Source organism: Trachymyrmex cornetzi, unplaced genomic scaffold, assembly GCF_001594075.2.
Source record: "Trachymyrmex cornetzi isolate Tcor2-1 unplaced genomic scaffold, Tcor1.1 scaffold607, whole genome shotgun sequence".
Lineage (NCBI taxonomy): Eukaryota > Metazoa > Arthropoda > Insecta > Hymenoptera > Formicidae > Trachymyrmex > Trachymyrmex cornetzi.
In genome coordinates, this window is record NW_017299923.1 from 342,096 (window position 1) to 396,733 (window position 54,638).

General features: G+C 32.4%; 3 protein-coding genes across 4 annotated transcripts; 2 read left to right on the plus strand and 1 right to left on the minus strand.

Moving 5' to 3' along the window:
• The first annotated feature begins 1,490 nt into the window (after positions 1-1,490).
• Positions 1,491-29,335, plus strand: mahj (LisH and WD40 domain-containing protein mahjong). The gene is made up of 16 exons (XM_018515959.1): positions 1,491-1,555; positions 2,427-2,694; positions 4,498-5,874; positions 6,068-6,277; positions 7,740-7,906; positions 11,189-11,429; positions 13,235-13,357; positions 13,418-13,717; positions 13,916-14,113; positions 18,721-18,962; positions 19,062-19,313; positions 21,504-21,693; positions 21,777-22,070; positions 22,265-22,673; positions 24,055-24,276; positions 28,940-29,335. Exons 2-16 carry the CDS (start codon positions 2,434-2,436, stop codon positions 29,149-29,151), a joined length of 4,698 nt encoding a protein of 1,565 aa, XP_018371461.1. The 5' UTR covers positions 1,491-1,555; positions 2,427-2,433; the 3' UTR covers positions 29,152-29,335.
• Positions 29,336-30,683: 1,348 nt separating this feature from the next.
• LOC108766531 (uncharacterized) lies at positions 30,684-38,722 on the plus strand. The gene is made up of 3 exons (XM_018515869.1): positions 30,684-31,247; positions 34,130-34,424; positions 36,974-38,722. Exons 1-3 carry the CDS (start codon positions 30,862-30,864, stop codon positions 38,720-38,722), a joined length of 2,430 nt encoding a protein of 809 aa, XP_018371371.1. The 5' UTR covers positions 30,684-30,861.
• A 5,443-nt stretch (positions 38,723-44,165) lies between these two features.
• Positions 44,166-53,746, minus strand: LOC108766576 (tyrosine-protein phosphatase corkscrew). 2 transcript variants are annotated; one of them, XM_018515961.1, is made up of 11 exons: positions 53,530-53,746; positions 49,897-50,019; positions 49,592-49,786; positions 49,352-49,427; positions 48,772-48,884; positions 48,234-48,585; positions 47,212-47,394; positions 46,963-47,139; positions 45,668-45,884; positions 44,598-44,749; positions 44,166-44,520 (listed from the first exon to the last, which is right to left on the minus strand). In XM_018515961.1, exons 1-11 carry the CDS (start codon positions 53,577-53,579, stop codon positions 44,365-44,367), a joined length of 1,794 nt encoding a protein of 597 aa, XP_018371463.1. In that variant the 5' UTR covers positions 53,580-53,746; the 3' UTR covers positions 44,166-44,364. The 2 variants fall into 2 exon arrangements, with proteins under 2 accessions (XP_018371463.1, XP_018371462.1); XM_018515960.1 differs by having other exon boundaries at positions 49,265-49,427.
• Positions 53,747-54,638: the final 892 nt, after the last annotated feature.

Here is a 54,638-nt window from a genome sequence, read left to right on the forward strand (position 1 = left end):
GCTTGAGACTACAAAGCTCCTAAGCACCGGTCGCTGTGATTGGTGGTGTCCAATCGAGCCGTGATCAATCGGGATCACCCCCTAGTTTACACTTAGTACTCGTGTACTTGATATGGGTACTAACTAGGAATTTTCTATTGAATGATCTTAATTTCGGCGATACGTGTAAACATATGTACGATATGTGTATTTAATTAATTATTTTGATGCATATTGTATCAATTTAGTACATCATTCTTTAAATACATCGCTGAAATTAAAATAATTTAATAGAAAGTTACTAGTTAGTACGTGTATCTAGAGTCCTAGATTTATCAGAGAGGTGCAACCGGCTTAATTCAGTATGACAAAGGTGTCAAGGAGAGTACTAAACATGGCCGACATGCTATGAAACTGCCTTTAAATGATGTCGAACAAGATAAAGCCAGCAGCACACGATGCTTGTTTTCTTACTGGATTGCTAGCTGGATTAGATTCTTGCCATGGTATTGGCAGTGCCAGCATCGCAACCAATACCATGGCAAGAATCTAATCCAGCTAGCAATCCAATAAGAAAACAAGCATCGTGTGCTGCTGGCTTAAGACGTATAGGATAATGTGAGATAGAATGTATAATGGAGAATTCGATTGATGTGCACTCACTCGATGTTGCTCGGTGCCAGTGGCTAGTAACTTTTGCACTAGTGCCGAAACGGAGTGGTGTATGCGATCCGAGTGTGGTTTTACTTGCCTTGATTCAGATCCAGTGCTCATAGGCCGGTATTCATAGTCTTATTTTGTTCTTATTTTAAGACCGTCTTAAGTAATGTCTCAAGTCGCTAATGAGGCCTTCTGTTTGGTTCATGACATCTTAAGACTGTACTTAAGACGGTCTTAAATATAAGATCCGACTATGAATACCGGTCCTAGTAATTTGAATCTCTCACTGCCCCGAATCAATGGTCGCGTTCAGCAGACTCAACTGTGTGGAGCAGATCCGTAAGCGCTCGCTGCTATTGGTGCATTCTTCTAGATCATCCAATAGCAGCGAACGCTCACGGATCCGCTCCACAACAGTTGAGTCTGCTGAACGCGACCATTGAAACAGCAAATCAGAATGCGTAACACCGGTTGCGCCTCTCTGATAAATCTAGGACTCTACGGTCCGTTTCCACCAACGCAGATCAACTTTAATCTCGGTTCAACTTAATCTTTGTCTTTTTCTAGTTCTAAAGATTAGAAAAACACGAAGAGTAAGTTGAACCGAGATTAAAATTAATCTATATTGGTAGAAATGGGCATAAGTGTATCAAATGCACGATGTAAACTAGGCATATTGCTGGATTCACCCTGTATCCGATTTTCGTCGTACGACGCTCTTCAACCATTGGTTGTAGAGCGTCGTACGACGCAAATCGGATGCAGGGTAAATCCAGCATATGAATACGGGCCTACGTACACACCATGTTATCCCTTCCACCATGGTAGGAACTCAGTGTGTAGGAACACTAGGAAAGTAGGAACTGTGGCCTTGTGTAGCCTGTTTTAGCCGGATACGTGATAACGTGATACATTTGTAAGTCTCGAAACTGCTCAAAATTATTTGGCTATTATGTGTGCCTGAGTCATATATATTGTCCGTGTTTTTGAAGATATCAGAAAAATTAAAGAAAAATTATGGAATAAAAATTTTCAAACAAAATCATTTTGCGGAATCTAACCTATGAAATACACGCGCCACTGTACGCGGTGAATCATTATCATCGATATCTGAGCTACAATCTTTGTGTTATTGCAAATTCTCGCAGTATTGCAATGCCGGCCGGCTTACCTCTTTCTTTTTTTGCTGCGCAATTTTATTTAAACGAATTTTAGTACATCTAAACATCCTTTTTTCGGATAATATCTCTAATATTTTCTCTGTTTTATATCGAATCTTTTGTTTACTGTTTTTAACATTTTGAGGTTGTGTCTGTATGATACAACACGTTTATAATAATGTTTATTGTCAGTGATGAGGTTTTGCTTTGAAGCCAACCAACAGAACGTTTTCTTTAAATGACTTACATATCTACAAATTATGAAAACTTTCAACATCGATTATCTTGCACTATATCTTTTCGCGTGTAATTTAACCTTTATGTTGCATTTCAATTGAGTACAAACTACGTTAAATAGAACTCATATTAAAATGTCATGTTAAAATTTTAATGCAAGCATTTTTAATAAAACTTTTTATTGTCCTTTTATAGAAATGTGCTATAAAATGATTAATTTTATTTATTGTAGCATATGATTTTTTATACATGTTCCATATGTACATATGCTCAAAATTATAAAATTTTTTTGTTGTCTATTGAAATTGCAATAAAGAAACCGATGAAAGAAAGAAAAAGAAAGAGAGATTTTCAAATTTTAGACTTTTAAATATACACTATTATTTACAGATCTATAATGGCAAATACAGAATCACTTGCAGAAGTAACAGATGTTGTACAAATTCTACGACAATGGGAAGAAGAGCATAACTCGTCAACCTATGATCCCATTCCTGTTCTTCAAAGATTAGCAGATATAATAGAACTTGAGACAGAAAATTATATGAAGATGGATCCAGATCCATTCGATGAAAGACATCCATCACGTACTGATCCAGAATGTAATTTTGGACATATATTGAAGGTTTTATTTAGGAAGGATAACTTTATGACAAAGGTAATTATGTACATATAGAATTTTATATACTACTTTTTGTTTACTTGCTATAATAAAATTTAATAGTATACATTACAATACAATTTTTTAATATGTATATTACATTTATTTTTTTTAATGCAATTATTATAACAGTACTCTTAAGTATAACAATATTTAGTAAATTTTGCATTTATTGTAATTGCAAATATATAATGTAAGATTTTGTACAGTATTTTCCATTATAATGTTTAATTATATAGTTTGCAAACCATAAGTTAATCTCTTGAAATCTAATTTTAATGAAAGAGCATGTTAAAAACATTCTTTTTTTTTATTTAATTCAAAGACACTTAGCAAGTAATTTATCTAAAATATTAATTTTTTAAGATGTATATTGCATACATCTGTACCCTGATTCTATTCGGTATAGTTATATTGTTGCTTAGCTTTTCTACTATAGGTGTATTTGCTTTTGCGCTCATAGCTCATATTGTAAGAATCATTTGTTCTTGTTTAATATTTAATTGACAACAAAGATGAAATGATGCTTACAGCATATGAGGGTGAAAAGCGAATACACTCTATAATTTACCTATAATATCTGTGTAACAACAATATGATTATATCAACATTGTCGTCAAAATTTACGGAATCAGAGGTATTGGTTTTAGATGTTGTTGATAGAACTAAATAATTTAACAGATGTCTTCCAATTTGATGTATATTGCAATGTATATAGGGTTTGAAAGGGTTGAATTAGACCGCTATATGAACAACCAAGTAGAGAAATCTCAAAAGGAGGCTGAATCTTAATTTCTAATAATATTTTTCTGTAAATTTTAAATATATTTTCCAGTATATTTGACTATAAACAATACATTGATTATTGTCAGATTTAAAACAATTATAAATTGAAGCTGGAACAGTAATATCAAATTAAATTGAATGTCAGTTTAATTTATTACATATATATGTATGTTTTATATATATATGTGTGTTCATTTTAGTAAACATATAAAGTAAAATATATCACTATGTTTCTGTAATAAGATAATCATATAGTTATAAGTTAAACAGAATTTGCTTAAGGGGATGCTGAAATGACGATCAAATTTTGACAGAATTGCCTATTTATTGATTGAAACATGACTTACACATGATTTACAATATAGACATACAATTTACAAAGTACTACATGGTACTACATACTATTATATTAATATTATATGTGCACATGCATAGATCTTTTTACATATTAATTTTTCTCATTGATTTTTACACCTAATTCTAAAAACTCTACGTTATTTCTTCATATAATCCACAAGTCAGACTACTCTCATTTTGTAAGTACAAGCTATAAAACTTTAAATAACGCAAATTTTGTCACGAGTTCAGAGATCTAAATGCTAAAAACTAATAAATGTTGAAAACAAAGATCTTAATTAAAAAATTTTTTTTGTTTTTTATATAGAATCGACTGGTTTGATACATTTGTATACATTTTTTATTATTTTATTTATTAATTTTAATCCTTGTCTTGTGGCTTAGGATGGTTTCCAGTCTACATTTGTTCTACATTTGTTAATTTAATAAACATCATATACATATAAATTGATACATTAGTACATATTTAATTATGGAAAAAATTTGTTAATTTGTAAAAGCAATAAGATAAATAGGGTATAATAAGAAAATTGCGTTTTGTGAGCAATAACAGATAAATTTAGCATTGCCTTAATAACACTTTTCTATACTTTGTTTGAAATTATAATTTCATATTGTATGAATCTTTTAATAATAATACAATATACTTATTTTCAGTTAATAAATGATTATTTGAGAGATACATATTGGACTCGCTCAGGAATAACTGGGAGAGATGTCAGGAAATTAAATATTGCTGCCTGTCGTCTTATGTTAGACATACTTCCAGGATTAGAAACTTCAGCAGTATTTCAGCCAGATATGGAAGGTCTTATACACAGATTATTTTCTTGGGCAGAAAAAAGCATTGAACCATTACAGAGTTATTCGACCGGTCTTTTGGCCGCTGCTATGGAAGTGCAAGATATAGCTACGGGATTTAGAGATCAAAATGCTAAAATGGTACCATTAATGTTGCAACGATTACATAAGTTGCAGCAGAAAGCACACGAAGACCGTCAGCAAAAAATGCATGAGGATCATCAGAAAAATATTAGGCCATTTGCTCATTTTGGACAAGATAAAAATAGTGTTGATTATATTGATAAAGATATTTCCGAAAAACGTAAAATACGAGAGAAATGGCAGAAAAATGGAATTATGAAAAATCAAGATTCACCTTCTTCCGATGATAATGATTCAATGCACAATTTCAGTGATATGCCAGCTATAAAAAGAAAAAAAAACAATTCTGGTTGTGAAACGCCTGTAATAAATAATGAACTCTATCCCAAGATTATGTCCCCACCTCTGTCCATCCCAAAAACCGTGAACAATCATGTTAATTTGCAAGTAACACCATCCAAACAAAGTGGTTTACAGTCCACGAGGATATTAAATGTACCAGTATCCGCTAGATGCAATTTGCAAAAGTTACCCAGTCTGTCTCAAAATTCTAATATACATTTGACACTGTTGGAAGGAAATTCAAATTCTTCCTGGGCTGAGATGGAATCATATGTCATTGGTAATGTTCAAATGTATCCTCCTACTCTTGCGACTCGGCAGATGCTAATTTTACGGTACTTGACACCAATGGGAGAGTATCAAGAGTTCCTTGGTCATGTATTTGAACATAATGCTCTGGACTTAATACTGAAATATATAAACGTGCGAGAAACTAAGGATAGCAGACTTGCTTTTGAGGCTCTTAAATATCTTGCATCTTTGTTATGTCACAAAAAATTCTCAATCGAATTCCTAAATGTGGGCGGTTTGCAAAGACTATTAGATGTGCCGAGACCGAGTGTTGCAGCAACAGGTGTATCGATATGCCTCTATTATTTGGCGTACTGCGAGGATGCTATGGAACGAGTGTGTCTGTTACCGAAACACATAATATCTGACCTCGTGACTTATGCATTATGGTTATTAGAACGTAGTCATGATTCTGGACGATGTCACGCGACAATGTTCTTTGGATTTTCTTTTCCGTTCAAAGTTATATTGGAAGAGTTTGATGCACAGGACGGCTTGAGAAAGTTGTTTAATGTAGTAAGGAAACATCAATGTTTATGGTCACTATACAAAATCAAAATAACTTAAAATCTGTTTAATTCAATATTTGTATATTTTACTTATAAAACATGGAAAATAGAATTTTTTTATTACAAAGAATAGATTACTTATTAATGTCATATAAATTAAAATTATTCCTTATGATAAAATATAATTAAATTCTGTATAGATATCTACTTTGCCAATTTTAAATATTGAAGAAGAACCAACTATAAATGATGATGAAGAATGTGCATCACGGCAAATTGTACGACACGTAGCTGTTGCTTTGAAGAGATACATGGAAGCGCATTTGCATTTAAAAGCAGAACAATTACAACGTGCGGAAAATGTTAGAGTTGAACGTGATACATGGCAACCATCGTTACCACCTTATAAGGTAAGTGTAAATAATTCTGCAGTTAAAGAAATTTTTTCTCATCAGAGTAATAAAAAATATGAGTAATTTTTTCTAAATTTTAAAAAGAAAAACGAAAAGGCCTTGCAGCTAAAATTTTTTTGTTTATATTTTATTAATATTTATTGCGGTAAATTTGATCTATACTTCATAGTTTTGAAGCAACAAATTTAAAAATGTTCTTACCCTTTTTGAACATAATTACCATTCGCATTGAATATCTATAAAAAAATACAAAAAAAATTATTAAAAATTCTCATTTTTATATTTTATAATTTTATAAATTGCATTAAAAATTCAATCTTTAAAAAATTGTGTTGATAGTATTTATAATATTGATTGATTCATAATTGAAATGTCTATTTTGTATTTTGACAGAGTTTGAAACTATAAGATAATTTGTTCTAGAAGTATCATGGAATTTAAGAAATATATTTTATGTTGTACATAATTTCGTACACACAATGTTTTCCCACAACATTTCATTATTGTTCGTTCATATAGACATCTTTTTGATATATGAGAAAATAATTTTTTTTTTAATTTCTTTACTTTTTATTTATATTTTTTTTTAGATCTGTTCAGAATGTTTGATTCTCAAGTGCTTGTAACTCTTTAGATATTGTCGAAACATTTTAAGAACTTATTTTTATTTTATTTTATTTTACCATTCGATTATACAAAATATGATAAAATAGCAAAACAAAAAAATCCCTTTAACAGTTCTTTCGTTTAAATTACGTTTAACTATTTAATTAAGGGAATCCTAAAGTGAAGCCCGAATTCTGACGAAGTCACCAGAGATCGCTGTTTTTTCAGCGCATCGACATGTCTTTGTATACTACCACACCAATATCTCACACAACCTATGATACACGCAGTCATACGCTCATACTAATTTTTGTATAATGAATTTGTCGCGATAAAGCGCCTAAGTCTAATTCTAAGAACTCGACGTTATTTGTTCGTGCAAACTACATGTTTGTGGATTACTATTTCGTAAATACAAGGTTGCAAAACTTTCATACAAGCAAATGTCACGACTTGACAGCTTGAGATGCCATGTTACACTAAGAAATGGTAAAAAATATATCAATTTCGAAATTTTTGGTCGTTCTTAGCATAAACTCTACTTTACAGACACGTATTAATGCATATACTTTAATCCTGGAAAAGGATTTTTGAATCTGTGAAAGAGAAAAAAGTTCTTATTATATAAAAATTACACGATTTAGTCGGTAATACAGACGGTTTTTTAGGATCCCATTAAGTAATTTTATTCTGAAATATGACACATTTGCACGCAAAATTATTTGCATATAAAATTATTCGAATTAATTTTGTTGACTATCATATATAAATCAATTATATTATATATTTTAACATTTTTTACATATTAGATGTGTATACGTATATATATTTTTTAACCGTGTTTATTTTGTAGGCATGCAAATTTAGCAGCGAAGAAGTTCAGGCAAAAGTGGAAATTCTTCAAGAATTAATGTCAGTTAGAGCAGTATGGCCACCAGTAGAAGAACTTCATCGTTTAGGTGGTATCACATTGCTTTTGCAAATCATAGCTTTTGCTCGCGAATGGAATTATAGTGGACGGTAAGTGGGTTAAGTGGATAGTAAAATACCACGTGTCTACATACTAACAAAAATTCATCAAATTTTTAATTTGGTATTTTAATCCTTTCGCAACGGTAACATCGGCTGCCATTATATTATTGCTACATAGCAGCTACATTGCTCGCTGTATAGGGATGCTATCGTTATACAGGAGTACAAATTGCGTGCTGTACAGTGCATGGAGGAAGGGTTTTGTAAATAACCCAGGAAAATTAATTTTTTTTTTGCGCTTTGGAGGTAAAATTGCCATAAAAGATTTGTTTGCGAAAAGTTCGACATAACGTATTATACGATATACTAAAAGTCCTAGCCAGTGAACCTGGAAAACTTACCAGCTTCAAAAAACTAATTAAAAATGCGGTTTTTCAAAAATTTCTTAGAAAATTTTCATTTTATCGAAATAAAGGTTAAGATTAAAAAGAAAGTTAATAATATTATGAATAATTTCGTTTTTTTTTTTAAAGGTACGATCAATACTTTCCATAATAGAATTTTTTAAAGAATGTTGTATTTTGGTCATTTCGTGAATGAAGCGATTGTTCACACTTTTTTCGTAAATATTTCGAATCTGACTTCTTTTACGTACAAAATATTTCCTATGAAAATTGAAGGTTACTGAATTTCTTACAATAATTTTTTATTCGTTCTTGTACGACCAATAGTTTCCAAGATATGATTTTAAGAATGTTTCCTTTTATTTTTGAACAAAACTTTTTTTTAAGTTTTATGTAAATATCTCGGATTCGTTTATTCTTACGTAAAAAATATTTATTATCAAAAAGTATTTATTATCAAATCGAAAGATTTGTTAATTCCCTATAAAATAATTTTTTATTGAACCTCATTAGGATGAATAGTTATCGAGATATAAATAAATCTTAAATTGTAAATTTTTTCAAAAATACAGTGTGTTTTTAGATATTTTGGCAGCTAAATAAAAATGGGACACTGTATATCAAAGTATGAATAAATAAAAAAAATTGTTTTAATTATTTAACAATAAAATTTAGTATGATACATATACAAAATAGGGATATATGCTCAGACTAACATTGCAAAGTCGGATATCCATATATAAAATATATCCGCACAAAAATATTGACGGATGACTACAATATACAGCGAGTGACGCGCGTCTGGTGATTATGCTTAGTATGTATCGATCGCCTACGTTAAGTGATTGTTGTTCATTGAAAGCGAAGGATTAAAATCTCATATTTTATACATAATTTTATTAAAAATTTTTCAATTCCGCAATACAATTTGGTATTCACAACAGTCATGGCATACACGAAGCATCTTCCATTTGATTAAATACATACTTGTGTACGTCGTATCATGGACTGTTTCAAAGATTCCCGTGTAATTGCGAATGGTGTCACAAGCATTAAAGATGCGTTGGAGTAGTATATCTTCATTGGGACTTTGTAAATTAAAGACATTAAATGTTCTCACAGATAAAAATCCATAGGATTAGGTCGGGGAATCGTAGGGAATCGTCATACATAATACTTGAATATTTTGAACTATATCTCAGTAACAGTTATCAATTAATCCATCATTTCCAGCTTCTTTCTCCTAAGAAAACCTATAACTTTCGTATAAAACTTTTTCTTGTATCTCTCTTAGTGTCTGAGATATTCGCCTGGGGCGATTAAAACGCTCCACCTTATATGTTCATATGAACGGTTTTCATGTTTTGATGTGGAGAGCTTGGTTCCGAAATTTGTTACCTTATTGTAGATACACCCTGTATATATAATGCGTGCGTACGTGCGTATACAGAATATCTGGTAACTATTGACAAAGCATTCATATGCAGATAAAATAGTCTAAATTAAGTCGGAAAGTCCTAAACAATTTTTGAATTTTTGTAATAGTGATTAATTTTTAAAGATTGCTGAATAAGCACGATTCATCTGACCGTATCAACAAATGCTTGTCCATCGGTTGTAATCGCTAGGCGGAAAGTTGTTTTCTTTTACCGCAGTGCGTAACTATTACCGCTTGTAATAAACAAACCCTGCGCCTAGCGGCCATTTAGTCGGTGATCTTTAGAAATTAATATCTTGTTAATTATTGTGAAAATTGCAAAATGAGGACTTTAATTTAGTTTAGTCCGCTTTATCTGCACATGAGTGCTTTGTCAAAACTTATCTGAACTTAACTCTGTGTACACACACACTCACGCACGTACGCGCACACACGCACATGCAAACACACATGCACGCGCACGTGAAATGTGCCATCGTTAATGAGAGTTAGAACGAATTAAATTAAATCGAAAAGTCCTGTATCATGTTGCAGTTATTGCAAAAATTAACGAGATATTAATTTCTAAAGATCACCGAATAAGTGTATCCATCCAGTTTACTGCCAAATATAAGCACGCGGCATAATACAACTGTCCAGCGCGGGGACGATGTTTTCTTTTGCTACTCATGCATTGCTAAGGCCGCTTGTAGCGAACAATTTCGCGCGCGCTTAGCAACCTATGATGGTGGGCGTCCTATCTCACCGGGTTCTGCATTTGACGGTAGGCCGTACCACTCAGTAACTTTAGAATTGTTTGTTTAAATATTACGAAAATTACAAAATGGTACAGGATTTTTCGATTCAGTTTAGATCAGATCCGCTCTACCTATCCATGGACGGTGTTAATATCAAACACCCTGTGTACCCACCCTATATACCCACAAATACAAATAGGGAAAAATAAGGCCAATATAAAAAATATAAAATAGTTGCACAAGGTGTCCCAAACTTTTTGACGTATCGTTTGTGGACTAAACTGAGTCAAAAAGTCCTCTATTATTTTGCAATTTTCGCAATAATTAATGAGACATTAATTTCTAAAGATTGCCAAATAAGCGAGTAAAAGTATAATAAAGTACAGTATTGTTATAATATATTAATTCTTAGCGGCGATGTGTCATGTTACGTGTTTACCGATAAAATTAAATTCGGATTTTATTTGCATTTTTGAATATGTATTAATTCGACTTTTGCCGTTGATGAGGATTTAGTTAAGTCGGAACGTTCCGTACGATATATTTGTATAAGATATATTATTAAAATAAGAGTATCTCTCTCATCACTTTTGCTCGTATATTGGCCTTATTTCTCCTCTCTTATTAATGTTTATATTGACCTTATTTCCCCTTATTAATGTTATTTACAATACGAGCTACGTCATTACTTTACATACAAATACAAGTTGTTAAGAATTTTAGAATTTATAAATAATTAATATTTTTATAGGGTACATACTACTTCTAGTGCAGAAACGGTTAGATCATGTTTGGATGTTGTCGCAATTTGTTCTGTTGTACCAAAAGTTATGTTGCTGCTATGTGAAAGAGTTGATATGCCAGACATGTCAATGACAATGGCGATTAATCTTTTGCTAGCTGCAGCTGAATGTGAAATTATTGCAGATGCTGATGTACAAAGAGCAGCACTTAGAGCTGTAATCAATTGTGTATGTGCTCCCATAAACAGAGTACGTTTTTTAATATAAATTATTTTTCAATAAGTATATGCATGCGTGCGTACGTGCGTGCTTTTATATGTAAAATTATTAGAAAAAACATGTAAAAAAAATCATATATTTCTATTTTAAAAAATAGCGATAATCTTTATATAATTTTGAAAGATTTATCGTATAATCTGTGAAAGGGGACAAATAAATTACACAGTTCAACACTTTTTTGAGACTTGAATAAACGAAGCGTTTTTCAATGGATTTTTATTCACTAAAAATGAATCTGGTCCCGGAATTGGCCTAATGCGTCAGGTTTTCGAAAAAAAATTGAGATTAAATATGTCAAAATTAGCGTTTTTCGCTTTATTTACCATTTTTATGTGGCTAAAGTAAATTTTTTTTTATTTTATTTACGCCACTTTAAAGTGCTATCTTTTATTTATAAAATAAACTTATATTTATTACGGTACGATTTTTTTCATATGCATAATTAGTATATTATAAATCATTAAATAATCATTGAATAAATAATAATTAGTAATTATTAAAAACGAGACTTTTTTTTACACCAATTAATTTTTCTCATTATTCTGTGCAAAAAAGTGGTTACCAAAAACTGAAAAGGTTTACGAGATATTTTCAGAGTTGGGAAGCATTATTTTTCCGTTCCTTTTTATAATAAACGATTAATTGATAATGACGTTGCAATTTTTTATAACTAAATGCTAAGACCGTGCTAAGGTTGAAAAAGTCGACTTTACCAACCTTGGCACAACTTTAGCGTTTAGTTACAAAAAAAATTGAACATCATTGATTTTTTTTATAACTGTATTTTAATATTTTTTTTTAATACAGAATATACGAATCGTATATTTTATTTTAATAAATAGGCAATGAACTTTTAAAAAAATTTTTTTTTAAATTAATTTTACCATTATTTGTCCCCCTCCAGATTGTGCAACTTTTGTCTAAAAAGTTTTCGTCTGAAACTTATGGATTTTGAGATATTTGAGTGAATAAATTAAAATGATTCACTCTGACAAGGAGAGGCTCAGATGTTCGGAATTTAGAAAAATCCGAAACTTATTACGTGAAGTTTATCACCCAGACTTTATTTTGCCCAAACAGTAAGACGCGCTTCTCAGTCAATGTCGAGAAAATCGACTTTGAAAAATTCCGAGCGAAGTATATCACGGTCATCTTTATTTCCAGGTCGCGGCACCTGATATGGCAACGTTGCATCAGTTGATAATAGCCGATTATATTTGTATTAAACCTTAATACAAAAAGAAAAACGTGTTTAATGTTTACCCGTTCTCGTTGTATTGGATTTTATTTCTCATATGTTTCCGTTACGTTATAAATGAAATGTGCGTTTTTTAAATAAATGATTTATATTGAATATCCGTTGAGTACTATAAACTTGATTGATTTTACATAGAAATAACATAAATATTAAAATGAAAGAAAAAAGAAAAAAAGTACCGAACCAGAGTAGAAAATCGAACCAGCGATCCAGCGATTACTAGGCAAAAGCAGTACCCGTTATGCCATGGGACTCGTTGATACCTGCTTAATGTTCAGTGTACATATCCCGCTCGGAATTTTTCAAAGTCTATTTTCTCGACATTGGCTGAAAAGCGCGTCTTACTGCTTAGCCAAAATAATGTCTGAGTGATACACTTCACGTACCATAAGTTTCTAATTTTTCTAAATTCCGAACGTCTGAGCCCCTCCTTGTGAGTACAATACATATACATAGGATACCTACATATATATGTATATATTTTTTAAGATATCTTAATGACATTTGACTTTTTAAGGTCGGAGGAAATGTAGCTAGATATTCTATAACGGGATCTACTAAGAAAAAAGCAAATATTCACAATAGCGAAGAATTGATACAAAAAGTATGGGAAAGCGTTAGATCAAATAATGGAATAATGGTATGTGTTATCATATGTTAATTATTTGGATATAATTTATATAAAATTGTTTTTTAACAGGTATTACTGCAATTAATGATGGTAAAAACACCTATCACTGATGCCGATAGTATACGAGCGTTAGCATGTCGCGCATTAGCTGGACTAGCACGTAGTGAGAAAGTTAGACAGATTATTAGCAAGTTACCAATGTTTACAAATGGGCAAATTCAGTCACTTATGAAAGATCCTATTTTACAAGAGAAACGGCAAGAACATGTTACTTTCCAAAAGTATGCTCTTGAATTAATGGAAAGGGTATCTGGTAAAGCAAAACCAACAGGTGCAGAATATGAAATTTCCTTAGTCAGTTTACATAGGGTAAGCTCCTATTAATTTGCATACATAATTACACATATTTCAAACACTTTTTATCAATTATGAATTCTTTGATAATTTTGAAGTATTGTTGAATTTATTTAGCATGAAAGAAACTAGCATTTATCTCTTCTACATATTTTTTTATCTTTTCTTACAATTATATAATATTTTCACATAAAATAATTTTTTATATTATAGGCTAATGTTGTAGCACAGACGAGAATACAATATAATGAACAACAACTTAATCAATTAATATATCAGCATCTTATGTCAAAAGGTTTAACTGAAACGGCTAGTGTATTACACAGAGAAGCAAGTTTGGAATCATCTACAATTATGAGAGCTACAACAACATATCAACCTTTTACATACCGAAATCCTGCAAGTGCAACTGTAAGCTGAAACTATTGAGATCTTAATAAGATCTTCTAAAATCTTTTAGATAAAAAATGTATTTTTTATTTATTATACGCACGCGCGCGCGTACATACAAACACATACAAACACACACATACACACACATGCACGTACACTATATACACCGGGTGTTCAAAATAATTACAAAGTTTTATCTTGGAAACAAAATATTTTAGAGAAAAACGTTTTATACAAAAGTTTTGTGACATGAGATGGTGGCATTAGTTTGACATTGGGTGGCTTTATCAAAATTCGATGATAATGATATGTCTGCTAAAGTTGCACACGCAAGTTGGACGCGATCGGCTAGTAGAACTGAAGATCAAACAGTTTCAAAAAACATGGTTTCGAAAAAACGTATTTCAAATTTTTCATACCGATTTCATGAAAATAATGTTACTTACAGTTAATCTGCCAGTCCAGGATCTCTTTCTTCTTCTCAAGAAAGTCCTGCAGTGCAGATTTTTTTCCCTAGCTTGTTCTCGAGTTTTTTCATAGGCGTCACTCGACTTTCGCTCCGAACGGTTAATCTGGTTTCTTTTTCGGCAGTATACTGATTTCTTTTGAATCTCTATTTGCCGTGAGTCCCGAAATTTGGATTTCCTCTCTTTTCTTTTCTATCCATTTTCATTATTATTCGATCGATATTGCGTCCAGCTGTACATGTAGATACTTTTGCTACGCGCTTGCTTCCGCTCTGTTCAACACTCTCTCGAAGCAACACTGAAATTTATTTACTAAACAAAACATAAATAGATTTCTCCTAGAACTCTCCTAAAGGTGTGTCCTAGAAGGATCCTAAATAACTTGCAACGCTACAGAACTATTGTTCGATGTCGTACGATAATAGCCAAACGGCCCTAATTCGATACCTGTGCATTGTTCGCTTTGAGGCGCTATAACTTCTTCAATTTTATAAATATGACAAATTCCTTCTATAGACACAATTTCAATGACGTAATTTAAGAAAGAAAAAAATCGATTTTTTAAACTTCTACATTAGAACATCTCCTTAATGCTTGAAAACATTTTTTGTAGAATCAAAGAAAATTTTTTTAGTTATTTATTACATGAGGAATGAAAGCAATAATTATTTTGTTAATTTCTCATATTTTAAACAATACGATATGGAAGAAGGTCAAGAGTCGATACTCAGTTGAGATTCTTATTATTTAAGACTGTCTTAATTACAGTTAAGATGTTGTAAACTAATTATAATACGATCGTAAACATCTTAAAACGTTACTTATGAATACTATCTAAAGACTAATAGCGAATTTGATTGGGCGCACTGGTGCACATTAAAGCCGTCATATACAAAATAAAGTAAAGGTATGTTTATACATAAACACAGAAATCGATTAAATCCTGAAATATTCAATACATTTTATTAGGTAAATTATGTATTTTATAATTCGAAATATTTGCATTTCACTTTTATACTCAAATTAAATCAGTGTACAATGACTTTAATATGCACCAGTGCGCACTAGTTCTTCGAATTCGCCATAAGTATGCGAATTAAAAGCGTTTATTTTAGTATAAAGTATCACGCATATGCAGTATATGCTTATACTCCATATGCAGGAATTAGAAGAAACACCCTGTATATACGTACAGTAGGGCATTTGAAGTGTTAGAAGTTATTATCCCTGAAAATATCCGTCAAATCAAAAATATGTTCAGACAGAAGTTATATAATTTCAAAGGAAACAAATAATGATAAAATTAAAATTTGTTTAAATCGATTTTTAAAATCGCATAGAGATCGCTTTCACTTTTTTAAATGGAATAATATGAATTTTTTACGCAATATGATTCCCTAACTATTCTGCATTCAAAAGTGTTCAGGCAGAAATATCGAAAAATTAATTGTTTACAAGATATTCTGGTACATTTTGACTTAAAATATAAAATATCGTAAACTATTCATTTTTTAATAACAATAATAAGCTTTATTGATTTGCCAAAATTTATAAATTTATACGCATGAAACGCGATATAGTTTCAGAATGGCACTGCAAAAAAAGGTGAGGCATCAGCCAAGTGTTGCCTAGACCTTGATGAAAGATTTATAACAGCATTTGCGCAACAATAAGTATCGAGCTTTGCCAATCAACAATGATAACGTTAACAATGATCATAAGTTAACAATGATACAATAATAACTATGATGAGAAACAAGAGTATGAAAATATAAAATGAAAATAATGTTAGGATAAGGCTGGGAAGAACGAACGAAGAATATCAGACTCGTATACACTAGAAAGAATTATTACTTTTATTTGAATACGAAAGTAAAAGGTTAACATGTAACATACACAGAGAAAGTAGCGTGGCAGTAAGAGACGCCATTACATTTATACGCGAGAAGATCAGAGTAGATAACATAAGAATTAAGTTGGGAGCACTACCCCCCTAGCATATCGCGCTACCTTAGTGTTAAGATGGTAAAGAAGGAGAAAACGAACTAAGGGCGCCAATTTGAATGATTTTCAACAAATAAAATCTACTGATATAATAAATTGCAGGGATGGGAAAGTTTGTACTTTGTAAAAGTAATTAATTACAGTTACAGTTTTTCTCTTTCAAAAAGTAATTAATTACCGTTACAACAGTTATTGACTCTGAAAAGTAATTCGTTACAGTTACAATTGCTGAAAAAGTAACTTAAGTTACTTTTTTCATCGGAATTTTTACTAGTAGTATCGACACCATTATGGCTGTATTCAGAAACGTTATCCAACTGCCTTCATGTATCATTTTACCCTTGTTTTTCACCTAATATTAAACAAGAATGATACACGGGGTCATCAGAGTAATGCAGCCTAGGACAATTAAAAAAAAGACTGGCTTACATTTACATGTTATACAATTTTATTCGAAAAGATTAAAAAATTGTATGGCAAAGACGTTTTTCGTTAAAGTAATATAAACACATATGAATATGAATATGAAATAGCACACATATACAATGTTTTTTGTAAAAAAAAATTCTTTTTATATTCGGCTAAAAGTTGCAAATAAATTCCAGCACTAATCCAAAATGGTCTACAACCGTTTACTGAGCGCTCTGGCATTTGATTGGCGGACTCCATTAGATCCAAAAATGTAGACCAAACAGGTACAAGAGTTCATTGAACGCTTTAATTAAATATCTTTCTTCTGATTAATCAAATGTTTCGAAGTATTTGTAGCGCCAAGTGGACACTACCGCACACTAAATTGACAAATAAGTTAAAATATATAAAATAACTATGAAAGTAACTATTAAATTAGTTACTAGTTACTTAAAAGATGTAACTAAGTTAAGTTATAATTACAGATGGAAAGAAGTAACGAAGTTAAGTTACAGTTACTGAAAAAAAGTAACTCTAACTGTAACTTCGTTACAAGTAACGAGTTACTTGCCATCCCTGATAAATTGGCGTTAAAAACGAGAAGCAATGTAGAAGAGAAGTAGATGATTTGAATGTAGAGTTAAAAGTAGAGGAACAAATATCATTGGGTAAGAGATTGAAGTATTTGACTGCCACGATATAAGAGGAGACAGTCTGAAATTTATTTGTACGATCAAAGAGGATAAGATAAAGATAATTGAAAACGTGTAGATAACGTTGAAGTAAAATGAAGTTTCTTATTGAGATGAAGACAATCACGTAGGTAAGAAAGGATATTTGAACACAAATATTACAGATGAAACAATACAAACGAAAAATGAAAGTCAACCAGATATTGGCTACGTTTACACTAAGAGACCCATACGTGGCCTGACCTATAATGCGATTCAAAATAGGTCTAGGTACCAATGATTTACACCATAAGCAAACTCTTTGAACTTTTCGAATACGATCTTTTAAGTATTTTTTGAACTTTTTTATTTACTACCAACGACATGACATATATCAATTTGAGATTAACAAATTATGGTAGGTCGACCTATTTCAGGTCAGGTCACAAACAATCGAAGTCTGACCTACAATCAGATCTGGTCATCTCTCAAGTGCTTACAGCGAAAGACCTAAATAATTTAGGTCGAATTTGGGGTATAGGCCGCGGCCTATACCTAAATTCACGGTGTAAACGTAGCCATTTAGCTAATTAGAAGCCTAAAACAAGTGTTAAATCATAAAATTTATGCAAAACAAAAGCATAAATTTTGAATGTGTTGTATCCGATTGTATACATACTAAAATTATGTATATACACGGTATCAACATACTCGAACAAGAAGTTGAGAGACGAGGAGTTTTTGTGAGGAGAGAGAATATAATAGACGGAGACGTGCATAGGCAGGCAGTCCTACATTTAATGATTATGTGTTATTAAAGAATCGGAAGGAATCGCCAACATATCTTAATATCTTTATGCGTGGTGTAATGAGATGAATCAATTGATGTAACGAAAACACATAGATGCTTATATAAAATAATACGTAGTTACATAGCTTGTAACATTTTAATTGTCCTACTCTGCGTACGTGCGTATGCGTGCATATTCTTTAATAATTATAAAATAATTAACAGTTGACACTTTTGTGTATAATATAATTATTACAAATATCAAAATGTTATTTTTTTTAGCCAAGAAATAGTTTTTCTCCAGGTGCCCCTGTTAATTTATATAATACAAACAGATGTACACAAAGAGAAACTACTTATCGAAACAATACTCCCACATCATCTCGATTTATATCCCATACGGGTGGATGCACTAGTTCATCATCTGGGAATAATAATATCCGATTAAAACTTGCAGATTGTTTGAATCAAAACGTTATTTCGAATAATGCAAATCAGCCGATTAAGTTACAAATTAATCAGAAGTAAGAGTTATACTTCCTTCAATACTTCATTTTCCTTTATTTATTTTCTTATTTGTCTTCACCAGTTTTTCTTTTCTTAAAATATTGGTTATGTTGTAGGAAATCAATGTCATCTGAAAGGCAACCTCTAATCATTCCAATGAATTATCAATCTATGATACAGTCCCAATCAACTAGCTGTAGATCTTTACAGAAACAGATTTTCAGAGATCCTGGAAGTGGTGGAGGACCTGGTGTAGCCACCTCTAATTTATCTGTTACTCTCGATTCTATTATTACAGAATACTTAACCAATCAACATGCTTTGTGTAAAAATCCTATGGTAACGTGTCCACAATTCAATCTTTTTGAGTAAGTAATATTTTTCTATTTATGAATAAAATAGTTGTATAGTATGAAAAATGCGATTATTTGTTTTATTCTGTTTATATATGTACTTTAATCAGTGATGCAGATTCAAATCGCTGCACCACCGAGCAATGCACATTAAGAGCGTCACGTAAATGAGGATAGAGCGAAAAACCAAAAGTTGGAAATTCGAATATGGAAGAAAAACTTGTGACAAACAAGAGTCTACAAACATTCTTGCAAAATTTCATTTCGATAAAATAATTTTTATCCTTACCGCCAGCTATATTTATATTTTCAGGAGTGTAGAGTAAGTATCATTCTATATCATTTTAATCACGCTAGTTGCTCCATAATTTTTTAAATTTTTGTAATGTTATCACTTATTTATTTATATTTTAAGAGTTGAAAAGTGTTTTTTAAATAAATTTATTACTTACCATGACGGCCATTTTAAATCGGCACACAGCAATTTTACAATTTTCAAACATTTGTGTTAATTATTAATTTATTCTAACTCTTGTTTTATTAATTTGATTTGGATAATAAAAATTCATTCTCTTAAGAATAATCTTTTTTTTTGCATTATTACAACTTTTCGCCTAAAATGATTAGTTTTTATGTTATATTGTTCTCCCCCCTCTTCTCTCTCTCTCTCTCTCTCTCTCTCTCTCTCTCTCTCTCCGATAGAAATTTTACTTTTTTCTCAATTTTTAATTCAAAATTTTATCAGGATGGGTACAAATCGCCCTAATCAATTTTTTTAATGTGAATAGTGGTATATTAGGGAATTACAAAGATGACAAAAAAATTTGTTTTGCCTTCCAGTTTTTCAACAGGCTTTTCAAGATAAGTAAAGTATAACATCTAATTCTTTAATAGCTATAACTAAAATGGAGAACATAGAACAAATATAGAATTTGTATCATTATATGTGCACTGATAAAAATTGATGAGATGATTTGCAGAATAAAAATATAGGTAAATATTCACAAAAGGTCAGCACCTTCAAAAATCAATGACCTTAACATATGTTGTAAGTGTAAAAATTTTGTAATGATGTAAAAGAAAGACCATATTTTAATTTAAAGAGAATGATTTTTTATTAATATTCAAATAGAATAAATAGAATAAGAGCTATATATATAATAATTAAAACAAAAACTGTAAAACTGCTATCGCTACCGATTTAAAATAATCGTCACGACCAAACATAAAGAGTAAAACTTTTTTTTTAATTGATTGTCAACTCTCTAAACATAAATAAATGAATGGTAACATTGGCAAAAATTTGAAAAATTTTGAAGTGACCAATCTAGTTAAAATAATATGGAATAACCCCTACTCTAAGCCCCTGAAAATAGAAATATTTGCGACCAAGGTAAAAATTATTTTATCGAAATAAAATTTTGCATGCATATTTCTAGATTCTTGCTACAAATTTTTCATATGCACTATATCCGAATTTTTTGCATTTTCTCATTTTACTCCAAGTACACATGAGCCCAATCATGATGCCAAAAATACAAGGTGTATCATTGCGCTTAATGGCGATATCAATACTGGAAATAACCAATCAAATTTTGCCCTCTATGCACTTTTCTGCGTATAATAGCGCTGGCATATTGGAATAGCCAATCAAATTTTAACCCAAAATTCACTCTTACTGCGCATCCTCGGGAATGATATACCTTGTTTTCTTATATCATGAGCCCAATAGCACCTCAGTTACTACCCACACTGCCACACGTGCGTGGCTCTCTCATAACGAATTCGATTGGAGACACTAATGCACACTAATGCATATTAAAGTCACAAATTGATGTAAAAATACATATAAGTATATATTAAACTGCGAAACCTTATTATCAGTACACTTTTGCCATGTTCCAAAATTTACTGCCAGTATTGAAAATCTATAGTTACATGCACTATAGATTTTTATTACTGGTAGTCAATTTTGAAATACAGCCTTTTTATTGTTGCTGCTTCATAAAAATGTATCAGGCGTTTTATCATTTGAAATATTTGTATTTAATTTCTTTATATTCAGTATACAACAATTTTAATAGGCACCAGTGCACACTAGTGTGTCCAATTGAATCCGCTATTAGGATGAATGTCTCCACCACTCATTGCTCGTTGGTACAGCAATTTCAAATTCGACATTTCTGACTTTCATTAATATTACAGACCACATAAATGTCCAGACCCATGTACAAAAAATTCTTCACCTACTAATGTAACAATGAGATTAGCCAGACGAGCATTAGGAATGGATGGTAGAAGATTAGATAGAAGACATATTTATAGCCGTTTTTGTCCTATAAAAACTTTTCGGCCTACTGATGTAGGAGGAATTTTTACTTGTTGTACTTTTTCGGTAAATTTTAATTCATTGTAAATTATTTTAGTTTTTGTATACTATTGTTTTGTATCTCTCTTTAATCATATTTTTGAATGCAGCCTTGCACACAATATCTCATTTTGGGCACTCAGACTGGAGACATCAAAATGTTCAATATCCATACAGGAATGGAAGAAGCAACTTATCAATGTCATGAATCGTATGTGTACCATATGGAATGTAATCAGCGTGGTAATCTTTTGTTGACCACCACCGCCTGGAGAAGTCCTATGTCAATACTCTGGGACATAGGAGCGTTCTTTGAAATGAAATTTCCCTTAGAAAATGAAGATTATGTTGAATTTAGCAAATTACAAGATAGAATAATTGGTACCCAAGGCGAGAGTGCGACGGTAAATATATGTGCTAATTCTATTAGCACATTTAACTGTACTTAACTACATCGCGTAATGAAAATACGCTAACTCTTAAATGACACTATTTTAATAGTTAAGTTATCAGTAGCGTCTTATATTTCATTTTCCAATTGCATTATATCTTAAAAGATCTTACTAAGACTATTTCACACACATATTTTCTATTATAGATATATGATATAGGAACCGGCAAATTATTAACAACTTTGACTCCGTCTATCTCAAATCAATATACTAAAAATCGAGCAACTTTTAGTATGAATGACGAATTAGTACTTAGCGATGGCATATTATGGGATGTTAATTCAGGCAAAGAAATTCACAAATTCGATAAATTAAATCAAATATTAAATGGAGTTTTTCATCCAAATGGGACTGAGGTTGTATCTAATACTGAAGTATGGGATTTGAGAACATTTCACTTACTTAAGACAGTTCCTACTCTTGATGAAATGGAAGTAATCTTCTCACCAGTCAACAATATTATATATGCCGTTGCATTAGACCAAGAGAATGAGAACGATTCTCATTACGCAACATCTTTCAAGACTCTAGATGCTTTAGATTATAGTAATATTGGTAAGAGGGAAATTTATTATTATAGTTTAAAAAACAAAAAATATGTTATTACAATTTAAGGGAATCCTAAACCGATTACTGAACTTGATCGAGGTCGATAATACAGACTTTTTTAATTCCAAATTCGATAATAGTGACATCTTTGATTCATTTCTTACATTACATTATACAACGAATCCCATTTTAATGTCCCACCTCAAATAACTTTTATTTTTTATCTTAAAAAAAAATTTTTCAAGACAAACGTTATATGGCTTTGAGGGGAGCATAAGATGGTGTCATTAGTTTGACCTTGAGTAGTTACTTGAAGAGCATTCGTTAAGATCAAGATCATTGGAAATTGTTTCTCTTATTTTCATTTTTACGTAAAAATGAATTTTTGGTGCAAAAATGGAAATAAGAGAAACAATCGAAAAAACTTAACGAATGTTAATCAGATCATGATCCTGAACAACATTTAAGAGGTTTTAGTCGTCGATCGGACATCTTGGATAATGCTAATTCCGGCGGTGCTGTAACTTGCAAGCCTTATAACTTGAAAAGTACTTAATGAAAATGAACTTAATTATAGTGTTTTGAAAAGCTCTCGAGATGATCCACAAGAATGTGCAATAAAAAATAGAGGGTTCCATTTAAGAAATTTAAGGTAATCTTCAAGCAACTACTCAAGGTCAAACCAATGACATCATCTTACGTCCCCCTCAAAGCCATACAACTATTGTCTGAAACATTTTTTTCTAAAATCAAAAATAAAAAAGTTATTTGGGGTGGGATATTAAAAAGTGGGATACCCTGTATATTGTTCTATCTTACTCAAACACATACATCTATCCTTATCTAACATATGCCAGCACCATCTATCACAAGACCGCGAAATTACTGCTACACAGAATTTCAGCTCTGTTGACATTCCCAGTCTTCGCAAAGCATCCGTATACATGTATTTTCCACTCGGTGAAAAAACTTTTCTTCTAGACTTTCAATCTTAGTTTTACAAACTAGGTATCGTTTGTTCTAGTAATATGACCTCAGCTACACGCTTATTTTTAAGATATGGACTCTAAAACTCTTATATTAAGCAAAATATATACCTGAAGTGAGCTGTACGAGTCAAAAATAAGTTTTTTAACTTTTTTTTTTTCAATTTTCTCTTGAAATCCAGTGCAGCTGAGGTCCTGTTTGTGCGTGTTTTAATTCTGTAATAACAATTTTTTAATCCGTAAATTCAATTCGGAAATTTTTCACCGAATGGAAATGATGGTAAAATAGGACGACTTTAGCATTCCTTTAAAAGATAAGTTTTATTTTATGAAATATGAATTTTACTTTTGCTATAAATAACTTTCAAGATTATGATCAATTTCATATATTAATATTTCAGCAACTTGTGATGTGAAAAGGGGAATTTATGGTCTTGCCTGCAACAAATTTGACACTCAAATTGCTATAGTAGAAAATATGGGTGAATTCTCTAGCATACAGGAATCATGTGTTAGATTATATGATGTGGGAAGACGAAGAGACGATGAGGATGAAGCTGATGAGGACGATGAAGAAGACGATCTTGATGCCAGTGATGATGATGCATCTGATAATGCAGACGGTAAAAATTAATATTATATTAATAAATAGATAAGATTTATTATTTCTCTCCTAATGGATTACAAGAACTTCCGTTTTCAATCTATCCGCATGCAATAAACAAAATTAACTATATATTTATTCATGGTATAAGAATATAAGGTATTTCATTACGCATAATGGCCGGCAGACTAAGGGACCGATACTGTAACTCTTAACGACAGTCGTTGATATCGTTGCGCAGGTATTATGTAAAGTAAAAAACGGCGTAACATCAACGACTGTCGTTAAAGAGTTACAGAATCGGCCCCTAAATCAGAATAACCAATCAAATGTTTGCTCTAAATTTACGGCAACGCTTTTGTTCCGTTGAGATCAATACAGCCAACGTTAATGACTGCACTGTAGTTTTGTATGTGTCTTATTAAGTATCAATCGTCAACACGCAAAGTTAGTTTACAACAATGTATTTCAAACGTAAAACACGTCACAATATGTCATCTCACACCAAGCAGTCAATCACACGCGTCGATTGGTCGCGGACTCGTTCCATGTGGTTAGATCTCGTCTAGGGGCACGAGGCCCTGAACCGACAATCGCGCATCCGAACTCGACACCCTGAACCATTCACTGTGGTGACGCTTGGGGATAGTCGTTTTTAATCCGCTTCTCGAAGGATCGGTACATAAAGGCGCTTCACGAGCACCCTGTTAAATTATCTTACTTAATTTCTCGTCTCAGTATTGCATTTGAACGCGCGTGGTACGTTCCGGATTGTGGTTGTCGCCGGACTGACTGGCTGACGATATCGATCATCGATTTTCCGCGCCCTAGGCCCTTTCCGTTTTTCGAAAATACCCGAAGCTTGTTTTTAACAACGACTTTTTGTTCATAGACACCGACGATCTCAGCGGCATCGACAAGAAACGGACACGTGTGCAGCGGAACCTTTCGCGACGCGACTGATTAGATCCGCGATACCTCGGCTTCTCGCTCAAAGACGCCGTGTTCTTCTTCGATTCCCGCTACGTTTGATTCTTGTCGGTGTGACTCTGAAGCGTATATACGTGTACATGTGAACCGATCCTTGCGCCTTTATTATATCTGTCCGCATTTTTCTTTGTATGTCGTGCACGACTTTTATGGCGCTCAATGCACACCAGCTTTGATTAGTCAAAGAGCAGCCGCCATGTTCAAGACTCAAGACGACTGCGCATCCTTAAAAATGGAATATCTTATATTTTTATACCATGTATTTACAAACGCACGCCGCCTACTTAATCCAATTCGCACGCCGCAACATATACGCATTCAATCTCATTCCAATATACTTACACGCAATATACTTACACGCTCTCTACTCCGATTGTAAAAATCATGGTGGAATTAATAAGATAAAACACACACATTGCACACAATGGCGACAGCAAATAATCAATTAAATGTTCTCCAATATGCACTTTGCTGCGTATAATAGCGCTGATTATACTGGAACAGCCAATAAAATGCCACCCAAATTCATACTGTGCTTGGGAATGTGTGCTTCACCTTATTAATTCCATCATGGTAAAAATCCAGCAATCTTATCAACACACACGCACAAACCAGCCATCCCTATCTCGACACGCGTGCGCGAGCGCAACACACGCCCACTAGTCACTCTGATCTATTTCTTTCTAGCTTTTACTAGCTTTGTTATAATATTATGTTATCGTAATATTTATCATTAATTTAAATACGAAGCGCCACTACGGTCTGAATGTTAAGATGTTGAACTATTATATATATTCACATTGAATAAATTAATTTCAGAAATTATAATTGCATGTCGATATGGTTGTCGGACTTTCAACGCAATATCAATCTTAAATATTAATAATCCCCCCAAATTTCCCAAAGGATCCCGCACAGAACATATGGAAAATTGGTCCCAGCTAATAATTTGGTTGAATTTGTAATATGTTGTAGTTCTGATTGTCCTGATCAAAAGTCTCCATGGGCACGAAGTAAAATAATGAACAGTTTTTGAGTTATTGTACATCAAACTCTGGAAAAACAGCGATTTTGACAGAGTTTGATGTACAATAACTCAAAAACTGTTCATTTTTTTTCTATTACTTATTGCGAAAAATATTGCCTCGGCCCGAATCTCTTGCATTCCGTGCGAGCGTCCTAAGCCTTTAGACCACTGAGACCGTCTCGATGGTCAAAAGGCTAACATCTTAACATTCAGACCGTAGTGGCGCTTCGCGTATTTAAAGTAATGTTTTTAACATAAACGATCTTATTTCTAATCTTATTATTATTTATCATTAAGATCTTTATATCTAAATATTATTATTATCATTAAGTTTAGATTACTTATCATTAATCATTAAATTAAACAAACTTACCTAAATGAAGTTCGATCTTCATTATGCTCCTGGTCTCGTCCGGATGGACATAACTTGTAGTAGTGCGCCTACGCACACTTTGACAACAATGTTTAAAGTACCGCCAAAAACTAAAGCAGATATTTGACACTTCCACTTCGCGCGCCGTGAACCTAGTCCTATTTGAATTCCGAGAGCATTGAGTGGGCGGCCATTTGCCAGTCCTTTGACTTAATATAGAAAGAATCTATGGATGCCTTTCAAATCACAAATGCTTCGTTTTCATATTGAAGAATTTTCAATAAGAAGTAACGGTGAGAGAGAAACTAATCCTCAGATGATTCTCGTAAAATAATTGTTCTCTACAAATATCTCTGAGGTACCAATCACAACGGTCACCTTTCGTTTAACAACATCGGTTCCTGAACTCTGATTGAGAGCGGTGAAGAATGGAGCTCCTGGACAGGCTCCTGGAGAATGGAGGCGCCTTTATCAAGAGCGATCGGTGCCGATATTGCGATGCACTGGCTCCTTTGAGGATCTATACCTCATGTTTAGATCACAGTCTAAAATGGGCATCATCGTTAAGCTGTAACGGGCCTCTTTCTGAATGGAATCTGGTGCTACAAGAATTCCAAAGAATATCATGTTCGAGCTTACCAGCTTGGATTTAAAAAATCCGAACGCTCGGTAAAATCACGGGAGGAGAAGCCATCTTCGACCCTACTCGACCGCTAGACGCTCAGCGATCTGTATTATGGGACAACAAGAAGAGGTCCTTATTTCGATTCCTAAAGAACGCTGGCACAGATGACTGAGAAAACAGCGAGCATTTGGCAGAAAAACCGTCGGTTATATCCTCTTTTTCCGCCCTCAGCGAAAGAGGCTGCGCCCACTCTACTCGACTACTGCCCGTTTCCATCTCCAGAAGATGTCGGTGTCCACTCTGCGGGAGGAGGAGCCACGCTCTACTCCACTTGACTGCTAATATGATCGGCAAGAGGAACTAGAGTGGGTATAAAGAAAGTGGCGCCAACAAATCAGTGATGCGAATTCCGGGCCGCTTGCAGTACGGTTACTAGCATGAAGAGGGCATAAAAAGGTACACTACGATAAGTTCATATCCGTGTACACTTGCGCATGCGTTATGTGTCCGTCTATGCTCTCTTCATGCTAGTAACCGTACTTGCAAACGGCCCGGAATTCGCATCACTGGCGCCAATGCATGTGCCTAATGCTGATTGGCTCCGCCATTAAGTGTCCTTACTATTAGTTAGAAAGAAGACAACGTTAAAGGAAGAAGTAGTTAAGACGAGGAATTGCGTCATATAGGTACCCAGATATAGGACACCAAATGGCGATTTCCGGCTAATTGGTGTCACTCTTTATACCCACTCTAAAGAGAAACGTATCTGGTACGCCGTCCTGGTCGCTACGTGCGACCGCCGGTTCTTCGATCGTATTAGCGGGAGGAGAAACCGCGTTCACTCCACTCGACCACAGATGAGAGCCGCTGGATTCTCGTATACCTGCGACATTTCCTCTACCAACGACCTAAAGGTCGCGGGAGCGTAGGCTGCTTCGGGTGGCTCGAGCGAATCAGAGCTCGCGAGCATTGTCAGGAAGATCCTTGAAACGGGTGGCCGACGGATCTCCCTCAATGAACATCGATCCCTTGAGGCGCGAGTGCGACAATGATCTGCATTCCTCGATCGATCTTGCGATCACTCATGCAAGTAAGAACTTGCGCATTTTCTACTTCTAGCGGTAATGAGACACCTCTCAATTTCACGAGCGCCTCAAGTATACACTTACGATAGTATTCATTTACGAAAAAGAAAAACTTTCAAAATTATACGAAAAACTGTCCGAAAAGGGAACACATTGTTGTCTCCACGATGAACAGAACAAACAATGGTTGCGTTCAGCAGAACGTTTATTTTGTAACTGTTGGAAGTTATCCTATTTCAGCAGAAAATCATGAACGGTTCAATCAAAACTTGTGTTCTGCTGAACACAGCCAATGAGATGACGTGAACCTGGCGGCGCGCAGAAGGACTAGGTTCACGGAGTGACGCGCGAAGCGGAAGCGCCAAACATCCGCTTTAACTTTTGGCGGTACACTTTAAACACTGTTATCGGAGCGTGCGCAGGCGCACTACTACAAGTTATATCCATCCGGACGAGACTTAAGGGAGCGTAATACTATATCTTAATATTTCTCCTCAAGTACTGTAAGTTTTTATGTATTTGTAAATTAAATTGTAATGTTCAAATATGAAACTAGAATTTATTTACATTCTGTGAAAATAGATGGTGATAATGCGGATGCTGGTGCAGAGGATGGCGATGATAACGATCAAAATGACAGAGAAAATAATGATGATGGCGAGGATGAGGACGGTGGAGATGGAGATGATTCTGGTGACGACAGTGCAGATTATGATCCTAATGTTGACATTCATGATCTATCCGATGATTTCTCTTTATCAGACATGGATGATCTAGAGATATTGTTTTCATGAATGCCATTAAGAAATACAATTTTGTTTGCGTGCGCAGGCAGAATTAACGACACATGTAAGCACGGACACACACATACTGCGTGCCTGCGTGCGTACGTGCGTATATACATATACATATACACATAAGTATTAAAAAGGAATTTTATTATGGTTATTAATTGAATATTCTAAATGTACCTATAATTACGACTAACTTTTCTATTGTAATTTGGATATTCTGTATTGGTTTTACACAGAAATGTCTGGGTATCAATCATAAAACTTTATCCCTAGGATGGAAAGTGAAAAGTGAAAATTTTAACCATTGGAGAAATTTGAACTTTTCATCCGAGGAAAAAAGTTTCATGATTGATATTCTATACTCTTCAAATTACAAATAATTAATTGTAAATGATTATTATGCATCTTTTGTTTGATAATTAAATAAAAACATGTTATATGTTCTTTTCAATCATATGTGAATTATTTATTACTATATGATATATAAAGACTGTATACAGAATGTCTGATAGATGTAAGTTTGAGTTTGTTGTCTGTATTTACAAGCGGTGCGTGCCCATATGCATGCACTGCTCGTAGATAGATGGAACAAATTAAACTCAAGTATGGGAAATAACGCGCATTAGCTATCAAAATAACGTCGTTACCATTATCGTTACTTTTATATAATAACGATTTGTTCATTATTTTACAATTTTTCATCACGGTAACGATAACGCTATCGTTATAATTCACTTTTGAAATATAACTCATCGTTACCATTAAAAAGTTTATTAAGACTCCTGAGTAGTCGCCACGGCCATATAGGATCGTGATGTCATGTCATAAGCGAAAAACGACACATGTTGAAGTTTCTTGCATGCCATTTGTAAATAAAAAGAATTTGGATAAAGCAAATTAATGAAATCGTTCTGAAACGCTTGTAAAAATCGGACGAAATTATTTTTACTTCCCTCCCTCCCCCCCTCCAGTCAGCGAATACAGGGGCTGCGTTCCACTTAACGCTCGCAATGTTCGCAAGCATCATTTGTTCTTGTTTAATATTTGATAAACAACAAGGATAAAATGATTTCACGAGCGTCGCGGGCGTTAAGTGGAACGCACTCAGACTCTGTTCCAAAAGAGGATGCCGCGCATGCCAAGCCCCAGGCAGCCAGCAATTTTCCCCTTCCACTCTCACTGCCTCGCTTGCTCTTTGCAACTGTTGTGAATTCTTCGATGCAATTGGTTCTTTCTTTTGATTCCTTACAGATCTAAATGTATAAACCAATCATGTTGAAAAATTTAACAACAGTTGCAAAGCTACTTTCTCTGCTGAAAGTTGCCTATACTATCTGGCTGCGTTCAGCTAAACACATAGTTTTACAACCGTTTTATGATTCTCTGCTGAGATTGTGGACCATTCCTCTTGATCTAAAAGCATAACCCAATCAGCGCGAAGAAAACTTCCAACATTTGCAAAATAAACGTTCTCCTGAACGCAGCCATGGTCTTCTTCTATCATTATAGGCTGCGTTCGGAAATGTCGCTCGAGTGCCTCCGATGCCTTGGATTTGTCATCTTGTCCTTGTTTAATATTTGTTAAATATTGCATCGGAGCGACATTTCCGAACGCAGTCATTGCACCATTTATCGATTGAGAAAGATTAAAACAGAGATGTCATCAAAAGATATGTTTCCCACTTCGATCTGATTAAAAATTCAGCCTTAATGGACCGGGATAAAATATTTGATGGAAATACAAAGATGTTCCTAATGGAACAAATACAGTCAAGTGATCATAACAGGACTAACAATATTAATCGCCACATAATCGAGTTAAGCGACAACGATTCCAAGATGGTTCTACGGCGGCAGTTTGGTGAAATGGCAGGACGCGGGAATTCAAACATGCAAAGCAATGCATTGGATAATGAAAATATGGAAATTCTACGAAAGCTACCACCAGACACGATCGTGATACGGCAAAAAATGAAATCGGACATAGAGGAGAGCGATTATAGGGAATTAATAGAAACGAATAGTAATGATAGCAGCTCGATTCCTGGCTGTGCTGATGTTAAAAAAGGAATTTCACGAGCTGTTAGAAACAAAACGTAAGCAATATCAAAAAGTTATATAGTAATTAATTATATATAATTTATATATGAATAAATATGAATATATATATTCATTATATATATATGTAATAATTATATAATGTATGTATTAACTTGTGCGCGCGCGCGAGTGTGTGTGGTACGTGCATGCATGTGCTTACTTGCGCGTACGCGCGATGTGTTATGTATATGTGTATACAGAAAACAAACATAACCTAATTAAACATTTTTATATATTATTTCAAAATATAAATATTCATTATAATAATTAGTTTTAACAACAAAAAATAAAAAAAAACAGGGCAAATGATAATCAGCAATTAGTTTTAACATTTCTGTGTAGAATGCACAAAATTGTTCGACTCTTTTTAACAAATCTGTGTTACAAAATATTTAGAATAGAGCTAATTCAGAAAAGAGATAATTTTAATAACTTTTTTATGTCACATAGAATGTGACATAAAAGAATATGAACGATTTCTTAATTTTGATAAAAATTTGGACGTTTCACTATTATTATATAATAAGTATGTATTTTTAAAAAATTCGCTTGGTAAATTTTAAGAATCCTTGTTCTGACTCATTTGTATATTCCATACTAATCTTTATACTACTGTAAATCTTAATTATAATACCTTTTATTTTCTTTTTTAAGCATTATTTACTTTTTCTGTTATTTTCTTTATGATTACTGATGTAAAGGAAGTATTAGAGTATTAATTAACAAATTGTAAAATATATATGTATATATATATATATATATACACAATGATATTAAGAAATATTTAATGTACAAATTTAAATTTTCATAATTGTATAAGATTTACTCGGTAAAACATTTTTCATACAGGATATGTATAAATTTGTATAAATATACATAAATATTTATAAACATGTACAAACATATATGAAATATGTCCATACATATTTATACATCCCTGTTTCTTTTGTAAAATTACTTTTTAGTATAACAGAAATAATAATAGTAATGTGAAAACAAAAAATGATTAAAGGGATAATTTTCGCAGTGTTTGTTTTAGAAAAAAACGAGTTCGAAGAAATATAAAAAAAATTGCACATACACATTATGCCTAATTTTGTGTATAATTATATGTAAGAAATTTTTTTACATGTCTTCAAATTTAATTTTTTTTTTTTAACAAAAATGATGTGAAAATTAACCTTTTAATTATTTTTAATGTTTTCATATTATTATTAATATTTCTATTACACTAAAAAGCATAAATTTTACAAAAAGAGGGATGTATGAACATGTATGGACATATTTCATATATGATTATGCATGTTTGTGAATATTTATGTATGTTTATACATATTTATACATATTCATACATGAAAAATTCTTTCACGGGTAGCTATATTTGCAAAAACATTAATTTTATATATATATATACATATATATAGAGGAAGGTCACCGATACAGACATACCACTTTGTTTTTAGACAATATTTCTTAAACAAAAGGTAAAAATACAACTTCAAAAACGTAAATACAAAGTAAAAAGTATCTTCTATCAGATAGTATAAGCAATTTTTATAACACTGTTTGCAATTTTGCAATAATTAAGTTTTTCGTAAGTTATGCAAAAATGAGCGTCTGACAAAATGGACTCCAAAACTGACATAGTAGGTAATAATATCAACATTCCTATTTTATAAATGAAGATATATCCTATTTTGTAAAGAAAACTAATTTATGAAACTATATAAACATTTAAAATGACATAATATTATCAATAATACAGTCACTATTATTTTAATTACGCAATTTGCAAAAGAACACTGTAAGAATTTTGTTCTCGGATTCATAGAATTGGTTTTTAGCTGATTTGGTATAGAAATAAGCCACAAATATATGAATTATAAGTTTGTACTTCTTTAATTAGCTAAACAGATCATGATTTTATTAGTATTAATAAAGTGCAATAGTTAGTTTCTGAGAAATAAGGGGGTGCCATTTTAGGAAACCTATGTCAGTATCAGCGAGACTCTTTCCTCTATATATATAATAATAACATCAGAAACATATACGTACATGTAATTAATGTATTTATAGTTGTATCTAAATTTTATGCAATTATAAAAATGTAAATTTATATGTTAAGTATTTCTTACAAACGAGCCTCTTAGTTGACAAATGACATAAGTACAAAATTAGGAAAAATGCGTTTGTTATAGAAGGAGAAAATATTAAGAATATTGGTTTTATTTATCAATTTAATTTATTTTTATTTTGTTTTTATGTTCATAAAAAATATAAATCAATTTTACATCATAAATAAAGTGACTGTAAAAAAAGCTGGACTTAAGTCACTATTCCAGATATTTTTACGGTTACTTTATTTATGATGTAAAATTGATTTATATTTTTTATGAACATAAAAACAAAATAAAAGTAAATTAAATTGATAGATAAAACAAACATTCTTAATACTTTCTACTTCTATAACAAACGCATTTTTCCTAATTTTGGACATTATGGCATTTGTCAACTAAGGGACTCATATATATGTTAAGTATTTCTTATTAATTTCATTTTATCTTACAATTTATTAATTAAAATTCTGATAGTTTCTGATAGTTTCATTTAAACGAATATATAATAGTTCAACATCTTAACATTCAGACCGTAGTGGCGCTTCGTATTTAAAGTAATGTTTCTAACATAAACGGTCTTCTTTAACATCTAACATAAACAATCTTATTATTGCTTGTCAAAAGATTTACTTTATAAAAAGTAACTTTATATGTATACCGTATATATGGATTAAAAAAAAAGACAACTTAATTTGATTAATAAAGATAATTTGTTTTAAATTTATTCAGATTTTATAATATCTTTATACTCATATTCTCAGTCTAAAAACGATAGAAGTGAGACGAAATCCTATGCGAATGTCGAAGAGAAATGTTGATAAGGATTTTTCACGACCCAAACAACTATTGGCCAACAATAAGAAAGAGTTTTATTTGGATTATGAATTTGAGAAACGTATAAAATCATCCGCAATGCCATATATGAACACTAGATCTATTACTCGAAAGATGTATACTGTGGGTGCTACTTATCAAGCACCTACCAAAAAAGATGAGACAGAGTGGAAAGAATGGCCCGTACATGGAATGCATGAGAGACCAGTCTACCATCCTCAAGTAAAATTACCTTTCTACATAATATAACATCATTATTTATATTAACAATAACAATCTTTGGTAAAACTGCAGAAAAGCGGAGCATCCGCCGACAATCTTAACCTTGACATATGTTGTGAAGGTCATCACCTTGAGTAACCTCCAACAAGTTTTAGCCGTCGCTCGTTAGTCATTAAGAAGTTATTAACAAAAAAAATTTGAAAAAATAACTTTTATATAAATAACTTTTATAAAAAATAAATTTTATTTCTGTTACACAGGATTTATGCGCTATTTATGCGCTACTATTTTCAAGTATTTTTTATTTTTGCGCTGCAACCCTTAAGGCAATTCCCCCTTGGAGTAAACAGTCATATTTACTTAGGGGTGAATATGACTGTTCGCTCCAAGAGGGAAATGCCTTATATAAGGGTTGTAGCGCAAAAATAAAAAATACCTGGAAATTGTAGCGCATAAATAGCGCATTATTCCATAATTTTTTCATTAAGATTTGGTTAAGTGGGGGGCCAGCTAGGCAGATGTCTCTTATATTACGTAAATGCTACGGAAATGGTACGTAACATTTCTGCAACATTTCCGTAACATTTATTAATAATTTAAATTTCGTATAACTTTTCAACTAAGGGTGAGCAAACGAAAATTCCGACGGAGCATTCGTGAGCAAACGGTGAGCAAACGAATGCAAACAAAAAATTATTCGATTTTTTAATATTGGGGGGCTAGCGTGAAGTTGGCGTAGCGCGCTCAGGGGATGTGCTAGTAGTAGAAATGAGACATTATTTTTTAAGCTTTTTTTGTTAATTACTTTTTAACGGACAGCGAGCGACGGCTAAAACTTATTGGAAGTTACTCAGGATGACCTTGGCAACATAGGTTAAGGTCGTCGGCGGGTGTTCCCCTTTTCTGCAGTTTTACCGAATCTTTTTTTAGACCACATATATAAGAACACAATCAATATTAGAAATTAAATACCTATAACGGTCGGAGCCGGATCTTCAATATAATTTAAATGCGAATTATATATATACTATATATGTAGAAGCATATATACTATATTTGTAATCATTCATAGTCATTCGAATTCCTTGTCTCGGTAGTCTAAAGGCTTAAAACGTTTATACGGAATACAATATTTTTTATAATAAATTTATTCACAGTTTTTCAGCATATTAACCTCTTTCTGATATGATACCTGATTGAGCATCGAATTTTTAGAAATTGCTTGTCAATTTAATTTAATTATCGTGATATAATTGTGATATTGTTACAGTAGTTTAATTGCGTATAAATCCGGAAAACCAATTTGGTGCGCAATTCGAATGACTATGAATATGATATACAGGATTTTCAAAAAGTCTGGAAACGCTAGAATATTTCGAAAACAATCAACTCTAGTGAAAAATATATAAGAGCAAAGTTGTAGGATTTTAAAAAATCTACCTAACTGATGATAAGAGGTTGACCTTGGGTAGAGTCTGCAAAGTCGTGAAGGTCAAGTTGAATTTTTTAAATGGAACTTCCTATTTTTCATTGCATATTCTTATAGCACACCTCGAGAGCTCTCTTCCCAAAACACCATAATAAAATAATTTTTCATGAAGTATTTTTCGAGTTATAAGGGTTGAAAGTTACAATATCGCCAGCATTAGCATTACGCAAGGTGCTCGGCAGACGGCTAAAACCTCTTGAATATTGTTCAGAATCATGTCCTCGATAACATTTATTAAGATCAAGGCCATTGGAGATTATCCCACTTATTTTCATTTTTGCACTAAAAATTCATTTTTATGTAAAAATGAAAATAAGAGATATAACCTCCATTGAGATGTATTATATACTAGTTTTCCTATTTATAATTTACTTTTTTAGCAATCCCTCAAAGGGTTCAGCATTAAAGATCCAGCTTCGACCGTTATAGGCATTTAATTTCTAGTATTTATATTTTTTATATTTATTAATTTATATATGTATATAAGTGATATATTCTTTATGAACTTGTTAAATATTAGTTTTAATCTCATCAAAATTATTAAAGTCATAAACTTTTAGACAGTTTGTGTTAATTACAATTTTTTATGTTTTATCTTATCATTGTCATATCCTACAGTTATGCATATAACTTAATATTATTATACATGCCGTATAACTTAATTTTTCCTTACCTTAAAGCTTTTTGTTTTAATATATTTTTGGATCACAGTTAAATAAATAATTTAAAAAAAAGATACTACAATATTAATTAATGGATTCGAATAAAAAATTTTTGTACCTTAATTAAGTAAAAAAATTAATAGACAACTGTAAATACTATAATTTTAATAACTGCAATTTGTAATTTGTAAATAATATTAATTAGAAACTTATTTTAATAGAATTTAATTCTTAAAAAAAATTACATACTTATTTTTTTTGAATCTGCAAATTTAAAAAAAATAATTAAAAAAAATTTCAAATTATTTTTTACTTAAAAAAGGAAAAAGATTCAATTGTTTCAGGAAAGAACGTAAATAATCTTATTTAGGACGTTCTTTATATGTTTATGTTCCCAGACTGGTTTAGCAGTGGAATATTTAGGAAAATACTTCACCAGCCTCGATGGATTATCTTATTGCGAGATTATTAGTAAGCCTAATATTGAAGTGATCTCTGTCGATCCACATTATAATAAACAAATCTCTTCGACGGAAAAAGAAAAGAAGCTAAAGAGAAAGATAAAAATGAAAAATAAACGTTCATCAAATACCAAAAATGCATGGAATACCTATCTCTCCATGGATAAGAAGTCCTTTGAGACATGTATGCATAAAAGCCTTCATTGCGTGTTTGGTTATTGTGCGCAAGTTATGACACCAGTTTATAAACAAGCAGTAGAAAAAAAAATGACACAGCTGACAATTTCTGCAACCAAGACAAGTTCTTTAGAATTGACGAAAGAGACAACAAATGTTAAAAGTAATCTGACAATTTCTCCCGAGAATATTGCTAATCTTGCAGAAGAAACAAAATTACTAGAAGCTTACGCTATCGCTATGGCGCAAAACATTCAAAATGAAAGTACCACTAATAGTAAAAATGATCAAAGAGTCGCCTCGGCTTTTCCGTCATCTTCAGCATTGTATATACCAAAAACACAGAAATCGACTGTAGAACTCAACAGCTCGAAAACTACGTCACAAAATAGAGAGATGATCAGGATGAATTTGAAACAGATTATTCGAGGCACTCCAAACAGTTCTCTAATTTTGTTGAAAAATTCGGCGAAATCTATAAGCGATGAAGTTTGCACAAAAAATATATTCAACTCCGCAAAGTTGGAAGATGCTTCTAGCAATGAGACGATGATGGGGATGTCAATCTACAGAAAGTTGTTTGCGAAAGAGTCAGTTTCGAAGTGCAAAGAATCGCCAGTGAATAATTTGCATACTTTGAAGAGATATGCTACGAAGACTACACAAGAATATATGACAAAGAAAACCTTTCTTGAGACTCCATTGGATAAAAAAACTGTTCAAGTCATGAAACAGGTACATGAAGAAGAAAATCTTGAAAAAACTAAAATTAATAGAGAATCAGATGGTAGAATATCAAATTCTGATAAGAATCTCGTATGGTGCACCAATGAAACTTCAAAGATAGCTAAAATCTTATCAAATTACAACAAAAGCATGTTGAGGAAGTCCATGATACAAAATCAAATTTATAATTCAAGAGATATGAAAACGAGTTTAACAAAACTGAACATCAAAAATTTTCCGAAAAGCCTCACGCAGAAGAATATAACAGTTGAAAAAAATCAACAGTTCATATCCAACAGCCCCTATCCAAATATGAGTTTTGGTTTCTCACAAGGAAAATGGAAAAAGCTTCATCTGATGCTAGAGAACACCAAAGACAGTCAGATTGTTGATAGCAATCAAAATGCTTGGAAGAGTTCTTCAACATTATTAGAAAATCACAAAGTAACTTCTTCGAAAAATGAACAAGTGAGTTTAAACACACTAAATTATATAAAAAAGAAGCCTAATGATTCTCATAAGGACCTAAACAGATATGAAATTATCGGTATAAAACCGAAAGAAAAGAAATCTGAATGTTCTAGAGATGAAACAGAGACTTCAAAAATGGGATCGTTGCGAGAACTCCTAGAGAACACTGCGATCTTATATTGCACCGCCAATGGAGTTCATCAGGATAATTTATCAAATTACATCGATACTCTTGACAACAAGCAAAGCATTCAATGGTTAAAGACTTGCAATAATTCTGTTACATTCAATAAGAAATTGAATATGAAATAGTATTTCGTTTAATGTGTACGATATTATCATTAAGTTCGGAGTTACATTTACTCATTAGATAAATTTTATTAATAAGATAATTTTATAAAAGATTTAATTGTTTATAATAAATTGATGGTAAATATCCGTTTTAGGATATTGACATTTTACCGATTTCAATATCCTTTAGATATGTTGTAGAGGAAAGTGTCCTGAGTGATTCCCCACAAGAATTAAGTGGGGAACGGTATTGGTTTAGAATATATAACAAATTAAAATTTTTTATAATAAAGTCATGGTATACGATTTTCTACGCAAAGCGACTTTCACCCCTGTTTCGGAGCGCACGACTTTCCAAAAAAAATATAGTCAATCTCGGAAAGTCGTGCGCCCCTTGGCAACGGAGGGAGGGGATGGGATGGGAGTCGCTTTGCATGGAAACATGGTGGAAGGATTAATGGTGTGTGCAGTTCGGCACACCTAACCACGCCTACTTTTGCTCCTCGTCGTCAATAGTGCGAAAGGGCTACCAACTGTGAAACGCGAATATGGGACGGTATTCATAGGAGACTATGAATAACCAGCCTGTTTCGCGTCGTGAAATTGGCACTGAATCTTTCCTTGTGTTCACGATGCGAAACAGGCCGATATTCATAATCGATTCTTACATTTAAGCTGTCTTAAGTACAGTCTTAAGATGTCATAAGTCAATCCGAGAACTATATTAGCATCTTAAGACATTATTTAAATTTTAAAATAAAAACGGACTATGAAATACCGGACTATGAATTACAGTTGGTAGCCTTCTGCACTATGAACAGTTCATAGACGGAGAGGGCAGAGATACACACCATGTTATATCTTCCATCATGAGTGGAAGTCGTGCGCCCCCAAGCAGGGGGGAAATGGAGTGGGAGTCGCTTATGCCAATGTTATCCTCTATATATTATAGAGAGAACTTTTATTTATTATATCTCCTGAACCAATGCCGTCCCTCACTTAATTCTTACGGGTAATCAGTCAGGACACTTTCCCTTACATGTCTAAGACATTGAAATTGGTGAGGTGTCACCTAAAACAAGTATTTACCAAATTGATTCTTTTAAGTTTATTTTTCTTATTTAAAAAACAACGAATACAAAGATATAGACATAAAAGATACTGACATTATAAAATACATGTACAAAATACAATTGCAAATATTAAAATAAAAATTAATTTAGAAATTTAGATTATAAATACAATAAATTAACTATACTAAAATGTGTATTTTGTAAAATAACCGGATAAGTTAACTTTTTTTTAACTAAGTTAAGTTAAAGATAACAGCTTTGAAAATTTAACTTAGTTAAGATAAAAGTTAATCCATAATGACATTAATTGAATTAAAAGTTAAGTTAATGAAAACAAGTAATTGAAAAGTTAAAAGTTAAATTTGTTTTATTTCATGATTTTGAGTCAACGAAATTAATTTTTTTTTAACTAAATTAAAAAACTATGCCTAAAAGTTAACTTTTTTTCGTAAGACGGGAAAGTCTATAATAAACGCATTACTATGAAATGCACGAAAGGTTTTCGTAGCGATACGCTACAGACTAATCCCAGTCTCCGACAGACTCGTCTTGCTTGGCTATATCGCAAGGACAAAAGCCGACATTCGAGAAGATCTGTAAGCCAAGGAGTCAGGCTAGGATACTTACGAAGAATATTAAATTCTTTGTCGGTCTTCTGATAGATGTGTTTATCGAAATTGTCTGTATGGATAGCAAAGTCGTTGCGACGCCTCATCATAGCTGCCAAACATGTTCCATTGAGATTCAACTCAATAGCAAAATATCTAAAATCCTTGCTAGAATGGATATGTATGGATGTATGTATGTATATTCTTTTTAGGATACTCATGGAGAATATTCAATTCTTCGTCGGTTTTCTTATAGATGTATATATAGTTCAGTGACTGTATGGTGCCATGCTCTCCCCCCCCCCCCTCTCTCTCAATCGTATACTTTTTTTTAAAGGTAAAATCTAAAATAAATATTTATTCACAACTAGAATTATTCATATATATAACATCTTTATTTTTCAATAAACACTTTGAGTAATGTAAATCTTGTCTGTTTTTTATTCGTAATCTTACCCCCTACAACAGGCACCTTTTCTTCGCATTTCAGACTTAGATAACATACATTTTAAAATAAAAGTACAAAGATTTTTTTCTTTATAACGATACCAAGATCATCACAACGAAGATAACGCAACGCAGCAATTAAACATGTTCGTTCTTGTTTTATCTCTTCTTCTTTCAAGTAATAAAGATGCTTATCATAAATCACAGAACATGATTTTATGATATTTAATCCATTTAAAAATAATCTAACACAATAGAAATCGAATACATAGTTTATAAAATTAAAAAGCGAATTATGTAATTAACGCATATTCTTTCAGCGTAAACTACAAAAATTTAAAGTCACTTAAGAACTCCCTGTTTTTTTCATATTGTAATTTATAATAGTTTACATTGTTCACATTGTCTGTATAAAAAAAATTGCGCAAACACATACGGACTGTGTGTGTGTGTGTGTGTGTGTGTGTGTGTAATATTCCTGTAGGCGTAATCTTGAAACTTATGACACAATCCTGACTCATATTTCCTTTAAAAGAGTTTGAGTGTTTGCTATATATATATGTATAAACAGAAATTAAATCTCCACAAAATATGGTTCGGATTTCGAATATTGACTAAAAAAAAAGTTCAAATCTCTATAATAGAATTTTAATTTTAATAAAGTTATAATTAAGTTTGAGTCTTCTCATCGACTAAAGTTCAAATATCTAATAAATAAAGTTTTAAATAATTATTAAAACCATAAAATATGTATTACAGGCAATAGGAGTCGACGCTGGTTATCAGTTAGCGCAATTTTTCTTAATACTAAATATATAAACCTTAACTTTGAACGTTTCCACTCATGGTTTGAGTCTTCATCAACAATCTTTCACCTTAGCGTAACGATTGGAATATTGAATGACAAAATGATATCTCCAACGTTTTTCCTCTCAAATATTGAACCGTTTACTGTTGTGAGGTAAGTCACATAGTCACAAAGTTAGAAAGCTGAGGGGCAATGAGAACTCAAGCTCACAGTCGACGCTTCTACACTGAACAATGAATCTCTCTTATTTAACATTTTGTAACTCGTTAATATGTTCAATATTTGAGAGGAAAAACGTTGGAGATATCATTTTGTTATGCAATACTCCAATCGTTATGCTAGGGTGAAAGATTGCTGATGAAGATTCAAACCATGAGTGGAAACGTTCAAAGTTAAGGTTTATATATTTAGTATTAAGAAAAATTGCGCTAACTGATAACCAGCGTCGACTCTTATTGCCTGTAATACATATTTTATGGTTTTATTAATTATTTTAATATTAAAGGAGTTTGTAAAAACTTATTAGTTTTTATATTAATTTGTAATTTATCAAAGTTTTAAATATTTTTATTATTGTCTTGTCAAGACTTATACATGGCATAGAACAAATGTATAAGCAAAAAAAAAGTGAAATATACCAGTAAATATTTGTAATAATTCATTTCCATACAAATAAAGCTGGAATCACAATATGCTCGATTTCTTGAATGAGCATGCATACTGCTATGCTTACTTTAATGCATGCAGTCCGACGTTCGACAAATAACTACGAAATTAGAATTGTTCCTATTCTAAAGACGCTGTCAATAGCTACGTTCAGCAGAACACAACAAAGTTTTGCAACCGTTTTATGGTTGAGTGTTTTTCTAATAACGTACACAGGTGACACTGTTACACTGCTCGACACTGTAAAAAAACTAAGTACGAGTGGGTAAAATATATTAATTTTGCTGAGGAGGACTCCAAAGAGAGTTGAAACGTTCAAATAAAGAAGACATCAATCCATTTCTTTAGTATTGATTGATTATTATAACACTTGCGCCGTTTATCGTCGCTGACTCTCATTAGCCTACTATATATTTGTTTGTTATATTGTTTAATATATGAGAGTCCTAATAATATTATTATTGTTTTTGGAATATATTTAATGTTACCAACTTTTCAAAAAGTTGTTTGTCGTATTCATTTTGCAATAAAACCTTCAAAAATCGCCAATTCTGACAAAATTATAAATCCGTAAACCGTATGCGAGCAATCTTCTCAATTCTTTGGAATGTCCATCCATTCATTGGCCAATAACTTTGAAATAGTATCGTCTATATCTTAAGTAATAAGTTGACTGCACATCTGTATCAAGTATCTGAAAACGGTTCAATGAAGAAGCTGAAACATGTAATGCGTAATCTCTAGAATTTTTTTACAATTAATATATCATATTATAGATCTTTTATACACATTTAATTGTTTTACTGACTCTTATGTGCCGTTCACATCTTCGTATTGTTTTTTGAAAAATTAAGAGTCCTGTACTTCTTAATTGATTTTAAAAAATTATAACTTAAGTCTAAATAAAAATTATAAATCTATTATTGATACGCAAAATATAATTATAAGAATAAGAATGAAAGACTACAATGCATTCTGGTGTTACGCTACGAAACTAAACGGTGTTCTAACAAGTATCTTACACAATGGAACACAGTGTAAGTGTTCTGTGTCCTAGCTGGAAAACTGCCATTGTCTGCTGAGATAGGACCAGTCTTCTAATCTAAAAGTGTACTCCAATCAGCGCGAAGAAAACTTCCAATAATTGCAAAATAAACGTTTTGCTGAACGCGTCCAATAATCTGCTTATGTGACTGTTCTTAATAATTTTAGTGATACGAAGAAACAAGCTATGAAATAATGCAAAAGAAACATCAAATTCAAGCATTAGAAAGCATTATTGATTAGAGAGAGCGAAAAATTCGCGTATATTTCAACAAGAGATCAGTCGAATCTGATATCCAATTTACGTTTCGAATTTCATTTTTCTTTATATAGACGGAACGGAATGTCAAGCGCAGCGGAGTATTCGTGGCCATGTATACTTAGTGTTAGGAGTACAAGAACAAAAGATCCCAAATTCAAATCCCGTTCGACTCCATCAATTTTTTCACTGCTTACTTACTATTGATAATGCGGCATCAGACTTACAAGATAGCGCTAACAGCAGTATACGGAAAACTATATCATGTTCGTGTAAGGACCTTCCGCCTCTTTTATGCATATCAGCATGCTGCGCTCAATGCATGAACTATTCTAGCAAGCATCAAGCATAGCAGCATACATGCTTGTCATTCAAGAAATCAAGCATGGTGTGATTTCAATTTAAAAGATTATAGATTGATAAACATATAAATATTTTTTTTTCTTCTACAATTTATGTATATATTTTTTGTATAATATGCGAATATTCACGATCCAACTATTTAAAAAATATATCATGAGTGTGTACACAAAAAAGTGTGTCAGTAAAAAGAAATTTAATAAGAGGCAAAACTCAAAAGTCAATCTCTTGGCGAAATACATTTCTGCGAATCTCAGAATATGTTGTATTACGTTCTCCTTGTAATATTACTTATAGTAACAGAGAAATAGAAGAAAGAGAAAGAGAGAGCAAAAGAATAACAAAGCCTCTTCTTTGCTTTCCCGAATATACGCGAAACCGATGGAGCCTAAAAAAAATTACTTTGGCCTCAAACCATAGCTGAGTGGTGATGTTGGAGGGATTGTTGGCGTATAAGTGGGAGTAGAAGTTTCGCTCACAACAGCAGTCGTGGAAGCGTTCGTCTCACTTTTGTAACGAATGTTGGTGTATTCTCTACCTAACTGAAGTGATTTCTATAAAAGAAACAAATCAATTAAAAAAAAAATATATATATAATTGTTTGTCATAACATGATAATAAAATTTAATACCTGTTCTGCTTGCATTCGTTGAGATACAGTCTCAATATAATGTAGAACAGCAAGATAGACAAATTTATATTGCGCCTCTGTTTGGACCATTCCTGATCTTCGCGCACGTACTCGCTGTACCGTACGTTGAATGTCAATTTCACAATCCAGTCCTAAACATAAAAAATTAAATAATAAATTATTAATGTATATCATAATAAGTAAAAGTAAATTAATAATCATTTCACAATAAATCATAAAAGATACATTGGTAAACGTTGGTCGTGTATTTTGACCTTTCTAATTATTAATTTTTGCTTAGCAATCTCGAGCTATAAAATCTTACATATTTTAAAATAATTTTTCATTTGTCAATTGGAAAACAAAATGAGTTTTTCTTCTACAGTTGTTTTAAAACTCTTATACATAAATTATTTCACAAATTATATAAAAATATATTTGACCTAATATACATTTATTACTAACTTGATTACGTATTTCGGAAAAGAAATTAAAAAGACAAAAAAAAAACAGAATTCAATCTTGGGATCTCCAGCATTCCACTCTCGTATCTTACGAGCTCGACCACACGAATTTCTTGATATTCGAGTTTATGAAGGGGATATACATATAACGCGCATGAAAAATTGTAAACAATTAAGTATCTCGTAAACTATTGCGTTTTGACATAATTTATACTATTCTGGATTAATGGGAGGGATATACTATATATATTACTACAATTTATTAGAACTTATATGTTATTTAGAATGCCCCTCGCCCCTTGCTGATATACGCCGAGCGGCCGAGATTGTCGAAAAAGCATTTTCGGTCGCTAGAAACAAGCGACTAGAGCGAGAAGGCTTGCTGTCTCGTTCGTTTTCGGCGCGCCGAAGGCGAGCACACGGACATGGGCTCGTGCGCGCGCGCGTGCGTGCGTGCGTGTGTGTGTAATTATCGGTTTCGCCAGGTCGCCGTCTGATTCTGTGTCACCACCGTCAACGCGAAATTCTTAACTTGTGAGTACTCAGGAGTTTTAATGGGTGCTAAAAAATGTATACAGGGTGAGGGTTAACTGTCCCTATACTTACCATGGAGTTTAATTTGATCTAAAATCATGTCGATAACGATAAATGTGCCAGTCCGGCCAATTCCAGCACTACAATGAACAAGAATTGGTCCTATGCATGGTTCATCCTGATCTTTTGGAACCAAAGATGCCGCAATTGATTCTTGCCTGGCATTTACATCATGTAAAAAATTCAGTACACAACCAGGATCTGATGGAACACCATGATCAGGCCACGCCTTAAATAAAATATAAAAATTTAATTCTGATCTTATTTTATACAATTCATTACACAGAATATGCGTTGATTATATTTAATTACATAATGTTCATTAATAAAATACACTTCATAATTTTTTTAAAAACATGCAAATAAAGAATAAAATATCACTCGCGAATTAATAACTTTTTAGAAGTTTATTCGGTAAATATATCGAACAAGAGACCTCGCTTCGATGACCTTGATCTTGACACATACTACCAAGATCATGATCTTGATTAACCTTCGACAAGTTTTATCAGTCGGTCGTTATCCATTAAGATGTTACTAATAAAATAATTTTTATAAAAGAAACGCAATTTCTGAACATAAAATGTTAGGAGGCACGATAGTGTTTCGATGCTAAGGCAAGCGCAGCGATACTACCGTGTTCCTTTACGCGAGACCACGAGTTGCGGGGAATCGAGATTACTGGATCTCAATAAAGCCTTGAACCGATCAATTTCTACGTACGCTCAATCGATAGCTTCCACTCGAATTGTGTAATAAAAGTGCTTTTTTTTCTACGTGCCCTACGGGCAGAGATATTGCGACGCAAAGTCCCGATGTGAAACTTTAAAAGATACGTCGTCGTTATTGTCATTATCATTGGGTGCGTTCAAGTTACCAAAGCGGCTAAACCTGCTCGCCGAGCAAATGAGCACAATTGGTTGTTACTTAAAGATTCAATCAATCATATTCAATCGCACGGTAAGCATGCCTAGCCGCTTTGTCGTCTTGAAATCGCCAATTATGTTGTTCATGTTCAACGTCAATATATATGCATATAGCAAATTATGTTCTTTAACATTGATGAAAGCTGATTATTTCTTAAACTTTTTTTATTAATAACTTTTTAACGGATAATGATCGATGGTTAAAACTTATCGGAGGTTATTCAGGATCATGACCTTGATAATATGTATCAAGGTCAAAGTCATCCGAGCGGAGTCCCCTTGTTCGATATTTTTAACATTTATTCAGAGTTTTGAGAGAGAGAGAGAGAGAGAGAGAGAGAGAGAGAGAGAGAGAATACGAATATATATTAGATACATTACTTGAAAGTGGTAATGATAAATTCTCCTGGACTCGGAAAACTCCGGTTTGGTTCCTTGCAAAAAAAACTCACGCAGTGTATAATCAGCGGTTGAAGTTCGAGATACAGCACGCACTTTCCACTCGTTACCATATTCGGAACTTTCTCCTTCTTCCGGCCAATAACGCGCACATTTGTTCTTGAAAAAAGGAAAAAAAAAATGTCCCAAAATTTAGCTTGCCATCTGTAAGAGCATTTAGAATTCACGTACCTTTCCCCTCTCTATTTCCTTAGTAGTCATAACAATCACACGAGTATTCTCCTGGTAAACCATGTGCCAAAAATCTTGTATGGTATTCGGAAGACAACCTTGCGTAGCTATGTAACATTTGCCAAATGATGAATCATCACCACCACTATCAACAGTAGTGTTTGTTTCATCTCCTTCTTTGTTCTACAAAACCATTTTATCGTATAAAAATAGTACAAATTTTATTAAAAAATACTATACAAAATATCTCCAAAATCTGAACTATTCTTTCAGATTCCTTGATTAATATAGAATCAATTTTCCAATGAAAATAACAAGATAACACTAGTTCACAGTAAAAAAAATTATATTAAACAGGACTAAGCGTTTTTTATAGACTTTTGAATGCTGCAACACAATGCTGCAAGCAAAAAAATTTCAGCACGTCATCATAATCGAAGTAATTTCCAAGATAATCGAGACTTAATGTCCAAAAAATGGCTTTCCTAATGATATTTAACATTCTTTTGTAAAAAAAAAGAAGGTTAACATTATCTAGAAATTTCAATTAGAAATTATGAGTACATCGTTCACCCCCTATAAAATGCATTTTTTAATTTCAATATCTTATACAGTTTAGTCATAAAGAATTTAAAGACAGGATTTTTGTAAAATAGCAAATTTTTGCCTAGTCATATATCGTTTCTTGAGAAATACAGTCCTAAAATGAAATTGGAGTAATAATATTAGAAATTAAATTAAGTAATTTAATATTATTGCCGCAAATAAGCGTCTTAGGAAACTGTTAATAATTGGATGCTAATAAGCATTTTAAAAACTGTTAATTTTTTAAAGTTTAAGTTAGTTTTAACTTTAGATTTTAACTTGATGTTTTTATCTCGTAAATACATATTAACGTGAAAAACTGAGAAATTGCATTAAATCATGAATTTGCTCAACATCTTTGCTAAGAAAACTTTTTAATGATATTCTTAATTTCTGAGATACTAAATATATCAAAGATATCGATAAAATAATATTACCCTTATGTAATTAGCATTAATATAATCAGCTCCAGGAATATCAGACACTATGTTTTTTAATCGTACTCTAGTATGATCAAATGGTAAAATGTTTTTATAACGGTTCTTGGCACGATTTTCTGGACGTAAACCTTCCGTTCTTGAAAACATATGCCGGCATTCTTGCTGTTGTAACGATTCGAATTCTTCCCAAAAACCAGCCTTTCCTTTGCCACGACCTGCTCCATCCTCATTGCTTCCACTAGTTCCATTCCAACACAGCCAACCATTGGAACAACCATTTTCTTTGTGTAATTGTCTAACTCTGCTTTCGATACTACTAGCATTAATACGCGTTGCATTAAATGGTTGCCTATAAATAATTAATGATGTTTATTAAAAACATTGTAATGCTCTAAAATTGAAAAATACTATAGAATAAATCAAAGTATCATAAATTTTAAGTGAAGTTTTCAATATCTATAATTTTTACATATGTATGTATAAATATAAAAATAATACATAAAATAATGCAAAATAAAATATATAAAATCCTTACCGAAGATGAACAACGCTTCCGCTTGTTTCAACCATTGGATTTCGTTTATAGTGTTCTATTAAATCGCTAAGACTGTCAAATTTGTATCCACCACCTACATCATATTTATTATCCTGTAATATTAATTAGTTTCATCTAATTTACTTGCTTGTAGTCAAATATTTATTTTAATTATCCTTATATATGCATATATGCGCGCGCGCACACGCACTCACGCATATCACACACACGCACGCACGCACGCGCGCGCACACACACACACACACACACACACACACACACACACACACACACACACACACACACACACACACACACAATTCTACCTAATACAACTAAAAAAGTAATAACTCTACACACATGAAGAAATAAATTTTACTTTTTTACTTTATTACTTTGTGTATTAATAACTGCGACCTGTTGGTACTCTCATTCACTCTGTTGGTTTCTACCTTTGATTATATATAAAATATTATATATTATATAATCTAACCTGAGATCGTATCATAACGTGTGTAACACGATCATCAGTCCGTACCGATAGTACAAAATCGCCAGGTTTACTTTGAGACTCACGCACCAAGAAAGATCCATTTTTCCCACGTTCCAGCATTAACCGTTCTGCTTCTTTCGCTGACAAATGGCCATGGAACCACCTTTAGTAGCATTTGACTATTACTACATGATATACTATGCAATAATTTAAAATAATATTAACAAATATCAATTTTTTAAAAAGAAATACACAAAAAGATCAAACATTACATAAATATTGTATAAAAACATTTTCTCACAAAAAAAAAACAATTATAATTTGTACCTTTCAGTCGTAGGATCAGCACAATTGAGAGGATATTTAAGTTCAATAATTTCACCATTTTTCTCGCGTAACTGTCCACCATTTTCCATGTAAAATTGTACTAATTCAGAAAGAGTAGCAAATTTTTCACCACCATAAAGGTCATAGAAGTCTCCTGCATTTTTTATTTTAATATGAGTCACTTCACCGTTTCGTCTGAAGATAATAAAAATAAAATAGTGTCCGATATTATACGAATTAGTATATTTACATGATTTACAATTAATTTATGTAATGATATAGCTTGAACATAGTTTTGTATTCACCTAACAGACAATGTAAAGTCACCAGGATTTGAAGAACTTGGTCGTGCTAAAAATGAACTGTCAACTCCTCGTTCCATTAACAAACGTTCCGCCTCTAAACCTGTAATATTGGGGTGAAACCATCTGCAAGTGAAACGTTATCTGTATTAATATTATTTCTATTACACACATTTGGTACTGACAATTAACTGTACAATTCTCTATTAAAAAAGGATTTATCTATTCAAAATGAGACTCGTTCAGTGGTTACTCATGTAACCGTGGGTTAGCTTAACCGAGGTTGATAAAAGAGACCCTAAGAATACTTGTATCAATAAATCCAGGGGTATGTTCAGAAAGACGCTATTAGTGCTATTTATGTTATTCTGTCCTTGTTTTACATCTAATAAACGATGAAGATAGAATAGCTACATTTAGCAAAAAAAGCAGATTTACAACTGTTGTATAATAAGATTCTTTAATATGATTGATTTATACTTTTAGAGATTCAGTGAGAAACTAAGAGTAAAAAAAAACCAATCGTATTAAAGAATTTTATAATAATTTCAAAACTGTTTTTTTTTCGCAGCCAATGGCCACGTACAAGTCGGACAAAGCTGTTAGCCTACTTGCCGAACGATTGAATGTGGAATTGGTTGGATCTATGAGTAATAACCAATCATGTTCATTTGCTTAGTGAGCAAACTAACCGCTTTGCCAACTTGAACGCGCCCATTCATTCGCTCGGCGAACAGACTAGCAGCTTTGTTTGGCTTGAACGAATCCATTGAAATATAGCACTGATTGTGTCTCTCTAAATACACCACATAAATGTACTTTATAAATTTATGATAAATTCGATTAAAAATCACTCGCATTACGCTGGATCAGTGCATATTAAAAGCTGCTTTATATAAAATATCTCAAGATTAATTATACTCAATTGGTCAATAGCAGTGTATTTAAGGGGATAACAGATTAAAATTTTCAAAAAATAAAAAAATTTTTCTTCGGAAGATTGATGTCTTAAAAACATGCTCCTGAAAGATTTTTATAAAATTCGAAGTATTATTCGAGTTATGTGAGTTTTAGGGAACAGGCGTACAATGCTAAATATATGCAATACTGAAACTTTAAACGTGTTTTTCTCAAAACTACTTTTTTTCAACTGGCAGCGTCTATAACTCGAATAATTTTCAACCGATCGGCCTCAGAGTAGCTTTGAACAATAGTTTCACAAAACGAATAGAATTTCAGTTAAGCGTAGGGATTTTTTTTTTTAATTGTTAGTTTTCAAAGAGCGAGATATTTAAGTTCAAAATGTAGTGAGATTTAAACTTTTTTTTAACCGCTGCCACTTTGTAAAAAAAATTATTTAAAAAAATCGATATGTTTAACTGAAACTACAATCATATAGACTTGAAATTTTCAAAAAATTTTCATTTTAGATAATTACAACTTAAGTTCTCTATGTCGCCGACGGACCATGTTTTTTGAACATGGAAGTCTACAATGCTATGCAACATTACTATATATTTATATTTTAACATATAAAAATTCTTAAAATTGTCTTCAAAGTATGCCCAATTGATATACCAATTCATATTTTTTTCTAAAACTTATAAAAATACTTAAATACTTAAAAAAAAATTGACAAAAAAACCTTTTTTTAAGGTCTTTACTCTGTTATACCTTCTTAATTGTCCCAATTCTCTAACATCTTAACAACAGTTTGGTATCATTATGTTGTCATTATACAGATATTATATATGGTAAAAAAACTACGCAACAACATAACGATACCAAACTGTTGTTAATAGGCTTTCTATAATAAGCCATTAACTAAGCTTTACAATGTAAGTTTTAAAAGCAAAAAGAAATTGATTAATCATAATCCAATATAAGAAGAACATCGACTATAATTAGTAAATTTCTTATGATTTAAGATTTAAAGATTATGTAATGGCTTATTTTAGAAAGCCCATTATAGAATAAAGATCCAGGGCTACGATTCTGTAATTTGTTAGGATGGTAACGGTATCATTACCGTTCTAACAGGTTATGTCTATAATTCAGACTGGACGCAGCAAGCGTCAAGCAGCGGAGCAGCTATCAATCAGCGAGGCAAAATATACAGTGGCATAAAAAATATCGCCTTGCTGGTTGATTGCTGCCCTACTGCTTAATGCTTGCTGCGTTGTCTGAACTAGGCATTAGGGCCTAAGCACAAAGATGACCATAACTGAGTTGTGAAACGTAAGTCATAGGTTGATTAAACACTGTCCATTGCAAAAAACCTATAACTACAATTCATGTTTCACGACTCGATTACAACCATCTTTGTACTAAGACCCTTAATGCTGATTCTACATTCACAATGAGTCGGTAGACTCCTATGGTCCCAAACCTTTATCAATGAATCGATGAAATTGGCCAACAGCCAACTTGTACGACTAATACAAGCGATTTTCTTAAAACTTAACTTTATTCCTCCCCAGTTAGTCAAGCTAAATGACTTGCTGTCGACTACGATTAACAATTTGTAGATACAAAAAATCGTAGTCACCAATTTAGGTTAAGACTTCTGTGTAAAACGTTAAAAATTTTTACATTCCGATAAATTGATATAAAAATATATAAATATTACATAACACAATGTAACATTAAGTTTTTTAAATTATATTTATATATTTTTATATCAATTTATCGGAATGTAAAAATTTTTAACGTTTTACACATATTATATTCGAACTTGACTCTAATTTGCTCTTCTATATTCTTGATATTATTGTTATTTAAAAGAGTCCTTTAATTTAATTGTTTAAGACTTCTGATTATCGATTACCAACTCATTATAGAACTCTAGTAATGGGAAAAAATAAAACTGAATTTGGCCAGTCTGAAGAAAATCGGTAGTCTTACAATTAGTCAGATAGTTGTACAAGTTGGCTGTTGGCTGACTTGACCAATTCACTGCTAATAGGCTTTGTACAATAAGCCATCGCCTAATCTTAAATTTAAAGTCATACGAAATTGTCGAATTTTAGCTGATTATTCTTCTGACTCATAGTAGATTTGATTGTGATTAATCAATTACTTATGGCTTAAAACTTCAAACTTAAATAATGGCTTATCATGGAAAGTCTATTAGAGTATATTAGAGGACTACTGACTACTGACTCATAGTAGAATCAGCATTACAGAATGCACACAGCAGATTCAACAAAAGTAAAGAGTATCATAAATCATATCAAAAATGGTACCATACAAATGTAGCACCCTGTACGATCAGGTGGTGACGATCCGTTCCATTATATATGGATTTCCACTCGCATCATTCTCTCACAAAAAAAAAACGCAAAACGCAATTGATATTCTTTACTCTCGTAATTAGCATGCGTGAACAAATAAGAATGAAGCACATAGGACAGCATTTAAAATTGTGAGAGATCGCGGTTGAAACACTAATCTGTCGCGCCAATGCCCGCGACCAAGGATCAGATTGCACTTGAGATCGCGCTTGTTTACACCGTTCCATCAGAACGAATAATCCTTTTGCAAGTATCACTTTTACGAAGAGGTACGAGATCTCAAATCGCAACGGTCTCGCAGCCGCAAAATTACATGTTTCTCATACGCGGCGAAATGTCTCACCTGCGAGATACCATGTTGGAATTATTTGGACGACTCATGTCAATTATCATTAAATTATTCACAGCGACTCGTTAAAGCGTACGCGGCTCGTCTTGAATTCGATCATGGGACAGTTGACAGCTTTCCGATCATACATCAGCTCATCAGATCGAGAATGGTGCGTTACGATGCCAACACCATTGTAATCTTTGACATGTCCACAGTCCAGTCGTCCAGTGACAAGTATATACAGTAGCGCAACTCTCTCACCGCTCTCTTCTCGGCACCTTTGTAGAGTCCCTATACTCCCTATAAGAGAGTCGCGTCAATGTGAAGTAAAATGGCGTCTAACGGGGACTCTATTAGAGAAGGGCTCTAGACTTTCTACTACATAGAACATAAAGTCATGTGGAAGCTTTGATTAATAAAGCGATGAAATTATTGTAGATGTACCAAAATTATAAATAAGTAAGCTTATACATTATTACAAAGGTTTCGAATTAAAAATATATAAAAGATATAGATATTATGTGGTAGGGTAGCATCAAAAATAACATTTTAACCTTGTCATCAATCATATAATTTTTACGTCTTTTTCGCAGAAAAATCATGACTAAGGCTGCGGTCCACTTGACGCTACAAACGCTTCGAAGCGTTTGAGCAACCAATCAGAACAAAGAATTTTACAAATTGACTAATCAAAAACGCTTCGAAGCGTTTGTAGCGTCAAATGGATCGCAGCCTAAATCATGATTAAAACATATTGCCAAAAAGGGCGTTTAACATTATCAGTATATAGCAGTTTGACGATGGCAAGATATTTTATTGTAAAATAAAAGTATTGTTAAATGAAAGTGTTATTTCATTGCTGTTTCATATCGTCACCATTTTAGTTCCAAAAGTGTAAAACTAATTCAGATATAGAAAACAGATCTATTATTGTCAATATTTTGTGATTTAACATAAATTCTATTTGTCAATATTATATAATTTAACGTAAATTCTACTCTCACAATGGCTGCGTTCAGCAGACTAAGGGCCCAGACACAAGCTTTTGCATAACGCATAATACATAGTGCATAATGGAATCAACCAATCGAAATTCTTCTTTTCCATGGAATGGGAGGAAA

Coding starts and splice junctions, on each gene's coding strand:
- LOC108766576 (XM_018515960.1), bottom strand. CDS start 53,579: ATGATAATTGACATGAGTCGTCCAAATAATTCCAACATGGTATCTCGC. Junction 49,787..49,896: donor GACTTTACATTGTCTGTTAG/GTGAATACAAAA, acceptor TATTATCTTCAG/ACGAAACGGTGAAGTGACTC. Junction 47,140..47,211: donor AGGAAATAGAGAGGGGAAAG/GTACGTGAATTC, acceptor CCTTTTTTCAAG/AACAAATGTGCGCGTTATTG.
- LOC108766531 (XM_018515869.1), top strand. CDS start 30,862: ATGGACCGGGATAAAATATTTGATGGAAATACAAAGATGTTCCTAATG. Junction 31,248..34,129: donor CGAGCTGTTAGAAACAAAAC/GTAAGCAATATC, acceptor TCATATTCTCAG/TCTAAAAACGATAGAAGTGA. Junction 34,425..36,973: donor GACCAGTCTACCATCCTCAA/GTAAAATTACCT, acceptor TTATGTTCCCAG/ACTGGTTTAGCAGTGGAATA.
- mahj (XM_018515959.1), top strand. CDS start 2,434: ATGGCAAATACAGAATCACTTGCAGAAGTAACAGATGTTGTACAAATT. Junction 11,430..13,234: donor TATGTGCTCCCATAAACAGA/GTACGTTTTTTA, acceptor TGACTTTTTAAG/GTCGGAGGAAATGTAGCTAG. Junction 13,358..13,417: donor GATCAAATAATGGAATAATG/GTATGTGTTATC, acceptor GTTTTTTAACAG/GTATTACTGCAATTAATGAT.